This window comes from Camellia sinensis, chromosome 12 (assembly GCF_055761805.1).
Source record: "Camellia sinensis isolate YWXY chromosome 12, ASM5576180v1, whole genome shotgun sequence".
NCBI lineage: Eukaryota > Viridiplantae > Streptophyta > Magnoliopsida > Ericales > Theaceae > Camellia > Camellia sinensis.
Genome location: NC_138972.1, coordinates 154,655,412 through 154,727,500, shown reverse-complemented (window position 1 = coordinate 154,727,500; position 72,089 = coordinate 154,655,412). Strand labels below are relative to the sequence as shown.

General features: G+C 38.1%; 1 protein-coding gene, 2 long non-coding RNA genes and 1 pseudogene across 9 annotated transcripts; 2 read left to right on the top strand and 2 right to left on the bottom strand.

Moving 5' to 3' along the window:
• Positions 1-20,436: 20,436 nt before the first annotated feature.
• Positions 20,437-22,153, bottom strand: LOC114257673 (uncharacterized). The gene is made up of 3 exons (XR_014345939.1): positions 22,062-22,153; positions 21,505-21,575; positions 20,437-20,478 (listed from the first exon to the last, which is right to left on the bottom strand). It is a non-coding gene; the product is annotated as an uncharacterized LOC114257673 (long non-coding RNA).
• Positions 22,154-28,109: 5,956 nt separating this feature from the next.
• LOC114311171 (uncharacterized) lies at positions 28,110-53,435 on the top strand. Of its 6 annotated transcripts, none has more exons than XR_014347556.1 (7): positions 28,110-28,202; positions 49,088-49,149; positions 50,582-50,667; positions 50,824-50,904; positions 52,290-52,349; positions 52,452-52,562; positions 52,983-53,435. It is a non-coding gene; the product is annotated as an uncharacterized LOC114311171 (long non-coding RNA). The 6 variants fall into 6 exon arrangements; XR_014347554.1 differs by having other exon boundaries at positions 50,792-50,904; XR_014347552.1 differs by having other exon boundaries at positions 52,452-53,435.
• Positions 34,169-35,604, top strand: LOC145804307 (uncharacterized). Its single transcript, XM_082897995.1, has 6 exons — positions 34,169-34,263; positions 34,340-34,546; positions 34,626-34,715; positions 34,813-34,899; positions 34,995-35,336; positions 35,437-35,604. The coding sequence occupies exons 2-6, from the start codon at positions 34,382-34,384 to the stop codon at positions 35,524-35,526; spliced, it is 774 nt and encodes a 257-aa protein (XP_082754121.1). The 5' UTR covers positions 34,169-34,263; positions 34,340-34,381; the 3' UTR covers positions 35,527-35,604.
• A 312-nt stretch (positions 53,436-53,747) lies between the features above and the next one.
• LOC114311172 (LRR receptor-like serine/threonine-protein kinase RPK2) lies at positions 53,748-57,837 on the bottom strand (annotated as a pseudogene). The gene is made up of 2 exons (XR_003646394.2): positions 54,661-57,837; positions 53,748-54,088 (listed from the first exon to the last, which is right to left on the bottom strand). The product of XR_003646394.2 is annotated as an LRR receptor-like serine/threonine-protein kinase RPK2 (transcript).
• Positions 57,838-72,089: the final 14,252 nt, after the last annotated feature.

The following is a 72,089-nucleotide window of genomic DNA, read 5'->3' as shown; positions in this document are numbered from 1 at the left end:
GGAGGGCAAGCTAGGCCCAAATTGAGAGGGACCTTACAAAATCATCTCGGTCGCCGGCAATGGGGCATATCAGCTTAAGGACAGTGATGGCAAAGAGTTGTCGAGACCCTGGAACACTTGCAACTTGAAGTCTTTCTATCATTAGATTTTTATTTTTTGAAGTTTATGTCATAATTTTATTAGCCGAAATAATAATAAAAATTTTAGTTTGATGAATTTGAAATTTGTGTGATAGGACTGACCAATCCCATGGCGATGTTTCCGAATGAAACATTACGAATGACTTAGATTTGTTATATGACAGAGTTGAATTATACTTGTATATAATGGAGTTGAACTAAGTTGGCAATGTTTTTGAATGAAACATGACGAATGACTTAGACTTTTTATATGGAAGAGTTGAATTATACTTGCATATAAAAAAGTTGAACTAAGTTGGCGATGTTTCCGAATGAAACATGATGAATGACTTAGACTTGTTATATAGCAGAGTTGAATTATACTTGTATATAATAGAGTTGAACTAAGTTGGCGATGTTTCCGAATGAAACATGACGAATGACGTGGACTTGTTATATGGCAGAGTTGAATTATACTTACATATAATAGAGTTGAACTAAGTTGGCGATGTTTCCGAATGAAACATAACGAACGACTTAGACTTGTTATATGGCAGAGTTGAATTATACTTGCATATAAGAGAGTTGAACTAAGTTGGCGGTGTTTCTGAATGAAGCATGACAAGTAACTTAGACTTATTATATGGCAGAGTTGAATTATACTTGCATATAATATAGTTGAACTAAGTTGAATTAATCTAGGTTTGCCATGTCAACGGAGTTAAGCTCTGAATGGAACTAAGTGTGCTTTAGTCAGATTAACAGAAAAATCAAGGTTGAAATACCTCAGGAAGTCTTTGTTTGAATTTGACTTCGGCGAAAAACCATAGATACATGCTTAATGTGAACTTAAGTGGAACTTAGTTTCACATTAGGGGGCAGGAAACTGGAGAATGATGAATAAACTTAAAAGTTTAAGAGCTTGGGACTTGTTGAAATTTTTAGAAAAATTAACAAATAGGCTTAACACTTGTCGAAAATTCAGAGAAATTTATAAGTTGGAATTAGTTGAGGTAATTATGAATAAAGTATCCGAGATACATGTTACCCGAGGTGACCAACCAAGTTGTCAAAACTTGGAAAGGGTGAAGTTTTAATAACATATATCATATGGAGATACAAAAGCAATACTGAATAACACTTGCAAAAATATTTTAATATTTTTAAAGTGTTAGCCGAGGTATGAAAATGGTTGGCCGAGGCAAACAGTCAAGGTTTATATCCGAGGTATTATATCCCGGAGTTATTATACAGTTAAGGTATACTTTGAAGAATTGTAAAAATATTCTAAGTTTGGAAACATAAAAGAAAGCAGTAAACATGCATAGAAAAAAAGAAGTCATACATTCAACACTTGGAAGAAAATATAAGAAAAACTTGTTCAGAAACAAAGGCACTTCAGCCTGGTGAAAGAGATTACTTGTCCAAAAATTACAAACTTTTCCAAAGTAAAAAGTAAAAATTCCTAAGTGTTGGAATTATGGGCGCTGGTCTCAGATCGATCAACCTCGGCTATTGGTGGTGTGTCGGCCTCGGTTGGTAATGAGACTTCCTTCTTCGCCGTTATCTCGGCATCAATTTCCAGCAAGGTCTAGTCCAAGCTCTTCTTAGCGGCCTAGACCTCGGCCTCAGTAGTGGTTTGTTTAGGAGAGGCTCCCTTAGAAGCCAAGTCTTCCTCATCATCATTAAGGATGGCAATTTGAACCCAGCCCGACGAGGACCCGCTCCCCCGCCCCCGATAAGAGCGATTTTTTCTCGAAAAATATCACCAACGGGGCGGGGATGGTATTCGAAATTGAATCCCCGATTAGTTTCGGGCTAGGGACGGGTATAGCTTTCACAGCCCCAGACCCGGCCCGGCCTCGTCCCTATCCTTGATCTCGTTTTTCCCCGAGATAAAATTACTTTTGTACCCCTCTGTATATATATGTGTGTCTGTGTGTCTTTCAAATTGTTGGCCTCATTTTAGGGTTATAAACACACAAGACAGACACAGTGTCTCCACCGTGCTCAGTCCCTCTCCCTCGCAGGAACAGTGCTCTCTTCACAGAGCCGATCTGGACCGTTTCTCCGTGCTCTTCACAGTCCCTGTTTCTCCGCCGTCGTTGTTCTTCCCTTTACTCTCTCTCTTACTCTGTCTCTGATATCTCACCGATTTCAGTCCAAAATCGTGCTCTGATCTCCATTTTTCCCAACGAGAGAGAGAGAGAGAGCTTCGCATCGTGAGAAAAATAAGGAGAAGGGAGAAAGAGAAAGAGAAGACAGCTACCATGGAGAGAAAGAGAAGAGAAGAGCTTCTGTGTGTTATATATATTTAGATTTTAGCTCAGATCTGTGTGAGGTATATGATGATCTGTTGTTTGATTTGTTGCTTTTGTTGATCTGTTTGTTTGATGTTGCTTGATGATGATCTATATTGTTAATATATATATATATATATATATTAGATATTAGCTTAGATAAGATCTATTGATGCTTTCTTCCATCTCTGTTGTTTTTTTATCTGTTGTCGGGGATTTTTCGAGGTCGGGGAAACCCGATCCCTGTTAGGGGGCAGGGGCGGGGGGGATGATGGGTTCCCCGCCGGGGATTGGGCCGGGGACGGGGAATTTTGAACCTTCGGGGATCGGGGACGGAGAGGGTAGTCCCCAGCCTCGCCTCGCCCTGTTGCCATTCCTACTCATCATAAGTCAAGTCCAAGACTTGATCATTCAATGTTGGGGACTTGGCCCCCTTAGTAGCATCTTCTTCTTCTTCAGCATCGTCTGACTCGGCCTCCTTTTCATTGTTCTCGCCGCTTGATCCTTTGGGAGGTGGAGGGAAGGGCACTTATGTCTCGAAGGTCAGAATCTATTGGGATGGAAAGCTTGTTCAGAGCAGCCATCCAGCCGAGATAGTAACCTCGGTTGCAGGCTTGGTTTACTTGTTCCTTGTCAGCATCACGCACGTCGGCTTGACCTTCGGCTTGGCCTTTTCATCAGCTGCCTTGATTTCAGCCGCCTTAGTTGCCAAGGCCTCTAGCAACTTTGCCTCGGCTTTGGTAATTTTAGCCTCAGACTCTTTTGCCTCGACCCTAAGAATATAGGCCACTGCTTCAGCGGCCTCCGCCTTCTTCTCGGCTTGATCTTAAGCCTGTTTGGTAGCCTTGGCTTGATCCAGCAACATCTTCATTTTTGCCTCGGCGTTATTGAGGGAGGCAAGGAAGCCGGCAGCCTCTTTGGTCCTATGGACCAACTCTTTCTTTAAATCCTCGGTTTTTATTGAAAAGGAATGAGCATACTGGATCACCTAGAAGAAAAGGAATGAACAAGTTAGTAAAATTTTAAAATATGAGAACTTGAAGCAAAAAGACAAAAAAAGAGTTAAAAGACTTACAGAACTGAATGTTGCATCATTAAGGCAAAATTTTCATACTCGGTGACCTCGGCCATACGATTTAGATCAGTTGGGAGAAGAACAGCGATAGAAAGAGTGACACCAACCTCGATATTGTCGATGGCGTTGTCATCGGCTTTGATTGGTTGATCGCCAATCATAATGGTAGGAGCCCAGGGGTCATCAGTTTTGAAAGAACTTCGGCTTGCATCCGCTTAGGACCTTGGCTTCTTCAAACATGAGGTGTTGGACGGCTGGTCTTCGGCAGGCCTCTTCTCCGCGTTGAAGGCACTTTTCTCAACTTTGGCCAATTTTGAAATTGGCAGGGTATCATCTGTATCAACTTGGGTGACAGAGGCTTTTGTCTTAGCCCTCTTCACCCTTTTTGGCTTTAGTTAGATTTGGGATTTTGATGGAGAAGACTGAACTGTCACCACTCCTGGCAGGTCGGCCAGGAGGTCCTCCACCACGGCTTTGCTACGGCTCATTTCCTCGGCAGTTGTAGCAATAATGATTTTAGTGACAAAGTGAATAGCTGGTAAAGCAATTGATTGGTTTGCTGGGTCAAATGCTAATTCTTTAGAATCTTGTTATTTGCAACTTCGGGTTCTACCGGCAGGGACGTTTGGTGGAGCTCGGCATCGGCATCGGCATCGGCATCGGCATCAGCGTTCGCATTGGCGTTGTGATATCGGGATGAGTTGTGGGGCAGATATCGATGGCAACTTAACTAGATCAGAAGAGAAAGCCTAATCAGCTCTTGCTGAAGAAAGTAACTGGTGGAGTTGAAGCAGACGGAGGAGTTAGACTTCTCCGAGGGACATCGGGCAAAGCCAACTTGTACATTAGGATGTAATTGAGCAGCAGAGGGGCTTTGTGCTCATCAATGGGTAGGCCCAACAACTTTTTTCAAGTCCTTGCTGGGGAAAAAAAAATTTCGGAAGTCCTTTGCCGGCTGGGGAAGAGCTGCAAAAAAGAACAAGAAGGAAAAAGTATTCAGAAGAAGATATATAAGTTGACAAGTCCTAACAGAAATGTAATTGAAAGGATGACCCAGTTCTTACCATCACCCTCTTTAAACACCGATCGGTACAGAGGGAAGAGATGAAGATCATCATCAGGAGCAAACTCCTAGTTGCCCGAGACGATGAGGTAATCATATCTAGTACCCTTGTTGGAGTCTGGGAAGTTGGCTATGATTTTGTATGCAGTGGATCTGGGTTTTAGGTAGTAAATGTAGCTTTTTTCAGACTTTAGGCCACACATGGTATAACAACACTGAATGTCGGCCAATGTTATCCTTGCGTTTTCTTGACGAGCTAGGGCAATCATACTAGTAATAACCCTATAAGAATTGATGGCTAGCTGCATAGGGTTGAGTTTATAGTAGTGAAGGATTTCTCTAAAAAGAATATCTAAGGGAAGCCAAAGTCCGCATTCTATGAAGGCTACAACGGGGAAGGACATAGAGTCTCCATCTGGCATGATAGAGTCCTCCTCCCTGGCTAACCTAATCTGGACGTCGGCAGGGATAGAAATATAGCGATCCCGGGTTTACCCTTGTTGTATAGTGATCCGGACATGTGTCCGTGGATGTTGGTAGTTGTTTATTATCTTGTTTGCATCCTTTCTTACTTTGTATTTGAGTTATAGGATGTGTTGAGCGGGTTTGTTACAGGTTGGTTGAGTTTAGAAACCAAAACTAGTTGCCCAGATTTTTGGCCTGTACGCTCGAGCGGAGGTGTTGGCGCTCGAGCGTAGATTACACCCATTCAGTATTTTCCTATGCAGCGTTGTACGCTCGAGCGTGGTATTGGCCGCTCGAGCGGGGTTGTCTGAGTGCCGCTCGAGCGTAGGGTTGGAAGCTCGAGCGGAGGCCTGGTTCTGCAAAAGTGCTGGGCGAGTGCATTCTGCGCTCGAGCGGGAGGTTGGCCGCTCGAGCGGAAGTCTGTGAGTGGCCGCTCGAGCGGGGTGTTTTACGCTCGAGCGGAGACCTGGGTTAAAGTCCCGAATTTGTGACTCTTTAAATCACTTTTTCACTTTCTCTTCTCTCTCTTACTTTTCCAAAATCACCATTGTTGAGCCTCTCACTCTAGACTCTACCTTCTCTCTAGGTTTTGATCTAGTAGGAGTGATTTACTCACCTTTGGCCTTTACAAAAAAGTTGTTGATCGTCGAGGGCTTCATTTTAATCTGAAAATCTCGGGTTTTGGAGCACGTTGGGTTTTGTCGTCTTCTCCTTTGGGACTCCGAATTTGAGGTAGGGATAACCTACTCCTCTCTATGGGTTTTGTCTTTAAATTTTGGTATTTTGAGATGTTGGGCTTGGTTTGGTAATTTTGTGAAAGTTTGGGGCTTTTGTGTAATTTTACAAAAGTTGGGGTTTTATTCATAATAAACCTAGATGCATGTTTGGCATAGAAAAATGGAATGATTGTTGAATCATTGATGAAAATGGGACCTAAGGGGTTGAAATGGTAATTATGGAAAATGGCCTAATTACATTGTTTAATTAATTGGGATAATTAATTGGTGAGAAATGAGGAAATGAAATGTTGATTGAATATCAATTTGTGCATTTATTTTCTGTTTTAGAAATAACTGCTTTGGGCTATTGGTGGAGGATAGTCGAGATTGTTGTAGACAATGCATGATGATTAGGTAAACGGAAACTAATCAATGGAATGTGTCATGGAACTTGACGGATGATAGAATACATTAATTGTGTGTATTGTGTGATTGTATATAGAACCAATGTGTTTATATACGTTATGTGTAGAGGAGGAGATAGGGGATGTACTCCGCGGTTTAGGGGAAGATAGGGGATGTACCTCTAAACCGGATAGGTATTGGGAGGAGATAGGGGATGAACTCCGTAGACAGAGCTCATATGCTTGTCTAGAGAAGTGAAGATAGAGCTCATATGCTTATCTTTGTGAAGTGTGGATACAGTTTGTATGCTTATCTGTGGATATTGTTGATATATATATCTGTTGTAGAGTGTGGATACAGCTTGTATGCTTATCTGTGGATATTGTTGATATACATATCTGTTGAGAATGTGGATATAGCTTTTATGCTTATCTGAATGTGAGATATAGTTTTTATACATATCTGTGGAAATGATGATAGAGCTAGCATGCTTATCTGTTGAAAAAGGGAAAATGAAAAGTAATTGGGACTTGTAAGTCGTTGACATAAATATGTAATTTATGTGATTGTATCAGTGTTGACCAACTATCAATTGCTAATGTTTTAGTCATTGTCCATGGTTGGTTTAGTGTATTTCTACTGGGCTGTGGCTCACCCTATATGGGAATATCATTTTCAGGTACAGGAAGCATGCCACCTCCAAGGACATAGCTTGGGAGGCTAGAGGCGGACATAGTGTAGTTGTTTTACTTTTGATGTATTACATGTAACTTCAAGCCAAGGGCTTAATGTGTAAACGAGTTAGTACTCTTTTGTTGAAACCAAGTGTTAACTTGGAAAGCTGTAAGCCCGTAGGGCATTTTGTTTTGATGTTAACATGTAATACGTATGTAATGAAACTCAATGAAATAAAGGAATGTGGTTAGTTTATATGTATATGCTTGTCTTATCGGATGGGTTTAATGTTATTATTTTGAGGGCGTTACAACTTGGTATCAGAGCGTACCGGGTTCGAATACTTTGGGTACGTGGGAAGTGATTAGGATCACAATGGGTTTGTCTCGCTTGACAGAGACGTAGATGTAGTACCATATGCTATGTGTTTATTTGATAACATGCTTATGTGACTATGTGGGTATGGGATTTAATTTCTACGATGTTGATTGGATCCTTGAGTTTCTGGGAGTCTTGTTGGAAAAGCACTTGATCAACGCTGTTTCTAACCGGAACTCTAGTAACGCCTCGGGACTATCATTATCCGGAAATGAAGTTCGTAAGTGCTTATGTGTTTATGTGCTTATGTGGAGTGAATTACAGTTGTCCATGCATTAGGACATGAGTGTTTAGTTTCGGCACACTTATGAATGTGCTAACGTTCTGTGTTGCCTTTATTAGGATGTCAGGACGAGGAAGAGGTGCTAGGCGTGGTAGACCTGCGAGGCAGGAAGTACCGTTACAGGGTGAGATTCCGGCAGTGCAGGAGGGAGTTGGGCAGGCCAATGTGGCCGAGCCAGTGGGTCAGCAGGCTATGGGTGCCTTGGCCAGAGAGATAGCAGGAGCTTTGGGTATTCTTAGAGCTGGGAATCAGGCAGCTGAGACAGGGCCTTCCTTCTTGAAGAGGGAGTTCTTCCGGTGTAATCCGGACGAGTTTATCGGGGATCCTAAAGAGCCGCTTAAGGCAGATGAATGGCTCGAACAGACAACGAAGACGTTTGAGATGCTTGGCATCGAGGACGGAGCACTGAAAGTGACCTTGGCATCCTTCCAACTGAAGGGAGATGCGGGTCAATGGTGGAAGTACGAGAAAGCTCGTGTTGGTGGTACTTGGGAGGCGTTTGTGAATGCTTTTCAGGAGAGGTTTTTATCAGCAGCAGCTAGGGAAAAGCTGAGGGATCAGTTTAGCCGGCTTAATCAGCAGGGCTTGTCAGTGGCCGAGTTTGAGGCTACTTTTACCAGTCTGTCTAGGTTTGCACCTGAACTGGTGGCGTCTGAGGAACGCCGTTGCTATGAGTTTGAGCGGAAGTTGAGGCGGGGCCTCAAGTTGAGAATTGGTGGGTCTTATATTCGAGAGTATAGACACCTAGTGGACGCTGCAGCTCATATGGAGCTTATGATGCAGGAGGAGGATGAGGGTCAGAGAGGCTCCAAGAGGAGCCAGGATAGTCAGAGTGATGGCAGGAGACAGAAGGGTTATAACCCTCAGCAGTCGCAGGGTGGTGTTGCTAGATCGACCTTCCCAGTGCCGAGTGCAGGCTCCGGGAGAGGTGGTCAGGGGGATTTCACCTGTTACAAGTGTGGCCAGCTGGGTCACAAGGTATCTGTTTGCCCGCAGAAGGGTGGGGGTCAGAAAGCTGCTTCTACTTCAGCTAGACCGCAGAGTCAGAGTTTGGGCAGGGGGCAGCTCTTGACTTATTATCAGTGTGGACAACCTGGGCACATGAAGAGGTTTTGCCCACAGTTGAGTGCCACTTCGGGAGCGTCTGGTTCTAGGCAGACGCAGGGTTTTCAGCCAGCTCAGTCTGTGCAGGCCTCGAGGGCCAATCCGGGAGCTTCGTCATCCTAGTCTGTGCAGCAGTCTTTTGCTCCGAGAGGTGAGCAGGTAGACCAGGGGCCTACGGGGCGCGTGTATGCTGTTACCGCGCAGGATTTAGTACCGGCTCCATCAGTAGTGAGAGGTACTTTTCTGTTTTGCAACTCAGTTGCTAATGTGTTGATAGACACGGGTGCATCTCATTCTTTTGTATCTGCTGCATTTGCATCTGTTTTGGAATTGGAGTTAGCACAGTTAGCATCTCCTATTTGTGTGGTATCGCCTTTGGGTGGTGAGTTGATTATGAAACAGGGTGTTAGAGGATGTGATATAGAGGTCGCCGACTATAGGCTTCATTTTCCGTTTGTTGTCATGCCCATGAAGGGTTTTGATGTTATTTTGGGTATGGACTGGTTATCGTCATACCGGGCTGTTATTGATTGCTACCGCCAGAGGGTTACATTGTGTACCTTGAGCGGGGAGTGGTTCCATTTCTTGGGAGACCGGGTTGGTAGTGTTTTGCCACCGGGGTATGATTCGCGAGGGCGAAGTGAGCTTAGTAGTCTACTTGCTAGCTTTGAGAGTGGTGAGAGTGGTGAGACCCAGCATGTATTGCCGAGGGTGGTTTGTGAGTATTCGGATGTTTTTCCCGAAGATCTTGTTAGTTTGCCACCTCACCGAGAGATAGAGTTCTCTATTGATTTAGTGCCTGGTACGGCGCCGATTTCTATGGCACCTTACCGTTTTGCTCCAGCAGAGTTGGTTGAGTTGAAAGTTCAGCTCCAGGAATTGCTAGATAAGGGCTTTGTTCGCCCTAGTGTTTCACCGTGGGGAGCACCGGCCCTCTTTGTTAAAAAGAAAGATGGTGCCTTGAGATTGTGTATAGACTACCGGAAGTTGAATCGGGCTACGGTTAAGAATAAGTATCCTATGCCCCGTATAGATGATTTGTTTGACCAGTTGAAGGGTTCCCGTTGTTTCTCTAAGATAGACTTGAGATCGGGTTACCATCAGTTGAGGGTCAGGGAGGAAGATATTCCTAAGACGGCATTCCGTACGCGGTATGGCCATTACGAGTTTTTGGTGATGCCATTCGGACTTACCAATGCACCGGCAGTCTTTATGGACTTGATGAACCGGATTTTCCGGGAGTTCTTAGACCGATTTGTGGTTGTTTTCGTGGACGATATCCTTATCTATTCGTCTTCTGAGGAGGAGCATGAGGCACACTTGAGAGTGGTGCTTGAGTTACTTAGAGCCCATAGGCTGTATGCCAAGTTTGGGAAGTGTGAGTTCTGGCTGGGGGAAGTCAAATTCTTAGGCCACGTGGTATCCGGGGAAGGGGTGTCTGTTGATACATCCAAGGTTGAGGCAGTGCAAGATTGGGCACAGCCTAAGAGTGTGTTTGAGATCCGCAGTTTTCTGGGATTGGCTGGGTATTACCGTCGGTTTGTGAAAGATTTCTCCAGGTTAGCGTCACCGTTGACTAGACTGACTCGGAAGGGAGTCAAGTTTGTGTGGAGTGAGACTTGTGAAAAGTTGTTCCAAGAGTTGAAAGTTAGATTGACTACCGCTCCGGTGTTGATTATTCCGGAGAGAGGGTTGGGTTATGCGGTTTATTGTGATGCCTCACGAGAGGGTTTGGGTTGTGTGTTGATGCAGGAGGGGAAAGTGGTAGCTTATGGCTCACGTCAGTTGAAAATACACGAGAAGAATTACCCCACACACGACTTAGAGTTAGCAGCTGTGATCTTTGCCTTGAAAGTCTGGAGGCACTACCTTTATGGTGAGAGGTTCGAGGTATTCTCGGATCATAAGAGTTTGAAGTATCTGTTTACACAGAGAGACTTGAATCTGAGGCAGAGGAGATGGATGGAGTTCATCGAGGATTATGATTTTGAGTTACATTATCATCCGGGAAAGGCCAATGTTGTGGCCGATGCCCTTAGTAGGAAAACCATTAGTGATGTAGCTTGTATAGCCATCCGGGAATGGGTGATGTTGGGAGCACTTGGCGAGTTTGATTTGATACTGGGCGAATCTGTTAAGGCTGCGGCCTTGTTTTCTGTTGTTGCGCAGCCTACACTTGTGACTAGAGTGTTAGAGGCACAGAGAGGTGACCTTGAGGTAGAATCCTTCCGAGAGAAGATCCCCAGTGGGAAAGTTGAGAAGGGTTTGACGGTGTATCCCGGCCTGAGTGTGAGATACCGAGACCGTTTGTTTGTACCGGAGTCTTGCCGAGAGGAAGTACTCCAAGAGTTTCACCATTCGCGCCTTGCGGTGCATCCGGGAGGTACTAAGATGTATCGGGATTTGGGTCGCCAGTTTTGGTGGCGGGGTATGAAAAGAGATGTGGCTGTTTTCGTATCGAAGTGCCTTACTTGCCAGCAAGTGAAGGCCGAGCATCAGAGGCCAGCGGGTTTGTTGCAACCCTTGCCTATTGCCGAGTGGAAGTGGGAGCATGTCACTATGGACTTCGTTGTAGGTCTTCCGAGGACTCAGCGGGGTAGTGATGCTATTTGGGTGGTTGTAGACCGGTTGACTAAGTCGGCGCACTTTATTCCTATGCGCGTGAGAGATTCGGTAGATCATCTTGCCGATTTGTATATTCGGGATGTAGTGAGATTGCACGGGGTCCCAGTGACGATCGTCTCAGATAGAGATCCTTGTTTTACTGCTAGGTTGTGGCAGAGTTTGCAGAGTGCACTGGGCACTAAGTTGACCTTTAGTACGGCTTATCATCCTCAGACTGACGGGCAGTCCGAGCGTACTATTCAGATCCTCGAGGATATGCTTCGGGGTTGTGTCCTGGACTTCAGTGGGACGTGGGAGAGGCACTTGCCATTGGTAGAGTTTGCCTACAACAATAGTTTTCAGTCTAGCATCGGTATGGCACCGTTTGAGGCCTTGTATGGCCGACCGTGTAGGTCTCCAGTTTGTTGGGCCGAGGTGGGTGATGCACCTTTGTTGGGTCCGGAGTTGGTTAGGGAGACGACGGAGAAAGTTGAGCTTATCCGTAGGAGGCTTGTTACAGCCCAGAGTCGACAAAAGAGTTATGCCGACCGTAGGAGGAGGCCTTTGGCGTTTGAGGTAGGTGATCATGTCTTTCTGAAAATATCACCTAGGCGAGGCCTGATGAGGTTTGGGAAGAGTGGGAAGTTATCCCCTCGGTTTATTGGTCCTTTTGAGATCCTTGAGAAGATAGGCGAGGTTGCTTATCGGTTAGCCTTACCGCCGCAGTTGTCCGGAGTGCATGACGTGTTTCATGTGAGTATGCTTCGGAAGTATGAGCCAGATCCATCACATGTGCTGGATTGGAGCGATTTAGAGGTAGATGAGGATGCCTCGTATGAGGAGAGACCGGTTCGGGTCTTGGATAGGCGGGATCAGGTCCTGCGTGGTAAGACCATTCCTTTGGTGAAAGTCTTGTGGAAACATCACGGAGTGGAGGAAGCCACTTGGGAACGTGAGTTGGAAGTCCGTGAGAAATATCCGGACTTGTTTGTTGATGTGTGATCTTGTATTTAAATTTTACATTATGTTGAACTTAAGAGCTTTTATATATGTCTTAAGTTGTAAAACATTGAGTATGTTTTGATTATTGGAAGCATGTTTTGGAACTTGCCTCATATGGTAGTTGGATGTAACACTATATATGTTGAATATATTGTTGACATTGGAAAGTTAGTGCATAATGTTGGTGCATGTTAATAATACATATGTTGTTTACATATTGTGATATGTCTCTTGTTAAAGGGATGGGATGACCGGTAATGGGTCGAATTGTTGAATGTTAAAATGTAACATTGTTTAAAATGGAGGAAAACTTGTTTTTGAAAACTTGTGTTTAATTTCGGGGACGAAATTCTTTAAGGGGGGGAGGTTATAGCGATCCCGGGTTTACCCTTGTTGTATAGTGATCCGGACATGTGTCCGTGGATGTTGGTAGTTGTTTATTATCTTGTTTGCATCCTTTCTTACTTTGTATTTGAGTTATAGGATGTGTTGAGCGGGTTTGTTACAGGTTGGTTGAGTTTAGAAACCAAAACTAGTTGCCCAGATTTTTGGCCTGTACGCTCGAGCGGAGGTGTTGGCGCTCGAGCGTAGATTACACCCATTCAGTATTTTCCTGTGCAGCGTTGTACGCTCGAGCGTGGTATTGGCCGCTCGAGCGGGGTTGTCTGAGTGCCGCTCGAGCGTAGGGTTGGAAGCTCGAGCGGAGGCCTGGTTCTGCAAAAGTGCTGGGCGAGTGCATTCTGCGCTCGAGCGGGAGGTTGGCCGCTCGAGCGGAAGTCTGTGAGTGGCCGCTCGAGCGGGGTGTTTTACGCTCGAGCGGAGACCTGGGTTAAAGTCCCAAATTTGTGACTCTTTAAATCACTTTTTCACTTTCTCTTCTCTCTCTTACTTTTCCAAAATCACCATTGTTGAGCCTCTCACTCTAGACTCTACCTTCTCTCTAGGTTTTGATCTAGTAGGAGTGATTTACTCACCTTTGGCCTTTACAAAAAAGTTGCTGATCGTCGAGGGCTTCATTTTAATCTGAAAATCTCGGGTTTTGGAGCACGTTGGGTTTTGTCGTCTTCTCCTTTGGGACTCCGAATTTGAGGTAGGGATAACCTACTCCTCTCTATGGGTTTTGTCTTTAAATTTTGGTATTTTGAGATGTTGGGCTTGGTTTGGTAATTTTGTGAAAGTTTGGGGCTTTTGTGTAATTTTACAAAAGTTGGGGTTTTATTCATAATAAACCTAGATGCATGTTTGGCATAGAAAAATGGAATGATTGTTGAATCATTGATGAAAATGGGACCTAAGGGGTTGAAATGGTAATTATGGAAAATGGCCTAATTACATTGTTTAATTAATTGGGATAATTAATTGGTGAGAAATGAGGAAATGAAATGTTGATTGAATATCAATTTGTGCATTTATTTTCTGTTTTAGAAATAACTGCTTTGGGCTATTGGTGGAGGATAGTCGAGATTGTTGTAGACAATGCATGATGATTAGGTAAACGGAAACTAATCAATGGAATGTGTCATGGAACTTGACGGATGATAGAATACATTAATTGTGTGTATTGTGTGATTGTATATAGAACCAATGTGTTTATATACGTTATGTGTAGAGGAGGAGATAGGGGATGTACTCCGCGGTTTAGGGGAAGATAGGGGATGTACCTCTAAACCGGATAGGTATTGGGAGGAGATAGGGGATGAACTCCGTAGACAGAGCTCATATGCTTGTCTAGAGAAGTGAAGATAGAGCTCATATGCTTATCTTTGTGAAGTGTGGATACAGCTTGTATGCTTATCTGTGGATATTGTTGATATATATATCTGTTGTAGAGTGTGGATACAGCTTGTATGCTTATCTGTGGATATTGTTGATATACATATCTGTTGAGAATGTGGATATAGCTTTTATGCTTATCTGAATGTGAGATATAGTTTTTATACATATCTGTGGAAATGATGATAGAGCTAGCATGCTTATCTGTTGAAAAAGGGAAAATGAAAAGTAATTGGGACTTGTAAGTCGTTGACATAAATATGTAATTTATGTGATTGTATCAGTGTTGACCAACTATCAATTGCTAATGTTTTAGTCATTGTCCATGGTTGGTTTAGTGTATTTCTACTGGGCTGTGGCTCACCCTATATGGGAATATCATTTTCAGGTACAGGAAGCATGCCACCTCCAAGGACATAGCTTGGGAGGCTAGAGGCGGACATAGTGTAGTTGTTTTACTTTTGATGTATTACATGTAACTTTAAGCCAAGGGCTTAATGTGTAAACGAGTTAGTACTCTTTTGTTGAAACCAAGTGTTAACTTGGAAAGCTGTAAGCCCGTAGGGCATTTTGTTTTGATGTTAACATGTAATACTTATGTAATGAAACTCAATGAAATAAAGGAATGTGGTTAGTTTATATGTAAATGCTTGTCTTATCTGATGGGTTTAATGTTATTATTTTGAGGGCGTTACAAGAAAACTCTCTCTTAAAATACTCAAGCTTTTCTGGGGTGTCAACCCTCCACCTGAACATACCCATTATCTCGGCTAGAGTGGTTGGATAATAGAGTGATGGATATAGGTTTGAATACCTCGACTAAAGCCTAAAATTGGGACTGCGGCAAGGGTTTTTTGAAGATTAAAGGGGAATTTGTCTCAATTTTCCTAAAAGAATGTGATTTTTATCAAATCCCAAACTTAATTCTATATGGAAACAAGAATCAAAGAATCTGGAAACAAGTTAAAGAAAAACAGAAAAGAACATGATTCAGAATCAAGAAAGCAACATTTTTTCAAGAAACATTGAGTAGGTGTCTGCAGATGTGCAAAATCCAAGAACAATGGCAAAATTGTTGAAGCTTTGAATTTATAAACACTATGTGCAGGAATCACGAACAATGTGAATAGACACAAAGATATATTGCACAGTGAAGATTCAAGAACAAAAATTGATTTGCAATGGCAACGAACAGCACGTAAAATAGGTAACAAGTTTGGAACAAATCAAAGGAACAATGAAAGACTAAACTTATAGAGGAAAGAAATTGTGAACATACCAAGTGGAGTTGACAGGAAGTACGCTAGAATGAGGATCGCCAAAGTCCAATGATGGTATTGTCTAGAGCTTGATAGTAAAAAGCTCACCGGAAGCGGTAGTTAGATGATCGCAGAAAGCTCGAAAACATGGTAATGGAGGTTTTGGGGAAGATTCATAGATAGAGAAAACTTTGAGAGAGAGTGCGAGAATGTGAAGTGAAAAGACAGTGAAAGCGAAAGAGTTTTTGTTAAAATGTGAAAAGGCAACAAAATGTAATTAAAATGCCTTGGACGACGTGCTTGTCAAGTGACGTACGCAGAAACGACGCGACCTTATAGCACGTGTCAGGTACGAACCAATGAGAAAGGGACGTGTCAAAGGAACGGTTGAGGAAACAATGTGTGACAGCTCATGCGTAGATTAAACTCTTAGAGTTCTTGAGTTAATGAAGCAACAACCTCGGCTAGAGGAATGACCTCGACTGGGATGTCTAAAGAATTTGATTCTTGGTTCTTGACCCTTGGTAAAGTGGACATTTGAAACTTGGGTACTTGATGCCGACGAAATGATCACGATTGTGAAGAAGAAATGTAATTTTAGCTGACATACTATATGGGTAAATGATATAGGTTCCATCACCTCATATTGCCGAGGTAATAGAACCTAGGGGGTAGCTGTGGGGACATAGTTTGTGAATGACAGCATATGGCCAAGGTGATGCCGGGGTGTCAGTTGAGGTGCCACGTGGCTTGGTTCTGGCGCCGAGGTGATCTTGGCTAGGTCGAGGTAACCTGCATGGATATCGGAATCCAAGATGACTGGATAAAGGACAAGAGTCCTAGAATAGGGGAAGGTCTTAGTCTGGATAAAGATAGAGCTCTTAAGGAGTTTATCCCTATCTAGCTAAGAGTCCAATATGAGCATTGAGCCTGAGTCCATTGAAGTTAAGCTTCTATATGGATCAGGTCAGTGTTGGCTATATAAACAGGGCACCATCGTGGGTCTAAGGTATGCTTTTTATGTGTGATATACTGTAGGCAGTAAGTTCTTTCTTGTGGGTTAAGCACAATCAGCTATCTTTGAGAGATAATTACTGACTTAATCGTCGGAGTGCCCCCTGGTGGACGAACCACTGCCGGATTCTTGTCTTTCTGTGACAGATTGTTCGGGCTTAATCTATTCTGCCGGTGTTCTTCTGCTAAGTTTCCCTATTTGGTTGTGTGGTCAAAAATCAACACCCACACTAGTATATGCATTTTGTTTCTGATAGAAGTACAAGTTTTGAAATATCTGATTTTTTGAATAAGTAAAAATGCTTACACTATGCCAATCAAGAAACAAGGATAGCCTTGATGGTAATACAAGCATACTTTTTTCCTTTATTCATTACAACAAAATTGAGTTTTACGGCTCCACATTAACGACATACAGTAAATGCAAGACGTGGTTTCTCACTTTTGCGACTTGCTTTTTTTGTATGTTATAAATAATTTCCAAACCACGGCATGTCTATTGCGTAGGCTGTGAATGCTAATAATGATGATTTTTTTACGGTTTGCAATGTTAGTCGTAAATAATAAAGCTTTCTACAACGTGCATATGGCATGCCGTTAATACATCAACTATACACGACACGTGTACACCAGTCGTTAAAAATATTGAACATTTCACAGCGCAAAAAAGCCAGGCGTTAAAAATACACTTTCCACGACCCCCATATGCTAGCCGTTAAAAATATTTTACTTTTCATGACATGCAATTTCTGTCGTAAATAGTATGTCCAAAATAAAACTAGGCACCAAAATAAAAATTTTGAGCGACAAACACAAAAAAATAAAAAAAATAAAAAAAATAAAAATGCATGACCTCTTTGGCTTCTAATCAAAAGTAACGTAGAAGAAGGTTAGTTACTCTCTCCCTTCTCTCTTTCTTTCTTTCTTTCTCTTTGCTTCTTCTTGAATGTATGACTATTCGATTATAAAATTCTAGGGTTTTACTCTTATTTTGTGCACTTGATTTGGCTAATGTGCAATTTCCTTTCATCTTCATCCATTTAGGGCTTCGTTCTTCATCGAGAAGGGTTCTACGTTTCTTAGAAAGGGTTTTTGGTCTAGATTTTCACTCGAGATTCAAAAAAGGCACAGAGAAGGGTTTGATGGGAGCAAATCCGCAGGAACTCAACCTCAATCTCTCTGAATCGTCTCATCGCATTGTACGCAAAGAGAGAGAGAGAGAGAGAGAGAGAGAGTTGAAAGGAGGAGCAAAGCAGAGATACACTAAGTGAAGAAGGGTATTTACCTGGTACACTGCTTCATTTGATCAAAAGCATCGCTGGTAAGATGTTTTCTAAACCCAAATATATATATACTAGTGTATACCCGTGCCTAAAGGCACGGTGCTAATAATGATAAAATCAAAATGTAATTGAATATAAAATTGTTGGGTTAAAATATAATTTATTCCATTTGTTGCTAAAAAATTGAAGTCAAAATATAAATCAAGGTTAATTTTGAAAAGTTTTTTTTTTTTTAAAACTTGAAAATAAACATTTCCTAATCAACTATTTAAAGTACGGCAAGTAACTCAATCATAAACATTTTGATTTTATTAACAAACTTTATGACTCTAAAGCATAAACTTCATATCAACACAAAAATTAAAAATAAAAGCATCCTTACCAAGCAAGTAAAAAAAAAAAAAAAAAATTTATAGAGACAAAATAAAACGCACAACCCAAAGATATTGTACATTTGTTAACACAATAATCCAAAAAAAAATACACCAAACAATGCACAACCAATGCTTGACAATTACAAAAAAAAAATCAAATTGAAATTGAAATACCAAACAATGCATGCCAGCCAGTGCTCTATAATCTACAAAAAAATTAAAATTGAAACGCACACCAACCAATACTTTGTAATTTAAAAAAAATTAATTTTAAACACCAAGCAATGCACACTTGCTAGTGCTATTGCCACAACTCAACATTGTAATAGTTCTTTGCAAATTATAAACCCAAAACTACATGAGAAAAAATATAGGGGGAAAAAAAAAATTTAACTTGCCCACATGGTCACATGAGATTTTAAAAAATGTATTCTCAGCACAATCTACACCACATGGAAATAAGAAAAAATCAAGTACAACAACTTACTAATGGTGCAGAGAGACCATATATATTTTGTTCAAACCTTACGTAACACAACAGATATATAAAATCATGGAAACACCTATGTAAGGACTAAATACAACTGTAAATGTTTTGTAAGGTACATCCCTTTTCTAATCACTGATAAATGTGAACGCATACAGGAAAAGATTTCAACTGTTGAAGCAATTATGGATTTAACAATTATAATAGACCTCATCAGTCAGACAATAAGGTATAATAGAGGAGTTTATTCCCAAAACCAACCAACAATACAAAGTTAATGAAATAAAGAACATCTGTAAGTGTGAAATCAATAATCTTCTGCACTTTTCAGTGTTTAAATAAACATCTAAAAAAATTTCATATACAAAATTGTAGAAAGCCTACTGTTTTAAGCATTCGCTTTAAGTGAATAAATCTTCCCTCTGTAGAGATGAACCTTGAGAGCAGTCTCAAAATGCAAAGCTCAAAAAATATTGTTTTTCCACTTCCCGTTGGTGCTGAAATGACCATATTTACATCGGATTGGAAACAGGCAGAAAAGCATTCACTCTGTAATGAGTTAAAGTACCTATACAACAAATACAAATGCATAAACAATACCAATTACACCATGTATAGCAACAGAACAATATTTTAGGCATTGTGGTCAATTCCCTAAAGAAAATTTAGCATCATACATTGTTTGGGAGGCACGGTGTAAAGAAAATTTAGTGTATGCCCGTACCTAAAAGCATGGTGTAAAGAAAACAAATGGGAAAAAGGATACAAATGGGAAAAAGATTAAAAAAAAAAAAAGTTTGGGAGGCATCCATTGCCACTGGTGGCGACATCATTAGCAGGGAATGAAGGGGATGCGGAGGAGGCACATGTGAGGCGAACAGAGTCGGTGATGGCTTAGGGGTGAACAGCAGTGTTGTAGGTGTAGGGAAAGAAGAGAAAGAGTCAATAGAAGATAGAAGAGGTATGGTGAGAAAGAAGAGAGAAATGGAAATAGTGAGAGAGTGAAAAAAATCTCAACGCTTCACTTTTTAGTTGGGATTATCTAAACCATTCTAACCAAATATAAGAGAAATATTTTCAAAATTTGCTACAAATATAAACTGAACTAACTACACAAAAATCACCTAAATAAACATCTATAAATCTAGAAACAATGAATCAAATGTAAAAGTTAAAAAAACGAACTCATCAATAATGAAAATTCAGTGTTTGATTTTTCCTTGGACTTGCAGTACCTTATTCACAAATCACAATAATATGTTTGAATATAGATATTAGACTTTTCTCAAGTGTACAAAGGTTCTAGAGTTCCAAATAGGAGACGTTGCACATAATAATACATATGTAAGCAAATGATCCTTCCAACTGAACCTTTTTATCAAGCATTACACATGCAACCAGTTGTGGCTAATACAAAACACATGAAAGGCCAACTCAATAAATAAAAAAAAAAAAAAAAAAAACAAACACATGGAAGAAGAAATTATTTGAAAACCAACAATGAACAACAATGTGCTACCAAATAAACCTTGGAGTTTGAATCATATTTAAAATTTTTGAATGAAAAATGAAGAAACTTACGCACCTTAAAACACCATTGCACTGATGGAACACATACTTGGGTGTCCTAGTGGCATAAGTCTGTCTGATAAACCATCATCAGGAGAAGTGTTTTGCACCCAAGCTTAGTTTCTCCCTGTATTCCAGTCAGTCAACTTCCTATCAGCACTATAATTTTGATTTCGAACATAATTCTTCATTTAGTTATCTAAAAAAAAAAAAAGAGCTACATTGGTCTACCTTCTCATCATAATGTGTAAATCAAAGAGCTAGGAAACAAAATTAATGTAGCAGAGGCAGAAACGGGAGGGGAAAAGGAAAAACAAAGAATAATCAATATCTGGAGTTGTAGACATGTTTGAATTTCTACATATTTCAAACATAATAGAGAACAAAAGGGCAACTTTAAAATTATAAATTTCACGGAGGGCAACAAAAGCTGAAAGAGAAAGGAGGAGAGGAGTGAAACAACAAAATCTGAGAGAAATAACTTACCAGAGTGAGCTCTGATGGGGGAAAGAAGGAAACAACAAAAGCTGAGAGAGAGAAAAGAGAGAGAGAGAGTTTTAAATTTGAAATCAAGAAACCTACGCACTTTAAAATACCATTGCACTGAAGAAATCAAGAAACCTGTTAATCACTTGAAGATACAAAGCAAGCAAGAGAGATGTGATATAGGATTTATGGATACAATCATGGAATTAATTTTCTTAAATAAACCTGATGAAAAGTGCAATAAAATAGAAGCACAAATGACAATTCAATTAAAGAAGAATGCATGGATAATTTTTTTTTAATTTTTATTTAAGCTTTAAATTTTGGTTCCCCCATGACTAAAAGGATATATTATATTAGAAGTCCTATTGAAATTAAGTTGCCAAACTATAAAACAATATGTGCAACATATGGATTGTGTTGAGCCATGATACCACTATCAATCATCCCATAAAAACAAATTGAATTAATGATTGGGATCCATTCCACTAATGTAAAGATGATGATAAGATAAACAAATTTACTTATCACACTATTGCTCGTTTGTAAATGGGCATTGGACGTTAAAAAAAAAATTAATATAACGGTGATATCATATTAAAAAAAAAATTGATCATATCATTGAATTTTTATTTTGTGGATGATGCAACCATTTTATTGTTCTTGGTTACATTGTTTTATCAAGAGTTGTGCCTCGTTTGGGAATTCAAACTCAAATTTGGAAGAATTGTTAAATACTCTGTTATCCTCAAATGCTGTACAATTCTATGAACCAAACATCTTTGAGGAAAACAAAAAAGAATAATGAAATTGTGAGTTAACATAGCTGAAAAACAACAAAGGAATTGGTGACTTGTTTCCTTCTGTTTGAGTTGATTTTTTGCTAGATGTGTTGTTTCACATTTTTACATCAGATAAAATTGTTACAAAATCTAAATCTTTAATATCAAACACAGAAATTAACAATTTTTATACTGGAATGCAATATTTCAAATAAGATAAATTAGAAATCAAGAAATTTATTGAAATCAATGTATCAAATCTAAAAACTGAGAGCGAAGACTCACTGTCTCGAGGATAAGAACTGAACCGAAACTTCACTGATACAATGATGCTTCCTCGACAATGTTGAAATTTCCTGTTAAAAATAAAATTAAAATTGTCGAAATTTCGGAGGGAGGGTAACACCATAATAATTGAATCTCATTCTCCAAGCCAAGTCTGGCAATGGTAAGGAAGATCAAAGGTGCTGTGATTGTGTGAAACCACATTTATAAATTGAAGGCACTTTATGGGTACTTTTTTTCCGGGAAAAAATTCGTACACACAATAACATGAATATAAACAACAACAACAATAACATCCAATCAAATATAATCGAATTTCACAATGAACTCAAAAAAACCACTAAAATTAACCAAACAACATTAGAAATCGCAATTATTCATATGTAGATACAATTAAAAAATAGACACAGCCCGTCAGAAAGAGAAAGAGAGAGGCAGGACACGATGAACTCAAAAAAAAAACCTAAAATTAACCAAACAGTATCAGAAATCACAATAATAAAAAAAACACACAGCCCAACAGAGAGAGAAGGGGAGAAGTAGAAACCGAGGACTACCTTGCGAGCCGAGTTCGAGAGGCAGAAATCGAGGACTGGAGATTTCCTCACTATCAAGTGAACATCTTCATTTGCTCTATGGCCAAATCTGCATGTCAAGTTTATGTTTAAAAGATGACTATCCAGTCTTCAATCATTAATTAAGAAAAATAAATAAACGAAGATTGAGTACATTGATACATTTCTAGTATAACCATCATCAAAGTATCCAATTCAAATTAAAACCAAAATCAAAATTCGTTATAATCATAAGTATTTTGAAGTTCACCATTTATCATTTAGAAAGTCCAAACATAAATTTATGTCACAAAACAAAAACAAAAAAACAAAACAAATTTATACTATCTATCAAGTAAATCAACAACCAACATAAACAACAACCAACAAAACCAACTTTAATCTTCAGTAGCTTTCCCAGAACTATATGTTAATATTTTAAATAACAAATTTTAATTGATCTCTAAGTGAGTAACTCGAAGCTTTCCCTGGTCTTAAGTTTACAATCTCCTTTTCTAATGGATTTTCACCACCATATATGCACCATAAATACTATAATTTACATCTAGTGTAGCGTAACAAATCCCATATTTCTCATATTCAAATGCGGACCTGCTATAGATTTCCTCACTGTCAAGTGAACATCTTCATTTGCATTATGGCCAGGTCTGCGTGTCAAGTTTATGTTTCAAAGATCACTATTCAGTCTTCAATCATTAATTCAAAAAAATAAATAAATGAAGATAGAGCACATTGGTACATTTCTAGTATAGCCATCAAAATATCCAATTCAAAAAATTAAATCTATTCAAGGTTGAAGAATATATGCCACTGTCAAAAGAAGCAAATAATACACTATCAACAATCCCTTGGTATAATATATGAAGTTTGTCCCAGTGAAGGTAATACTGTAGGAGCTATAGAAGGCAAGGAATATATAAATTAAGATTAAAATATATATATATATAATTGTGACAGGGTGCTTTTGTGGGAGAAAATTGAAAGGATGTAGCATGCAAAAGAAGTAATAAACTGATCTACGAAAGGGGAGAGGCAGAAATCAAAAAATTTATTGAAATTAATTAAAAGAAGTAATAAACTGATCTACGAAAGGGGAGAGGCAGAAATCGAACCTTGCGAGTGCGAGTTCGAAGGGAGGGTGGTTGTCGATGCTGAAATTTTTATTCATACGAAACAAATTGATTGGAAAAAAAACCTAACTTGGATCATCATCCGTATATCATCACCAACCTGAAAAAGTGAAACAAAGAGAAAAAATTCATCAAATACCAGTTTCATTTTAAAAATAAAACCTTTTTAAAAAATAACAGAGATTGCCCGTGCCTGAAGGCACTATCTAATAAAATTCTTATATTACAGTCTATGTGTTGCAAAAATGTTAACGATCATAAAAATGTTTTATGAAAAGTGTCTCAAAGTTGTGATCAAATAGCCAAAAATGTTCAGGATCAATCAATCGACCTACAAAGGTTAGATGATTTTTCATAAAACTACTTAAGAGAAATTATGTAGTATACCCAAACAAATATAGCCTTGAATAGTATATCAAAAAAAAATAAAAATAAAAATTAAATAGTGTGTGGTTTAACTTGGTTATAGTCGAATTCACATGTGAAGTGAATTTAAAACATACATTACTTTATTAACATTTGTTTTGTGTTTGAATTCTTGATCTATATATTATTTTTCTTAGTATTTTTTAACGTATGAAGTAGCTGACATTATTTGATAAGCCACTTTGTAGGTGAAGCACCTCAATTTCTTAATTATTGTTCTTAAAAAGCAACTAATATGCTATTTCCAATATTTTTTATTTATCCATTAAATTAGAGCTACCCTTAATAAAATAAGGGGAGAAATGATGGGAAGTGGTCAATGTATACGTCCCAAAAAAAAAAAAAAAAAAAAAAAAAAAAAAAAAAAAAACAAACAAACAAAATAATAATAATTGGAAAAAGCATTCATACCAATAAAAAACAATCTCTTCTAATTTTATATGTAATGATATGACAAATTACATATTAACTTTTGATTTATTACAAATTCAATCATGTAACTCAACTCCATTGCGATGTCATTGCAAATGAATTGTAAATTCCAAAGTGCAAGTCTTTAATATTAATCTAGAAGAGTTACCCTCTATCTTTCGTAAACAAAATTCTTGTTCTTTCAATTAAAATTCGCCAAGAAATAGATAATTAAATATGTTGCTAATAATAAATTTAAATATCTAAAATAAAACATCATTTTCTTATGGAGAGTTATATAATTGGAAAGATCCCAAAACTAAATTAAATACGACAGTAATTCCATGTACGCATAAAAATCAGAAAAACATGCATACAAAATCAATATGCAAATCGATTCTAGGTAATGTGAAGACTACAACCATAATGAATTTAAACCACATTAATTTTTCTATATATAAATTGTAGTGCTCTTAATGGTTCCATTCAGCAGAGAAACATTTGGGTCTAACCCCAAATAACACTTCAGCTACATATTTAGCAGTCCTTGCTGGTTCCTTGATGTTGTATTGGGATATTAAATTTGTGGAAAAATAAAAATAAAAATAAAGAATAAGTGAACAAAGTAAAAGCTCATTGCCAATCATGATACATTTCAGACCCAAAATTTTTTTAAAAATTAAATCCAAACCCATAAGCTACATAAAAAAATAAATAAATAAAAATTGGGATAAGAATGCACAAACAGAACACCAAAAACCCTCTTCCCTTATTATATAGATATATGTTTGATAATACAGATGATTAGTGAGAAAACAAAATTTTAAATTTGGATTTCCACTTCTATTTCTTTACATTCAATAGAAGGGAAATAGGAGCTCAAACTCAGGAATCGCACCTGGCAAGAGAGCACCACAGGCCTTAGAAATTGAAAAAGCTAGAAAGATAACAATAATGTGACTTGGCAAAAGAATTTAAAATAGCAATAATATGACTATAGTCAAATGAATAGAGGATAAAGTGGTGAAAGGTAAAAAAGAAAATTACCAGCCAATGCCAACCACCAAGACCAACAGCCTTCTTGACGACACCTTGTTCTGTTGTTCTGTAGTTTCCTGTTACAATAACTTTGGTGTGCCTAGGAAGAACAGAAAGCTCTTCATCCCCGCTTTCTTCCCGAAAAGGTAAGAGAATCCGAGAAGAACATAAATTTCCCCTAAATTTCCCACTTGACAATTTCGAGCAACAAATAGAAATCAAACCCAGTTACTTCAAAAATAAGCAAAACACATCCGATTAAAATGCCTAAAACGTCTAAATTTAGTCGAAACCTTCCTTGTCATAAGCAGCTGATATTAAAAAAAAAAAAAAACAAATTCATTAGAAGAACACCCATCAAAGCAAACTCGGTCTTCACTATTCAGTACCCAGAAGCAAAAATGTTGCATAACCTAGTATTCATATTGAATTGCAGACCCAGAAGAACCCATAAACTTCAATTCATAGAGTGTCTCTTGTTCTAATTTGTACTTGGACTATTCTCTTCACACATTTCAATTGAATGAAGCTATGATATTACTGAAGATGAAAACAATAAAGATTGAGGGTGTGAGAGAGAGAGAGAGAGAGAGAGAGTTCTGTATTAATGTTGATTCTTCAAGGGGTCTGACACAATTTTGATACCATCAAAAATTATCAAATAACAGAGATAAATTATGATACCATCAAAAGTGAAATGTGAAATGTGAAATATAAATTATGATACCATCAAAAATTATCAAATATATGATACCATCAAAAGTGTTTTGTTTTCTTTAAACTGATAAACTGATCAAATTTTCTCATAAACTGATCAAATTTTCTCATAAACTGATCTACTGGAATGTGAACAGGTGAAATTTAGATCGAACACATCTCAGCCAATTCAAATACTGAAGTGCCCAAACTGATCTACTGAGATAAATGGCGAAATTTAGATCGAACACATCTCAGCCAATTCTATTCCACAAAATTTCTACTGGAATGTGAACAGGCAAAAATTTGATTTATTTATCTCATATACCAAAATCAAGTGTGAAATGTGAACAGATCGAACACAGTGCGAAAATTTGATTTATTTCTACTGGAATGTGAACAGATCGAACACAGTAGAAAATTTCAAATGTGAAATAAAACCAAAATCAAGTAATTTGATTTATTTATCTCATATACCTAATGACAACACAGAGAGAACGCGAAAACCTAGAAATAAGGCGATTCTTTAAACCCTAATTAAATTTCTACTCCACTCCATTTTCTTTAAACCCTAATTACTTACTTCAGAGAGAAGGCGATTCTTGGGAAGAAGTTTGGGCACTTCAGGAGGTAGAACCACATGTCTGCAAAATCAACAAATCAATAACCAAAGAGGTCGAAAACTGCTGAATCAATCCGATGGGCAATGTGATCGGAATGCCAGATCTGAACGCCAGATCTCGACCTCCTTCCGAAGATCGATCAGATCAAGCCCTAGATCGAACACATCTCAGCCATTGATGACGTCCTTCAGCAATGCTATCTGATCTCAGATCGGTTGTGAAGCACAGTAGGGAGAGGGAGAGGGAGAGGGAGAGGGAGAGAGAGAGAGAGAGAGGGAGAGGGAGTTGAGGACAACGTTTGGGTAGAGGCAGCCGTGTTTGGTAGGCGTGGGAGAGAGAGGAGAGGGTGTTTGGGCGGGAATAAAACACATCCCAACCATTGATATATATTTGGGATTGATCTCAGCCATTGGATCAAAATGTATCTCACATACATTTTGATACATTTTTCAAAAAGCTTTGTGCCTTATTATATAGATATATATATATATATATAGTGAGAATTGTATCTAAAACCCCCAAATGTTTCGCCCCTTGATTCCATTGATTAATATGTGAAAAATAAAAAAAAAAATGTTTGCTTCTTCAATTCTATACAATAATTATTCTTTGTACTGTGCATTTTAGGTGTTTGATTCTTTGTCTTTTGAATTTTTTTTTTTCATAGAGAATATATCTTGAATGTTGTTAATTGTGTGCGTGTGTATGTGTGTTAGCAAAACCATAATCACATGCTTTGAATTAATGTGCTCTGTGTTGTGAAGGGAGCAAATGAAAAAGATTTTACACTGGTGTTAGCTATCCGGGGCAAAGTTATTTCTTATAATGTCAAGTTCAAGACATTGAAGGAGCTTCATCATTTATCCACAGATGATCTTGATGATTGGGGAGCAAGTTGGTGTAATAATACTTATCAATTCATTAAAAGCCTGTCACCTGTTTGATCATTATCCTACATATTTCTACTTCTTTCTTCAGCAGATGGTATGTCCCTCAATAAACTTTTCCATATTTCTATCTGTTGAAGTATTTGTTATTGTTAGTTTCTTAGTCTGTGATGCTATGCTACTATCATCTTTTGATGTTTAGATTTTTTTTTAAGCTTTCATTACAAATAGATTCCTCATTCATCAATTAAGGCTGAAATACAACTGATGTACATAGCATAGCTCCTGCAGTAATAGAGCATCACTGTGATTATCAATTTTGTTGCCTTTCCTTTTGGGATATTAGTAATAGTCCAAGATGTGATAGGGACCAGTTGGCATGATGTTCTCTACTGCATATATTATACTTCCATGTGTGTCTGTCTGTGTTTTTCTCGAAGTATACAATTCAAATTGGTATGTTGTAGAGTACCACTTTATATAGATTACTAGTCACAAATCCAGAAGTGGAACTGTTTTGAAGGTGAAGTTTTCTTGTCTTCTGCGTTGATATCAGCAATCTGTTCATTATGAGTAAAGTTTGATGAATTATCTTGGTATAACATGTTTGACAGTGCTATAAGAGTAGTGGTGTTGTATTTCTGTGTTATTATTATTGTAGTATATATTTTTTAGGTCTGCAATTCAATTGCATAATACTAAATGTGTTGCATATCTCAATGCATTCAGTCATTTTTCATGCACAGGCACACACTATTTACTTCTTAGCTAAAAAAATGTTTAGTTGTGTGGTCACATCGAACTTCAACATGTTCACATCAAGTACATGAGATGGCAATGGTTTCAGCTATTCAGGAAGCTCAGAAGGATAACCTTAGAAGTTTTAATGATTATATGATGACAGTTTTGGAGGTTAGTATGCCAGAATTGGCTCCATTATATCTTTAGTTCTTTTCCTCTGTATCATCATCCCTATTTTTCAATCCTTCTCATGTTGGTTGTTCCTTGCTAGTTCTAATTTTTCTATTCAGATTACATGGAGTGGCATGTGAACTAAAATTATTTGATTGTTACAATTGGCTATCTCGAAAAAGTTTGATAAATAATGAGATGCTTTCTTTATGTGAATCAACTGACATTTACTTGAGATATGATTTTGTTGTCTATGAATTTCTTATCCTGCTTCTCTTTTATTCATGGATGTAGGAGCTAGTGAATCAATGGTTTGAGGTTTTTTTATATTTTATTTTTTATATTCTTTTCAATTCCACTAACATAATGCCTTCCAAATGTTTCTTTCTGTTAACCATTCCATTCTGAATCCTATGAACAGCTTATTTTGATTGCAATGATTGTGGATCTTTTCTTCATTTTTTTAAGCATATACTCTTTATGAACTTCTGGAACCTGAAAAAGGTTAATATTTCAAAGTGGTTTTAATTTTTTTTAATCAAAATTTGAGTCCTTTTGTGCCTATTAAACTTTTTTTTTTGCCTCCACACATCCCCCTCCTAAAATATTAGATATGATATACATTCAGGGTGCTTCCATTTTTTTTTTTCTTTGATAAATGCTTCCCTTGCTTAAGACATCCATTATTTTCGGGGCAGGACTGGATGGAGAAGACTGTGAACCATGTGGTAATACTGTGCAGTGCCATGTTAGATTTGAGAGTTTTGAAACTATTGTAGTAAATAAATAGGTGAAAACTGGGTATTTTATTATTGCTTGTTGTGTTACTTTTGATTGTGTGGGACTTACTGTGGCAAGAGGATTGGCAAAAAGAAAAACGAGACTTTGTTCAAAGCATGAGCCGAATTTCTACATTACCTAAAACCAATTTGGGTGATTCAAGTACCAGGGGGATTCGTCCAAGTCAAATTATGTCTTTGACTTCAAGCCCTTAGGTTTCATCTGGTCAATCTAGTATAGAGCTTCCACCTCTAGCTAATAAGCCTGTCTATGAGAAAAAATCTGCAGCCTATGCTGAAGTTTTTAAGAATCTCAATAATGCAAGAGAGCGTAGTTTTTCGTTTAAAGTAAGGCCTTTATTCTTAATTTGTAACTTTAAAGTTCTTCTTGCTATCATCTTAAAACATATTCCTTTTTGTCTTTTCCTTCTCTCCTTGGTTCTTCAGATGAAGCTTGTTAGAGGTTTGATTGCTGGTTAGGTTTTATTTTGGTTATGTTGCTTAGTTGGAGTCTTGGGGGAGGTCGTGAGGCTCATGCCACTACAGGAAAACATAGCAAAAAACACGGAGTTTTAGCGACGCCGCGCCCCCAGTCGCAAAAAATGGTTTTTTGCGACGGTAACTGCACCTGTCGCAAATAATAGCCTTTAGCGACGGTACTGACCCGTCGGTAATGAAACCAAGCGGAGGGGTCGGAAATGCGGAAGTATTAGCGACGGTAAATAAAACCGTCGCAAAAAACCTTTTTTTTGAGACGGCATATATCATTTGCGACGGAAATTTGCCGTCGCAAAAAAGGATTAATTCAAACGGTGCCGTTTTGCCTTATATTTGCGACGGTCTACATCATACCGTCGCAAAAAGTCCAAAAAAAAAAACCTTCTTCTTCCTGTTGGCTGCCGCTCGATCCTCCTCCCCAAATCCCTAACTTCACCCCCAAATTCCCCAAACGGCCTACGAGGAAGTCAGCGGTGGTGCGGCGGCGACGGCTCCGGCGACAAGAGTGGTGCTCCGGCGACGACTCTCTCTCCCTCTGCGTATGCTCTCTCTCTCTCTCTCTCTCTCTCTCTCTCTCTCTCTCTCTCGGTCTGTGTATATATATATAAATCTGTCTATATATATATGCAATGTATATAAATATATATATATATATATAAATCTGAAATCTGTCTATATATATATAAATCTGTTTATCTGAAATCTATATATATAAATCTGTCTATATATATATATATATAAATCTGTCTATATATATATATATATAAATCTGTCTATATATATGTATATAAATCTGTTTATTAATAACATACTTTAATTAAGAACATACTTTAATTAATAAATCTGTCTATATATATATGTATATAAATCTGAAATCTGTCTATATATAACAGATTTGTCTCATGGTTATTAATAAATCTGTCTATATATATGTATATATATATATATATAAATCTGTTTATTTTTTAATTATTATCAACATTTATCAATTATTATCAATTAGTGTTTTTAATTTTTTTAATTATTTTTATGGTTGTTTTCATTTATATCTCTTCAACTATTATCATTTTTTTTTCTATTTCATCCATAAATTATCAATTTTACCATTCAATCCTTCAAGTTTTTTATTTTTTTTTATTTTTTCCAAATCATATGCTCTAATTAGAAATAGTTTGTCAAAATCAGTAACAGTAGCAACCTAACATAATGTGAAAAATTTTAATCTTATAATTTAGACAACCACATCATCCGGCCAAACAACTATTTTCTTATTCATATTATATTAGAGCATCTCTATCAAAATAGTTATTTTTATTTTTTTAATTAAAACAGTGATTAAATCACTAAATTTCAACTCCATTGAACTAATAACTATCAAGTTAGCTATTTTAGTTTTCGTAGTTTTGGCTCAGTAAATGCAGTTAGTAGTTTCAGCTAGTCAAACATTAAAAATATATTATTTTTGGTATTTTTTAGTTACTTGTGTTGAGTTTACGAACTTAAGAACGAAATAAATTAAACTAATACTTTAATTGTTTAAATCGTCTCAAATTATATTGGTGTTTAAGAAGATTCAATTACAAATAACCATGAGACAGACTCAATTATAAAGTTTTAATAATAATATAAACTCAATTATAAAGTCATGAAGTTTTATCTTTAACTAATGGGGGTGTTTTTAACCACGGAAAGTCAGTGGAGGTCTGAAAAAACTTTACTAACGAAATAAAATTTTGACAATGGGGGTTTGATATCATACACATGTAATGGTTCGATTACAAATTTAAATTGCAAATGTTTAAATAAGTCATAAAAATATTTAAGAGAAAATAAAAAAAATACAAAAAAAAAAAACAGGATTTTAACCCTTATAATAAAATAAATCTTAAATTTTTAATTTAATTAATTTAAACCTTAAATAGGAATTTTAGACATTTCGTTAATTTGCCAAATAGGATGTCGAGTGAATATTTATGTGTAGGTATTATATTTAGAGTTACTTTGGTGAGATATTCTTGTGGATGTGTACAGATGATGGATAAGAGTTGGATTGATTTGCCAAATAGGATGTCGAGTGAATACATTAATGGGATTGATGAATTCCTTGTGTTTGCCTACACCAATAGGGTTGAAGGTTCGATGATCAGTTGTCCGTGTAGGAAGTGTGAGAATCGATACTATTTTGTACGAGATGGTGTACGGGAGCATCTGATTTTGAATGGTTTTTTAAAAAAATACAAACATTGGATTAATCATGGGGAATCTTACATATCTCTGCATAGTAATCGAGAGAATGAAACATTAGCTAATTTAGCATCCAATATATCACGTCGTGTGCGCTTACATGATAGAAGCATTGGGGGTCTTAAGAGCCACGATAGTCATATTCTGATACAACAACTTATTCCATTGGCTATTCGCAGATCGTTACCGAAGAATGTAATTGAACCCTTGATTGAATTGAGCAATTTCTTTAGACAATTGTGTTCGAAAGTGAATCGTGCGACGGATTTGCAATATATTAAAGATCGTATCGCTGTAACACTTTGTCATCTAGAGAAAATATTTCCTCCGAGTTTTTTTGATATAATGGAGCACTTGCCTATACATCTAGCTGATGAAGCGTTATTGGGTGGAGCGATTCAGTTTCGATGGATGTATCCAATTGAGAGGTATCTTCTTACTTTGAACCAATACATGCGTAATAGAGCTCGTCCTGAAGGATCAATTGCTAAAGGATATCTTATGGAAGAATGCATGAATTTTTGTGCACAATATCTCAGTGATGTGGAAACCAAATCTAGTCGACCCGTGAGGAACTATAGTGGTGCTGATAATTTGGGTCATGCTACTGGTGAAAACACAAGCTTTTATCTTGATAATACTTCTTGGGTACAAGCTCATCGATACATCTTATGCAATACAAGCGCGGTTCAACCATTCATAAAGTAGGTTAAGTCACTCACTCAATATTTTATTATGTTTTATTGAATTTTCAACTAAAATTTTTGTATGGCTAAAATTTCAATCTACACAGCAAACACCTTGAAGTACTTAAGCTCAAAATGCCTCGTGTCGACGATCATCAACTTCGGCGTGAACATTTTGAAACTTTTCACATTTGGTTCAAGGAACATGTATGTATTTAACTCCATAGATTCTAGTTACTTAAGTCGATCTACATTTTAAATTTTACATTTCGTGTTAAATAGGTCCAAACTTTGCGAAGGACTACTGATGTCATACTTTCTGAAGAGATTATTCTATTGGCAAATGGTCCTCATAACCTGGCAAGGAGGTTCAATGGGTATATACTGAATGGGTTTCGGTATTGAGTAAAGGCCATGGATGATCGTCGAGCCACACAAAATTGTGGTGTAGCTTTGAAGGCAGATACCATAAGTTATGCTAGTCGAAAAGACAAGAATCCTCGTCTGGGGTCTGTGTACTATTATGGACAATTGACAGATATTGTTGAGATTCGATATTCCAATGAGAAGAAACATGTGTTATTTAAGTGTGATTGGATTGACAACATTCACGGAAAGAAAGAAGATGTCTTCAATTTCACGTTGGTGAACTTCAATCATTTGTTGTACCGAGATGATCGAATTACCAATGAACCTTTCATCTTGGCGTCCCAAGCAGAGCAAGTTTGGTATGTTGCAGACCCGTTACAACAAGACTGGCAAGTCGTGGTGAAGATGTCTCAAAGAGGTTTATTTGATATGAGTTCAACTGATCCACAAATCGAGCCATACATGAGCCAACAATTGGAAGAAAATATAATGCTTCGTGATGAAGAAGTTGGTTGGGTGAGGGAAGCCGCAGAAGGGGAAACAGTTGATGTTCAAATAGGCTGATATGTAATCAACATTAGTAATTCAATTAAGGCCAAGGTTGTAGTTAATCATCAATTTCTTAATTTACTTTGTCTTTGTAATTGTATTAGTTCAAATCATGTCATATTATAGTTGATAACAAACCATTGTCTATGTTTCTAATGTCAATTAATGTTATATTGCTTGAAGATTATTATGGAAAGGAAGAGGAAGCCTGATCATCCCCGGCGCATGATGTCTGATGTGCTACATAACAGGACATCAGTAGCACCACCATTAGAGGAGGCATCACATCGGCCAGCATCGGAGGGGCCATTAGTGCCACCACCATCTGAGGGGCCATTACCACCGTATCGACCACCATCAGTGGCACCACAGTAGCTACCATGTACTCGGCCTCCACGCCTACCATCGGTGCGTCCACCATCAATGGCACCACAGCAGCTATCATCATCAGCTTATGAGCCATCCGCAGGTATTTAAATTTGCTTTGATTTGCATGAAAATTATTTACACATACATTTATTTATGCTCATTATATATAACTTGTTTATTCTCATTGTATTTTGCAGACCCTTCGACTTCTTCACAACCCACATCAGGTTTATTTGATATGATTTGTATTCACATTATTTAAATTTGCATTTGGTTGTTACCATTGCATATTGTTTATTATTATTGTATATCGCAGGTCATGTTAGTTCTTCATCAACCTCGACTAGGCGTGGTAGAGGATGTGCCAAGGGCATTAAAGAGTGGGGTACTGGTAAAAAGCTGCACATACAATTTGATGGAAATTACTGCCCAATAGGGGATAACGTGGCCAAGTTAACTACTTAACTAGGCATTATTGTCCGGAATGGTAACATTGTTCCTCTTACATTTGTTGACTGGAACAGTGTGCCTGATGATATTGTTGATGCTATCTGGAAGGATGTGAAGGTAAAAGTATATTTTTGTCCACAAATTCGAATTCCAAATTTGTGTTATACTTAGCCTTAAACTTTGTGTTTTATAGGACAATTTGAATATATGTCCAGAGGAGTACAAGCCAATCTGCATGAAAAACTGCAACAACATATGGAAGGATCACAAGAACAAGCTTAAGGCTAAGTATTTCAAGCCTAGAAGCTCTGATCCTAATCTGAAGGATGATGTTCCTATGAACGTTGTGCCAAGCCAGTGGGAACAACTTGTAGAGTATTGGCGTACTTCCGATGCTGAGGTATACAATTACGTTATATTTACGATATGTAAACATACAAATCATATTTACATACTTACATTTGTTGAACTTGTTATAGAAAATTGCAAGTAGGAACGCTAAAAATCGGCGAGCTCACGGCATAGCTCATACCACAGGGCGTACTACTTTCTCTCAGATACGGCATGAGGTTTACATTTTATTGTTTTATTTTTCTATATAAATAAACATTGTATATTTGCAAATTATTTGGATTCTAATTTTCATATTTCTAAAAAAAAATTTAGATGACCAGTAAGGGGGAGTCTACTGATAAGATGAATGTTTGGCTTATGACACGTAGAGTAGATGACCCAGAGGTTATCCAGACCTTGGTAGTTTCCAAACACCTTTGATTGTATTTAAAGTTTATTTTTTGTGTGTCAACCATCTTAATTTCGCGTATACTTGTGTGTCTTATTCAATACAGGATGAGTTTAATCGTCAACTCTCTATGCTACCTGAGGATGGTCGGACTTTGGAGGCTAGGAATGCCATTTTCCATGAGTTGATAGGTCATGACAGACATGGATATTGTCGCACATACGGGAGAATCGTGCCTCGGAGAGTGGTGTATAAGGATGGTGCTGGGCCATCACAGTCAACACCCCATCCATCGACTATTGATCAGATCACGCAGCAGGTTCGTGCTGAGCTAAGGGATGAGTTGAGGGAGGAGCTGCGAGTAGAGTTCTCTACACATTTGCAGCAGATGAGAGCTGAGATGATGGCCCTTGTGTCACAGGGGGCGAGTGTGGATCCCAACAGACAGGTTCCATATAAACATCACAATTGTTTGATAGTTCAATTTTCACTCAAGATTATGTATGAAATTCGAATATGATTAACACATTATGCACTGACTAACATAGGTTCCTGATGCATCGAGTGGCCACCGGGCATTTAGGGAATCTGCAGAAGACGAGAATCCATATACACCACCACCAGAAGATCAGGTATAAAATTTATCTTTGCATTCTAAGCTAAAATGCATCTTTGCGTTCTTTACTTGAATTCGAGGCGTTAACGCCCCAAAATCAGCAAACGGCGTCGGTTTAGGACAAAACTTGGCACACACGACCGCCTAGGCACGAGAGACTTGTGGGAGAAGACGGGGCTCGAATCGGGTTCCCGGTTTGGGAGTTAGAGCCGGATTTCACTTTAGGCAAACTACTTCCTTAAGAAACTTGAATTTGAGGAGTTAACGCCCCAAAATTACCAAACGGCGTCGGTTTAGCACGAAACTTGGCACACACGACCGCCTAGGAACGAGAGACTTGTGGGAGAAGACGGGGCTCGAATCGGGTTCCCGGTTTGGGAGTTAGAGTCGGATTTCACTTTAGGCAAATTACTTCCTTAAGAAACTTCTTTTCGAGGCGTTAACGCCCCAAAATCACCAAACGGCGTCGGTTTAGCACGAAACTTGGTACACACGACCGCCTAGGCACGAGAGACTTGTGGGAGAAGACGGGGCTCGAATCGGGTTCCCGGTTTGGGAGTTAGAGCCGGATTTCACTTTAGGCAAACTACTTCCTTAAGAAACTTGAATTTGAGGAGTTAACGCCCCAAAATTACCAAACGGCGTCGGTTTAGCACAAAACTTGGCACACACGACCGCCTAGGCACGAGAGACTTGTGGGAGAAGACGGGGCTCGAATCGGGTTCCCAGTTTGAGAGTTAGAGTCGGATTTCACTTTAGGCAAACTACTTCTTTAAGAAACTTGAATTCGAGGCGTTAACGCCCCAAAATCACCAAACGGCGTCGGTTTAGCACGAAACTTGGCACACACGACCGCCTAGGCACGAGAGACTTGTGGGAGAAGACGAGGCTCGAATCGGGTTCCCGGTTTGGGAGTTAGAGTCGGATTTCACTTTAGGCAAACTACTTCTTTAAGAAACTTGAATTCGAGGCGTTAACGCCCCAAAATCACCAAACGACGTCGGTTTAGCACGAAACTTGGCACACACGACCACCTACGCACGAGAGACTTGTGGGAGAAGACGGGGCTCGAATCGGGTTCCCGGTTTGGAAGTTAGAGTCGGATTTCACTTTAGGCAAACTACTTCTTTAAGAAACTTCTTTTCGAGGCGTTAACGCCCCAAAATCACCAAACGGCGTCGGTTTAGCACGAAACTTGGCACACACGACCGCCTAGGCACGAGAGACTTGTGGGAGAAGACGGGGCTCGAATCGGGTTCCCGGTTTGGGAGTTAGAGCCGGATTTCACTTTAGGCAAACTACTTCCTTAAGAAACTTGAATTTGAGGAGTTAACGCCCCAAAATTACCAAACGGCGTCGGTTTAGCACGAAACTTGGCACACACGACCGCCTAGGCACGAGAGACTTGTGGGAGAAGACGGGGCTCGAATTGGGTTCCCGGTTTGGGAGTTAGAGTCAGATTTCACTTTAGGCAAATTACTTCCTTAAGAAACTTCTTTTCGAGGCGTTAACGCCCCAAAATCACCAAACGGCGTCGGTTTAGCACGAAACTTGGCACACACGACCGCCTAGGCACGAGAGACTTGTGGGAGAAGACGGGGCTCGAATCGGGTTCCCGGTTTGGGAGTTAGAGTGGGATTTCACTTTAGGCAAACTACTTCTTTAAGAAACTTGAATTCGAGGCGTTAACACCCCAAAATCACCAAACGGTGTCGGTTTAGCACGAAACATGGCACACACGACCGCCTAGGCACGATAGACTTGTGGGAGAAGACGGGGCTCGAATCGGGTTCCCGGTTTGGGAGTTAGAGTCGGATTTCACTTTAGGCAAACTACTTCTTTAAGAAATTTCTTTTCGAGGCGTTAACGCCCCAAAATCACCAAACGGCGTCGGTTTAGCACGAAACTTGGCACACACGACCGCCTAGGCACGAGAGACTTGTGGGAGAAGACGGGGCTCGAATCGGGTTCCCGGTTTGGGTGTTAGAGCCGGATTTCACTTTAGGCAAATTACTTCCTTAAGAAACTTAAATTTGAGGAGTTAACGCCCCAAAATCACCAAACGGCGTCGGTTTAGCACGAAACTTGGCACACACGATCGCCTAGGCACGAGAGACTTGTGGGAGAAGACGGGGCTCGAATCGGGTTCCCGGTTTGGGAGTTGGAGTCGGATTTCACTTTAGGCAAACTACTTCTTTAAGAAACTTGAATTCGAGGCGTTAACGCCCCAAAATCACCAAACGGCATCGGTTTAGCACGAAACTTGGCACACACGACCGCCTAGGCACGAGAGACTTGTGGGAGAAGACGGGGCTTGAATTGGGTTCCCGGTTTGGGAGTTAGAGCCGGATTTCAGTCCAGTCAAAATTATTTACTAAACTATCTTTCTAATTATATAGTTGTCAATTTTTTTTATATTTTTCTATAATTAAAATATTAACACATTATATGGTTTTTAATTATTTTTATCTTGTTTTTTTCAGATATTTCCTGAGTAGCAGTTGGCTTTTTCTGGAATGCGGGCGTATCAAGATTATGACTAATTTTTGTTTTTGTAACCCACGAACGAATGAAGACGAAAACTTTTGATTTTGATTTTGATTTATGTTATTTAAATTTGGGAGCAACATTATGTATGTATTATGCGACGTTATGTAGTGGCATAATTTTTATTGTTATGAATTTTTATTTATGTATTGCTATGAATGGAACAATATTATTAATTTTCATTATTTGTCAATTTTTGTTTATGTACGTATTTATATTATTCTGTAATTTTTCAATTTTTTATACTTATTTTTTATCTAATACAGGTTATTTTAATTTTTTTAATAATTTATCAGCAGGGTTTTTTTTTTTTTTAATTTTTTGAGACGGGAGAAGAACCCGTCGCAAAAACCATTAATAGGCTTTTGCGACGGTACCAACACAGTCGCAAAAGCTGTCTTATTGAATGTACAGGACACCTTTAGCGACGGTAAACCGTGCCGTCGCCAATACTTATAAGATGCTAGAGCCTTTAACGACGGTAATGTTCCCGTCTCAAAAACTCACTTTTAGCGACGGGAATTACGTGCCATCGCGAAAAGTGATTTTTCCCCCATTATTTGCGACGGTAAAAATGCCGTCGCAAAAAACACACCTTACCGTCGCAGAAACTAATGGCGACGGTACTTACCGTCGCGAAAGGTCTTTTGCAACCCCATCTGTCGCGACCCCCCCTTACCGTCGCAAAAAGCCACATTACCGTCGCAAAAGGCATTAGCGACGGCTTCCGGGAGCATTTGCGACGGCCGTTTACCGTCGCAAAAAACAAATTTTTTTGTAGTGTGCCTAATCTTGATCTTCTTGTAGATTTTATTAATTTCATGCATTTGTAAGAACCTTTAGGCCTTTTTGAGTGTTGGCTTGTCACGACCCAAACTCGCCCCTATGGGTTTAGCGTCGTAACCGGCCAGTAATCCTGCTTAACAGTAATAACAATAATACAGAGTAAGGAGATGGCGGAAGCCAAACAGTAAATAAAAGATGTCCAATGAGCTGTGAAAATCTGAATAGAGAAAAAGACTTTTATGAACAAGCCACATCCATAACCAAAACATATATACATACATCATATAAAAATAACATCCAGGTTAGGGACCAAGTCCCGTCACCATAATTGTACAGTCAAATCTTATTCAGTCGGTACAAACAGAAACAAAATGGTGATTCTGAACACTCCAAAACAGCCTTAGCTTGAACGAACTCGGAACCTCAAAGTGAGGCACGAGGGTTGGCTTGACAAAACGAGAGCTTAACTTGACGCTCTTAGCTTCAGTCCGGGGCATGGACACCTACATATAAATATAAACAGTGAGCTAAAGCCCAGTGAATAACGAATGCGTAAAGGGATTAAGAACGAATATCCTTTCATTAATTAAAACAGTCGTTTGCATCAGAAAATCATTTATTCAATCGGTGGCTCATATTTCATGCCATATCAGTCGTTTAGAATTCATAACAGTCATACATGGTACGTTCAATAGCAAAACAATACAGTAGGTCTTAATAGACCGAACAGTCAGTTGATGGCCATCAAAACAGTAAACAGTAGTAGTTCCAAACATTAGAACTGACAGAGATCTCTGTAACAGTAGCAGTAACAGTAACAATAACAGTAACAGTCAGTTGCTCTGGATGCCACGAGTACAGTTCATAAAATAGGACAAACATTCATTCAGTAAACAATATCATTTCAGAAAGCAGTACAGTTAATCATTCAGAAAATATTTATAATTTATCATAACTTTACAATATTGTTACTCACAGAGTACTGGGCTACAGACAGGCTAGTCAGCGTCCTCAGGTGCTAACCTTACACAATTGCAGAACGAACACATACACTAAGTTACACACTTGAGATTAATAGCTTAGCCCCTTAACTTGACTTGATGTGGTTCTATAACATTATTCTCATTAAGATGCCTTAAACTTGGCCTAAGAATGCCTAGGAATGAGGATGCAAAAATACACTTTAAAACACTTTTCAAATTTTGCTGAAAACAGGGGTCTCGCTCGAGCGTGGCTTTCCCCGCTCGAGCGGACATGCAGACAAAGAGACTCCGCTCGAGCGTGACTTCCCTCGCTTGAGTGGACTGCAAACTTGTGAAAAGTACTGGATGCACGTTTTTCACGCTCGATGGACGCTCGACCCACGATCGAGCGTGAGACTCAGACTCTCGCCCGAGCGGACTGCAAAACACAAGAACTTCTGGGCATATGCATTTTACGCTCGAGCGTAACTTCCTACGCTCGAGCGGAAGTGCATGTACTCAGAGTGTACGCTCGAGCGTGAAGTCCTCCGCTCGAGTGTGGATAAAAAATCTGGAATTTCCAGATTGATCTCAAAGCACAAAACTCAAGCATTAAAGTTTCAAAATCGATTTTTTTGGGCTAATTTTTTGGAAAACACTTAGAAACCCATAATACAACATGTTTCAAAGATTATTTTATAAAATCAAGCCCAAAGGTGTGACAATTGAACACAATTTTTGAATGAAACTTTATGAACATAGCAAGAACACAACATGCATGAGTCCTAAAGAACTCCAATGCTCCAAAACATGGTCAAATGCAAGATTGAACTTTCAAACATGGTGAATTCATGGACTACAACCAAAATATGGACATGTATGTGGAAATTCTCATGTAAATGATTTCAAAACTCAATGATATGGACATGCATGCACACATTGCTACTCAATTCAACTCTTTAGGCTATAACTTGACTGTAATCTCCAATCTTTCCATGAACCATGCAAGAAACAACTCAAATTCATGTTCAAGAGGGTGAGTTTCCTACCTTAGGCCTTGGGTTCCAAGTATGCTAGCTCAATTTTGCAAATTCTCTTCAATTCCTCAAATTTTCCAAGCCAATTCTTGATGAAATCAATTTTCTCCTACTCTCCCTCTCTCTCACGGTTTGCTCAAGAAGATGGATGAAGAAATGATGTAAAAATAAGCTCCAAACAATGACTCTAAAGGTGGCCCACTCAATGGCAAAGATGTAATAATTCAAGCTAATATAATTTAACTTCATTTATTCAAATTTAATCATTCCAAATCGAATTTTAATTAAACCTACCATAAAATCCCATAAATCCTAATTAGCACATAACACTAATCAATTTCTGAATTGGTTGCCGATAAGGCTTTCAATTTGCAATTCGAAATCAAAACATGAACAGATCATTAAATGACAAACAGATAAAAATGCAATTAAAGCAACACACTCATGCAAACAGATTAGGATTTTATTCTAATCAATTACTTATCATGCTCAATCACAGTTTAACACTAATTAGAGGTGAGGGTTGTCACAGTCTTCCCTCCTTAAAAGAGTTTAGTTCTCCAAACTCGGATTACCTTCATTTTTGGAAGAACACTGGGTTCAGGGGGAACAATTCAAGCTATCTTTTCATCGTATCATCTTCCCTTTCTGACGTGGCATAAACGCCACCATGGTTTTGCCAATCCACTTTCACTAATGGAATTTCTTTATTTGTCAACTTCTTGATTCGTCGGTTTACAATTTGAATAGGCCATTCTTCATAAGTGTAGTCATCACTTAGCACTACAGGGGTAGGCTCAATAACATGGAAGGGATCCAGGAGATAATCCCTCAACATTGAAATATAAAAGACATTATGCATATGCTCTATTTCAGGAGGACGCGCTACTTGGTACTTCACTGGATTAATCTTTTCAATGATTTCATACGGCCCAACATATCTCAGTGCTAGTTTGTCCTTAGCCCCCAAACGAGTCTGTCCTTTCATAGGTGTCACTTTAACAAAAACATGATCACCCACTTCATATTCCCTGTCTCGCCTTCGCACATCCGCATTAACTTTTCTGTCGGCTTTGTGCGATTTTCAATCTTTGTTGAATCAGTTTCACCTTTTTTGTGGTCTCATGTACAATCTCGGGCCCGAGTAAAGGCCCGTCTCCAACTTCTACCCAGTAAATAGGAGATCGGTATTTTCTGCCATATAAAGCCTCGAAAGACGCCATACCAATGCTCGAGTGAAAACTGTTGTTGTAGGCGAATTCAGCTAAAGGTAAATGACTTTCCCAATTTCCTTGGAAATCCAGAACACACATACGCAATAAGTCTTCCAGAGTTTGGATGGTTCTTTCAGATTGGCCATCTGTCTGAGGATGGTATGCATTACTCAGTCTCAATTCCGTACCCAATGCTGTTTGCAGACTTTGCCAAAATCTCGATGTAAACTTTGAGTCCCTATCAGAAACAATAGATATAGGCACTCCATGTAATCTGACAATCTCATCAATATAAATTGTAGCCAATTTGTCCGCGTTATAAATTGTTTTGACAGGTAAAAAGTGAGCGGATTTAGTCAATCGATCAACAATAACGCAAATTGAATCCATACCTTTACTGGAGTGAGGCAGTCCAACAATGAAATCTATAGTAATATGTTCACATTTCCACTCCGGTATTGGTAAGAGCTGAAGTAAGCCTGCGGGTCGTTGATGTTCAGCTTTGACTTGTTGGCAATGTAGACATTTCGACACAAACTCGGCAATTTCTTTCTTCATTCCCGACCACCAGAAATTAAGTTTCAAGTCTTGGTACATTTTTGTATTTCCTGGATGGATGAAAAGTTTTGAGTTGTGGCCTTCCTGCAAAACTCGCTTTTTCAGTTCAGAATCATTTGGTACACACAACCTTCCCTGAAATTTCAATACATTGTTTTCAAATTCAATGCCTGGCCTTGGTTTGGATTCCCGTTCATTAAAAACCTTTTCCAAAAAGTCATCTAGGTATTGTTTCCCTTTAATCTCCTCAATAAGTGCCGGTTGAACAGAAATAGCAACCAATATCCCACCTTGTTCTCGTAGAACAATCTCAATTTCGAATTTCTCAAGATCACACAGCAGTTCTTTTTGTCTGGTGAGTAAACAGGCCAAATTTCTAATTGATTTTCGACTAAGTGCATCGGCAACGGTGTTAGCTTTCCCCGGGTGGTACAAAATTTGCAAATCGTAGTCTTTTATCAGTTCTAACCATCTCTGTTGTCTCATGTTCAACTCTTTCTGTGTGAAGAAGTATTTTAAACTCGTGATCGGTGCACACCTCACATGTTGTCCCATATAAGTAGTGGCGCCAAATTTTCAATGCAAATACCACTGCGGCAAGTTCTAAATCATGAGTGGGGTAGTTCTTTTCATGCGGTCTCAGTTGTTGGGAAGCATACGCAATAACTTTACCATTCTGCATTAATACACATCCCAAACCCTTATAAGAAGAATCACTAAAAATAGTAAATCCATCCGTACTTGAGGGTAGGGTAAGAATCAATGCAGTCACAAGTTGAGTCTTTAATTCATGGAAAGCTGATTCTCTCTGACCAGTCCAGTTAAATGATGTTCCTTTTCGAGTCAACTGAGTCAATGGTAAAGCAATTTTGGAGAAGTCTCTTACAAACCTCCTGTAGTATCCGGCTAAACCCAAGAAACTTCAGATTTCAATAACATTAGTCGGTCTGGGCCAATTTACCACTGTTTCAACCTTCTGTGGGTCAACGGAGATGCCATCCTTACTAATCACATGTCCCAAAAACATCACATTACCAAGCCAAACTTCACACTTTGTTAGTTTTGCATATAGTTTCTATTCTCTTAAGGTCTATAAAACAATTCTCAAATGACGTTCATGTTTTTCCTTACTCTTGGAATAAATCAAAATGTCATCTATAAAAACAACCACAAATTCATCGAGGAATGGCTTGAAAATTCTGTTCATAAGGTCCATAAATGCGGCAGGCGCATTAGTAACTCCGAAAGGCATAACAAGAAATTCATAATGTCCGTACCTCGTTCGGAAGGCGGTCTTTTCATTGTCCTCTGTTTTAACTATCAACTGGTGATATCTGGATCTAAGGTCAATTTTGGAGAAAACCTGAGCACCTTGCAACTGGTCAAATAAATCATCAATACGAGGCAGTAGGTATTTGTTTTTCACTGTTACCTTGTTCAATTCACGGTAGCCAATGCAGAGTCTTAGCAAGCCGTCTTTCTTTTTCACAAATAAAACTAGCGCGCCCCACGGTGATGTACTGGGCCTATTGAACTTCTTATCCAGCAATTCTTGTAGCTGAATTTTCAATTCATTCAATTTGGTAGGTGCCATTCTGTACGGAGCTTTGGAAACTGGCTGTGTACCCAGTAACACTTCAATAGTGAACTCAATCTCCCTATCAATCAGATCCCCTAGCAAGTCATCTGGAAAAACATATGGGAATTATCTGACTATAGGAATACTGTCTACCTTAGTTTTAGTATCAACAGGTACAATTAATATGCAACATAAATACCCTTTACACCCTTTTTTAATTAATTTAAAAGCCTTCATGGACAAGATCAGATATGGGGGAGGTACTACACCAACTCCGTTAAATACAAATTCAGGCAATCCAGGTGGACGAAAAACAACTTGTTTCGTTATACAGTCTATGGAAGCATGATATTTCGTTAACCAGTTCATTCCCAAAATCACATCGAAATGATCAATATTCATAGGCAGTAAATCAATATACAAAAGTGCATCCCCAATAACAATCTCACATGTAGGATACACATAAGCACAAGTCATGGGTCTCCCAGTAGGTGAAGATACAACTAACAAATAGTTCATGGGTTCTAGTGGTCTATTTAATTTTCGTGAAAAAGCATGTGAGACAAATGAATGTGTAAATCCCGAATCAATCAGAATATAAGCATTTTGGGCACAAATTGAGAGTATACCTGACACAACTATCTCAGTATTCTGCACGTCTCCCGATACAAGTGCAAACACCCGGCCTTGCCTTAAAGGCTCATTTCCAGTAACTTTGGGATTGGGTTTCGGTGTAACAGTAGATGTTGCGGCACTAGCTGTAGCCTTACTATTGCCTTGAGACGTGGAAGGGCAATTTTTGACCATGTGGCCCACCTTGCCACACCTGTAACATGCACCAGAAATCTTGTAGTAAACCCTCTTATGTCTTTTGCCACATTTGGAGTAGGGTGGTATGGAACTGTTTCCCTGACTAGAATTACTTGTTGACCCTATGTTTTGCTTTTTGTTCAATGAGTTATTCTGACCCTTTTTGAAATTGAAGCCTTGCCTCTTACCCCGCCATTCAGTCACTGGTGTCTTAGTTTGTTGTAATGCAATGACATTCGCCTCGGCCATAATTGCTTGGTTGAGAACATCCACATATTTGAGTAGTTTCAAAATATTGATTCGATCCAGTATCTCTACATTAAGCCCGCCTTCAAACTTTCTGGCCTTCTTATAATCAGTATCAACCATGTGTGGTGGATATCGGGCGAGTTCAGTGAACTTAGACTCATATTCTGCTACTGACATGGTACATTATTTCAACTGTTCAAATTCAGTTACCTTGCGGTCTCGGACACACTGGGGAAAGTATTTTTCAAAAAAAGATTCTTTAAACTGAGCCCATGTCATAGCATTGTTGGTGTCACAGACGAGCATCCACCACCGTCTGACCTCTTCTTGTAAAGTAAAGGTAGCCAGTAATACCTTATGTGCCTCCGAACAAGGAAACATTTCGAACAATTTTTTAGTTTCTAGAACCCATGCTTCGGCCTTTAGTGGTTCAAGGCCTCCTTGGAATGATGGTGGTTTCATTTTGCTGAACTTCTGTGTCAAAGCAATTACATCATCATGAACATTTGGTTTCGGTTGTACTGGAGGAGGTGGGGGCTGTTGGTTCTGTTGTTGTCTTAGGGCCTTAGTCAACAGCTCAACCGTTCTTTCTAACCTTGCAATTCTTGCCTCAGATGATTCAGACTCATCAGCATTTCTTGCATTCTCCATTTCACTATATGCAATATGGTAATAATAAACATAGGAAATTGCCTACTTAAGCACATTAGCACAAGTATTCATATCATAGCCACACACATTTTCTCATGCTCATGCAATGCCCTAATTACTTTTCTAGGACATCCTATAGCTCATTTGGACACGTGTGTGCGGTATAACTCGTGCTCTGATACCACTCTGTCACGAGCTAAACCCGTCCCTATGGGTTTAGCATCGTAACTGGCCAGTAATCCGTGATTACCAAAGGCCTGCTTAACAGTAATAATAATAATACAGAGTAAGGGGCTGGCGGAAGCCAAACAGTAAATAAAAGATGTTCAATGAGCTGTGAAAATCTGAATGGAGAAAAAGACTTCTATGAACAAACCACATCCATAACCAAAACAAATATATATACATTATATACAAATAACATCCAGGTTAGGGACCAAGTCACTTCACTATAACTGTACAGTCAAATCTTATTCAGTCGGTACAAAACAGAGACAAAAGGGTGATTCTGAACACCCTAAAACAGCCTTAGCTTGAACGAACTCGGAACGTCGAAGTGAGGCACGAGGGTTGGCTTGACAAAACGAGAGCTTAACTTGACGCTCCTAGCTTCGGTCCGAGACATGGGCACCTACATATAAATATAAATAGTGAGCTAAAGCCCAGTGAATAACGAATGCATAAAGGGGTTAAGAATGAATGTCCTTTCATTTTGCATCAGAAAATCAGTTATTCAATCGGTGGCTCATATTTCATGCCATATCAGTCGTTTAGAATTCATAACAATCATACGTGGTACGTCCAATAGCAAAACAGTACAGTAGGTCTTAATAGACTGAATAGTCAGTTGATGGCCATCAAAACAGTAAACAGTAGTAGTTCCAAACATTGAAACTGACAGAGATCTCTGTAACAGTAGTAGTAACAGTAGCAGTAGCAGTAACAGTCAGTTGCTCTGGATGCCACGAGTATAGTTCATAAAATAGGACAAACATTCATTCAGTAAACAATATCATTTCAGAAAGCAGTACAGTCAATTATTCAGAAAATAATTATAATTTAACATAACTTTACAACATTGTTCTCACAGAGTACTAGGCTACAGACAGGCTAGTCAGCGTTCTCGGGTGCCGACCCTACACAGTTGCAGAATGAACACATACACTAAGTTACACACTTGAGATTAATAGCTTAGCCCCTTAACTTGACTTGATGTGGTTCTATAACATTATCCTCATTAAGATGCTTTAAACTTGGCCTAAAAATGCCTAGGATGGAATGAGGATGCAAAAATGCACTTTAAAACACTTTTCAAATTTTGCTGAAAACAGGGGTCACGCTCGAGCGTGGCTTTTCCTGCTCGAGCGGACATGCAGACAAAGAGGCTCCGCTCGAGAGTGACTTCCCTCGCTCGAGCGGACTACAAACTTGTGAAAAGTACTGGATGCACGTTTTTCATGCTCGATGGACGTTCGACCCACGATCGAGCGTGAGACTCAGACTCTCGCTCGAGCGCAGGTTACCACACTCAAGCGGACTGCAAAACACAAGAACTTCTGGGCATATGCATTTCATGCTCGAGCGTGACTTCCTACGCTCGAGTGGAAGTACATGTACTCAGAGTGTACGCTCGAGCGTGAAGTCCTCCACTCGAGCGTGGATAAAAAATTTGGAATTTCCAGATTGATCCCCAAGTACAAAACTTAAGCATTAAAGCTTCAAACTCGATTTTTCTGGGCTAATTTTCTGGAAAACACTTAGAAACCCATAGTACAACATGTTTCAAAGATCATTTTATAAAATTAAGTCCAAAGGTGTGACAATTGAACATAATTTTTGAATGAAACTTTATGAACATAGCAAGAACACAACATGCATGAGTCCCAAAGAACTCCAATGCTCTAAAACATGGTCAAATTCAAGATTGAACTTTCAAACATGGTGAATTCATGGACTACAACCAAAATATGGACATGCATGTGGAAGTTCTCATGTAAATGATCTCAAAACTCAATGATATGGACATGCATGCACACATTGCTACTCAATTCAACTCTTTAGGCTATAACTTGAGTCTAATCTCCAATCTTTCCATGAACCATGCAAGAAACAACTCAAATTCATGTTCAAGAGGGTGAGTTTCCTACCTTAGGCCTTGGGTTCCAAGTATGCTAGCTCAATTTTGCAAATTCTCCTCAATTCCTCAAATTCTCCAAGCCAATTCTTGATGAAATCAATTTTCTCCTTCTCTCCCTCTCTCTCACGGTTTGCTCAAGAAGATGGATGAAGAAATGATGTAAAAATAAGCTCCAAACAATGACTCTAAAGGTGGCCCACTCAATGGCAAAGATGTAATAATTCAAGCTAATGTAATTTAACTTCATTTATTCAAATTTAATCATTCCAAATCGAATTTTAATTAAACCTACCATAAAATCCCATAAATCCTAATTAGCATATAACACTAATCAATTTCTAAATCGGTCGCCGATAAGACTTTCAATTTGCAATTCGAAATCAAAACATGAACAAATCATTAAATGACAAACAGATAGAAATGCAATTAAAGCAACACACTCATGCAAACAACTTAGGATTTCATTCTAATCAATTACTTATCATGCTCAATCACAGTATAACACTAATCAGAGGTGAGGGTTGTCACAGTCTTCCCTTCTTAAAAGAGTATGGTCCTCCAAACTCGGATTACCTTCATTTTTGGAAGAACACTGGGTTCAGGGGGAACAATTCAGGATATCTTTTCATCATATCATCTTCCCTTTCTGACGTGGCATAAACGCCACCATGGTTTTGCCAATCCACTTTCACTAATGGAATTTCTTTATTTCTCAACTTCTTGATTCGTCGGTTTACAATTTGAATAGGCCATTCTTCAAAAGATTTTATTTTGATTTTACTAAATGCTTAGAAATCTATAGTATCAACAGATTAATGGTTTGTAATTTGGTGATAGTTAGGAGTGTTGCAGGCTGCTTTTTAATGTTTTAGACGCATGCTGATGTTTCATGTACTCTCCCCCCTCTTCCTTCTTTCTTTTGAAGTTTTGGTGATAGTTTAATGAACTTTCATAATGCCATGGACTTGTGATTGCTAACCGATTGTAATTTCTCTGTGATTCCATTGTAATTTCTAACCTGTTGTAATTTCTCTGTGATTCCATTTCATGTAGAACCACAAAAATCCATCGAAGAGATTGCAAAAGCTCTAACTGGTTCACTTATTTCTTTGAAGGTATTGAATTTCATTGTTCATGTATGCTATCAATGTTATTGTGTCATTTTCTATTACATATATCTTGTCTCTCAAGTGAGTACTTGAGAAGCACTTTTGAGTGTGTATTCAAGATTTTCACAAAACCAGTAACACACTGGAAGCATATGTTTTAAATTTCTACCGCACAAGTTGGCCCCTTAATGCATGGCTGTAAATCATGTATATCTCATGTTCAGGAAAGATATAACTGATGGCATCAAAACAGTTTATATCATTTAGAGACCATGGTTAAGGGGAAAAAAATGATAGATCCAGAAATTGTTATTAAAGGTTAGGATGGTTACTGAAGCTAAGGGGTATGCAAGACCATATTAATTAGAGTTGGGGAGTCAGTGGGATGAAAGTGTGACTTCTAAAGTTTTGGTGCAAATCCTGTAAGACTGAATAATGTTCATTATAAGGATGGCCCGTTAAAAAAAAAAAAAAAAACCTACAGTGTATTGCAGAAGGAAAGTTAAAACTTGGAGTAAGACAGAACTTTAGCTTTATGATTTCATTCCCAAGAGTAATCTGCATGTCTTCAATGATCATTTTAAGTGAAAAGGACCAAATAGAAGCTGGGAAATTGTGCTTTTAAGTTTCATTGGTCAAATCAATGCAAAGAGAGGAGAGCATACAACTCTATTATATTTATGGGTGTGCTAATATTTGAAAGGTGAGAGAAACAGTAAAGCATGCGATAATATAATAGGGAGAAATGAAATTTTTTTAACATTTGGACCATCTTGTAGAATTTCTTTGGCATTTCTTCTATTTCTGCTATGTCTTTTCGAAAGAATAAATGTCTTATGTTCATTTGTATTGATGTTTCTTGCTTTAGTTTTTCTCTAAAGGCTTTAGGTCCCTCATGCAACTGTTTGGCCTTGATTTTATATTTGTATGAGTTGGGCAGCATTTAAGTTGCTTATAAATGTTGAAGTTGCAGAGTACTTATCACAATCATGAAATGGAAAATCTTTTCATTTTTAGGTTACTTTGTTTACTTTCCTCCCTAAACAAGTACTAATCCACAAATCACCTTAGCATTATGGGATGAAAACAAAACTTTGATCATTCTTAATTATTCTAGATAATCCAAGCAGACCAAGAGAACAGGAAATTGGTATTCTCCGAAAAGGAAGCAATGTGGTATCAATAGATTAATGGTTTATAATTTGGTGATAGTTAGGAGTGTTGCTGGCTGCTTTTTAATGTTTTTGATGTAGGCTGATGTTTCATGTACTCTTCCCCCTCTTCCTTCTTCTTTTTGAAGTTTTGGTGTGGAAGTCACTCTGTTGAAGTTGTGTACTATATTTTGGTCGTGATTGCATCTACCAATTAAGTCAATTACTAAAATCATATGGATTTGTGATCAATTTACTATTTTTCTCTTCTCATTAACCTGCTACAGTTTTCAAGGGTGATTATGAGAGTTTGGGCCTTGATGCTTCTAGTGGGAAATTAGTTAGCATGCAGAAGATATGACATCTAATTCAGGTACACTGCTTGCTTTCTGTTCTACTTATAGTTTGCTAATTGCTATTCTGGAAGCTTATAATGGCATTAGTCATGGTTCTCTTTGTAATGCAATTGTTTATGGATGAATTGAATTATATGATAGACACTGATGGGTGATTGGTCAACTGTTCCAAGGGATGTTTTGGTGCAAGGCGCCACCTCAAATGGGGGCATGAGAAATATATCATTGATACAATACAAAGTCATCCTGCACAGGTAATAAATTATTTTTAATGTTTGTTTCTCATCCTAGCATCTAATAATTCATTGGTGTACTTTCAGCTTTGAAACTTGTACTCTTGCACTCCTAATGTATAATTCTGGTGCTTCTTCAAATTATCTGTTTGGATAATATATAAGGTAAAAAAAACTGAAGTATTTGAGAATGGCTTCTTGGATTTTTAAGAAAAAATGAGCAAAAAAGTAGAGATAATGGGAAGGTATTTTTGACTTTTTTAAATTTCTTGATCATTTCTTAATACCTCAAGAAATATTTTTGCCCTTGAGTCGTAGGTTTTTGTACTTATGTGAAGTTTCCTTTATCATGTAGATAAGAAATGCAAAAGGGTTAGTTGCTCCAGGTATTGTTGCAGGTTTAGGTCCCTTAACACAAACATTGGGCACCCTTGTCCCTGTGATAGGAGGAAGTGGATTTGCTACAGCTGCAGTTGCAACTGCTATAGAAACTGTTGTCGGTAGTTTTAGATAATCTCTTAATAGTTGTTGATATGTTTAGAAAGTTAGATATGCATAGTTTTGGATGGTTTAAACTTTTTGTACAATTTAGAACTTAAGGATATAGTTTTCGAATGTTTAAAATATATAGACAATTGTTGAACGTTTATAATTTATAGATATAGTTTCTTTTTGATGTTTCAAATAATATTTTGGTGCCTGATTAATGTTTTGTGATGCTTGTTTGTAATATTTGTTAGATTGTACAAAATTGGTCAAATAGAACCTGCTGAATTTTTATTTTTATTTTTTTAAAAAACTGCATATTCTACGGCAAGCATAATAAGTCGTTGTATTACATATTTTACGGCGCACAATTAGCGTCGTTATTTGTCTCACCAATTAACGGCATGCAAAAGTAGTAGTAGAAAAAGTAACAACACACAAAATCTGCCGTTAAATAGTTTTTAACGGCGTACTATAGCATGTCATAGAAAAAGTAACAATGACGCACAAAATCCGCTGTTAAATAGTTTTTAACGGTGTACGACGCATGTCGTTGAAAGTGAATGACTTTCCATGACTGGTCATAATATGACGCGCGTGTACATCGTAGAAGGGTTTTTCCGGCGTGCATTGGGTGCCGTAAAAACCTTTTTTTATTGTAGTGTCAACTAGTAAACTATCTGAAACTTACCTAAGTTGGTTCATAAATATACAATGTCTGAACTGCAGTTTAAAAGGGAATTTAGATCAGTGTTCCATCGTTATTAGGTTTTCATTGAAGCTTTTAATTATATGGATCATTGGATGAATCTTGAATCTGATTCAATAAGGCTCGCTAGTCAATCAAGAATTTCTCAACCTTGATGTAAGTTATTGCACAAAGCCAATTGCTCATAGAATCTTGTTATTTGAATGTACAGGTAAAGGAGGCAATCATTTCATTTTTTATATTGATGGAACATGGCAAAGCTACTCAACAGGTATTTTGCATTACTTCCTTGCTGCCTATTGCAATGTTCATTTACCGATTCCAGTATTATCTGCAAAATTGTTAATGCATGACTCGTGATACTGTGACATAGGATCTTGACCTGCAGTGTGAAGAACTAATCGTGGAAGAATTTGGTGAGAGATGTAATTTTGATGTGGATGATGCAGTTTAGAAACTAGATAAATTAGGCATTGTTGCTCGGGTGAGATCATCTTTTTCTCCTTCCTGGTAACGTGGGTGGTACTTGAATTAATATGTTATTCTCTCTTCAATTCAAATGAATTTTTGTGGGTTTAACACTAGTAAGGGGATACACTGAGCGGAAACCTTACCCTTGCCAAGGGATCTAGCTTTGCTAGAGATATGGTTTGTTCATTGAACTGGATAAATTATGGCCCTAGTGCGATGCTTTTATCTCTGCCTATGGAACACGTACGGTGTACGTTTTTGTAGTTGCATACAGATAATTTGATAATATTACTCTCTATAGGATAGAGTTTTAGTAGAGCATTCTTTATGCAAATCGTAACTGATACCTGTTGAGCTAAATATCGTTATGTCATTTTTTTTTTTTTTTTTGTGTGGCTTTGTTCTCTTGATGAGAGTCAATATTTCAAAACAGGATTCGATTGGAAGATATTACTGTGTCAGTCTTAAGCATGCTAATGAGATCATTGGCACAACCACTGAGGAGCTTGTCCTTAAGGCTAAACAGAGTGCTATTGCTCCTTGATGTTATTTTTGGAACCTAAGCTGCTGCTGCTACTCCCATGTCTGGCTGAGAGAGTGCTTTGAAATTCTCTACCTAAGATCTCCACATGCAATGCAACAATACCTTTACTTACATGGATGCGTGCCCAGGGTTTGTTTTCTTTTTCACTAGTCCATTAGGATATGTATAGAGTGAGCTTTTCATCCGTTTTTCTTTTTATAAATTTATTTATCATTTAATTTTTCTTTTACTTTGTCTGCTTGACTTTCCAAGGTTTCCTGAATAATGTAAATGTTTATGTTGCCATTTTATGGGAAAACCTTTTCAATAACACAGATTCAACAGCATTTGGTTAAGTTTTTACTTGCAACGTGTAAATATAGTTTTCTTTTCTTGTTTTTATTGGGAAGTAAATTAATTAGTTGTATCAAGCATTGTGCGGCCCACTCTCCTGTTGTCAGATGGTTAATGATATTGATACATGGTGGTGATTGAGTTGGTAGTAGTAAAAAGGTCTAGTTTCTTACAATCCCATCCCTCAAACTTCAAAGCTAAGGTTTTATTGTGGAGAGGGACTGTATGTGCCAGCATCCATATTTATGCTTCTGGTGGTTTAGAGATGGTGTTGAGAGAGTGTTGTCTTCCAACTCATAAATTATACCAAGAAAGTTATGCAAATAGAATAATATAAGACGTGTTGTTATATACAATGTTTCCAGTGTATTGTCAGTTCAAAATTGCTGAACCACATGAACTGGCAACTCAAATTAAGCAGCGACGAACAAGTGCAGTACATTTACAGCCCCACTGAATTCAGCATGACAACAAAATGTCCAACTACTAATTGGTTTTACATTGCCAAAAGGAAAAAGGTGCATGAGGTAGCTTATCACTTTGATCAAAAGCAAAGAAAATGGGAAATTTTAATGCAAATAGCATACAACCTTAAGTCGTGTGAAGAACCACCAAACCATGATGCTTAGTGATGAGAGCTCCATGTGTGTGAGTGACGTTACCTGTAAAAAACAAAAAGTTACAAAATATCAATGATTAATGTAAAAGCCATCAAGCAGGGCTTCAGATTAACACTACACTATGTTTCATTCTTGGAGGTTAGCCATGCTTGTCAGATAACATTCTAGCCAGTATGATCATGCAGTCACATGCATACACATTACGTATATTACAAAACATGAAAATTGAGAACAGGACAAGTCAAGAATAGTTGTTTGGTAGATTGAGAAAATTGGGTAGTCTCCAGAGTAATTGGATGTAATACATTAATTATCATATATGTGGGCACTATTGCAGAAATGGATTTCAAGTTATAGGTTCCAGTCAAAGATGCAAATGTTTGATTCTCTGCTATTGACCAAGAAGGTGCATTTAACTGTGTTTCACACTTCAAAATGCTGCAGAAATTTTGAAACCAAAAAAATATATATATATATACAAGATTATATTTCTGAAAATGAAGTTTGATGATATCAATAATGAAGCATTAAGTTGAAGTCAAGAAATATATTTGCAATTCTAGAATCAGAAGAAGGATATGATAATGATTAAACCTATCAACGAATGGCCTGACCTCAGTAGCATAGACAAAGCATGATGACCTTCTTATTATTGTCCAATACCAAGTGTTGAGAAAAAGGTGATCGTTTTTCAGGAATTAAGTTGCTTCAGTTTCTCAAGGACTTGATTCATTGATGGGCAAATAGAAAACGACTCCACTGTGCAGATGATACAAGTCTCAAAATCCCCAACAAACTCTCTTTAGGCCCGGCTTCCCACAGTTCTAGGGAAAAGAGCTCAGAAGAACATCCCTTCTTGATTAGCAATTTAGCCCATGCAACAATATTGAACCCATTACCATACTCAGAAAATGATGGATTGAGGGACTGCTTTCATGACATCAGTTCCAAGAGCACAACCCCAAAACTATAAACATCTGCCTTGTCAGAAACCCTGCAAATGGTTGCATATTCTGGTGCCACATACCCAAATGTGCTTGCTACAACCGTGGTAGCATGGGTCTCAAAAACTTCTAGAAGCTGAGCTAACCTAAAGTCAAACAAGTACGCATTAAACTCCTCATAAAGTAAGATGTTGCTAGGCTTGATGTCATGATGAACTATGCGGGAAACACAAGAGTAATGAAGGAAAAGGCAAAGCTTGGGCCATGTCAATAGCTATCTTGTGGATCACTGACCATTCTACATTATTGTTTGACCTTTCATGTATGAAGGTTTCAAGATTTCCACTAGAAAGATAGTTGTAAATCAAGAACATCTTAGCTTCTTCCATGTAGCACCTAATGAGAGTCACAAGGTTCTTATGCCGAATTTTCTTTCTAGAGTTCATATCTCTGCATTAAACTGTCGAATCCCTTGAAATCTACCAATTGAGAGCCTCTTCACAGCTACAAGGAAGCCTGGGACCAATTCTGTCTTGTAAGTTGACCCAAAGCCTCTTGTGCCAATTAGGTTACGGATACTGAAATTCCCAGTTGCTCCAACCACATTGTCGTAATTCAGTTCAATTGGAGCATATGCAAAGGTCACTACAACTTTCTTTTTTAAGCTAGTGAGTCTACTAAGCTTTCCCCTTCCAATGAGAAGGAAAAGAACTATAACTACTAAGACAAAAAGCACAAAAGATGCAGAAATGGCCATCACTATTACAAAAGACTTCAGTTTACTTCGACTGTGCCACTTCTGAACTTGAAGTGGTACTGGAAGCCCAGTTAGTGGTGCTGAGTACTAGTTCGGCACAAACTTAAAAATCAATTCCTTCCAAAACAATCAGAATTATTTGCGTGTTGAAGATGAGGTATATGACCTGAAAGGTTATTGAAAGAAAGATCTAGTTGAATAAGATTGACAAGCTTTGAAAAAGATATAGGTATCTCCCCAGAAAGCCTGTTGTGATCCAGCAAAACAACTTGAAGACTTGTGGCATTGGCTAAGCTTCCAGGGATGGATCCAGTTAGGGCATTTTGAGAGAGATCCAAAACCAAGAGAAGTTAATTGACCAAGTTGAGTTGGGATTTCTCCAGTCAAATTGTTGTCTTGGAGAGAAATCAACTCCAAATCCTTAAACTCTCCTAACTGAATAAGTAAGGATCCAGACAACAAGTTTCTACTTAAGTTGAGAAATTTAAGCATCTTTAAGTTGCTAATCTTGGAAGGAATTGACCCACCAATACAGTTCTGTGCTGCTTCAAAAACGATTAACTATGTGCAATCAAGGAGTAACTCAGGGTCTAGTGCACCAGATATTTGGTTAGCACTCAAGTTAGCTGAAAAGCTCTGCAAATCATTACAGTTTGAAAATAGCACTCCTAGAATAAACCCGTTAAACATATTATTGTTCACCAACAATCCATATGAGGTCTTACCAATGGTCAGTAAGAACTTATTCATAAATGAGAAGAAAGACAAAGAACCAGAGAAGCCATTCCAACTAAAATCATGGACAACCATAGATAAATGATCATCTGAGTTGGATTCGAAGAAGGTGTTCATCTAAGAACCCCAAATAGGTATGTTAGAGTAGGCTATCTAAACATCTTCCTCGTATAACAAGTTAAGATCTTTCCCATAAGAAATCATGCTAATATCACAACTTGTGTTGTTGCTAAATCTTGGAAGAAAACCTGACAACGAATTTCTGTTGACACTGAAATACCCCATACATGCAACTTGCAGCTGTCAAAGAAAGTACCCTTGTAAACCATTTGAACTCAAATCCTAGTGAAATTTTTGCATGCTACTGCCATATTCTGAGGTAGGTCACCAGTAAAATAATTTTGCCTAAGATTGACTACCCTCAGGGATCAATAATAGGTATTATTGCTATTATCGCTCCTCTAGTTATCAAGCAACCTACCCTTGAGATTTGCCTTTGGCGTCCACAATACCTGAAGGTTTGAAAGCAACAACACTTTATAAGGTATACCACGGTCAAAGGCATTGAATTCTCCAACACCACAACCACCATTGGCAGCGGAGGAGCTATTTTGGTCGGATTGGGGATCAGCCAAATTGGTCAACATGACAAAAGAAAGCTTTCGGCAGTTGGCTAGTTGTGTAGGAATCCTATCGGTGATACTATTTCTGGAAACGTCGTGAATATGGAGGTGGTGAATTTGGCCTAACTCGAGAGGAATGAGACCTTGGAAAATGTTGCCATCAAGCAAACGAGTTCTCAAGTTGGAGCATTTGCTGATAACAGAAGGAATAGCTTCGACAAAATAGTTGTTAGAGAGCTTCAAATGATTGAGAGACACATATTTAGATATAACATCAAATTTATGGAGATCAATTGGACCAGAAAGCTGATTATTGGAGCAATCAAGATTATTTACTTTAGCGAAACCAATCAAGGTATCCGGAATAAGACCGGAGAACGTATTATAAGATAAATTAAGGAAACGGAGATAGGAGAGATATGTTATTTGATAAGGAATGCGTCCGGAGAAATTATTTCCTTGGAGCACAAGGATTTGTAAAGACCGAATATTGTTGATTAGAGATGGAATCAGACCGGAAAGTAGATTGTGGGGAAGAGAGAGAGAGTGCGAAGCTTAGGTAGGTTTCCAATACAAAGAGAAAGGGTTCCGGAGAGGGAGGGAAATAGGGGAAAGCGAGAAAGTGATGTTAATAGCAATAACTCTTTTGGAGGTAGAGTCGAAGTGGACACCATACCAGTTGCAGTGGTTGTTGCTGTGGTTGTTGGTAGAAGAAGAGTTAGAGTTAGGGTTTTAATTCCAGTTCCAGTTAGAGAGATGGTAATATAAGAATTTGTTTTTAATTAGGCTGTCATTGATTATATTTTGTTTGGTTTGTGAAAAACAAGTTGAAAGTGATTCAGACAAATTAACGGGTATGAGTCCAAAATTATCATTGTGATTCATAAAGTTTTGGACCATGGTCTATCTTGGTGTGTTTATTATTTTATAAGTGGATATGTGATATGGAAGTGTAAGGCCTGTTTTAAGTTATTTGGGTTCCTTAATGGGATGGCTGAGTAGTTATTTTACTTAGGCCTAGTCCCCTCTCCTATCCTTAGGGTTTACATATATCTATATATATATATATATCAAAGGGTTGTTAGCCCCATTGAAAAACAACATAAAGATTAGGAGAAGGAGGAGAAGAGCTGGTGCTAAGGTTTTCCGATTGTGAATACCCCCAATACCACACCACAATTGCCATCACGTAGTCAAACACATGAAAATATTTTCTTTGAAAGATATTTTTTGACAAAACCAGTTCTGTAAAATATATTTTCAGTTTGAAAATATTTTTGGTCAAAACAAGCCAAACGAAACGTCAATTAATGCCAGAACACTTGAATGTTATGTTTGAATTATGAATTTTAGTAGAAATTTAAAAAGAAAAAGAGAAAATATATAAACAATATGAATGAAATATAAGTTAATTTTTTTTTTTTTACTTTTTAAATCTATATTTAAATTTATAATCTAAATATAACGAAAATGAAATATTATGTATGAATCTTATAAATAGTATATTAAATGGTTGGGGTTGTTTTTATGCAAAGTGTGCAGCAGACGATGATGAACCACTAGTGTGGGATTGAAGTCAAGGTCCATGAGACTTTCCCAAACAGAGTCTGGAATCAACTGAGACTAACAATTTTGACCCCCAGTGAATGATAAATTCTTTCACATAATATATATAACTTTTTCTCTCTTTTCTTTTTTATATTTGCTTTTTATCTTTTTCTTTATTTTTTTGCTCTTTAGTATGACACAAATGAGAGGAGATGAAGAGATAGAAGAAGTAGAAATTAAGAATTTTTTTTTTTTCAATGGTTAAAAAAATGAAGAGACTTGAATTTTAGGAATTTCTTAAATTGAATTGTATAGCATTAAATGGATAAAAAAAAGTTCAAGAATTGATCTAATATCCTTTCATGGACCAATTCTTTCTATTTGATTATGTTTGAATGACAAGAATTATAGAGAAGGAATATGTGAATCTCATTACAATAAACTTAAAAAGTATGTCCTAGGAAATGGTGAGATTTTTTATTTTTTTTAATTATATTATTTATGAAAGTGGGATGTTTTTAGATTTTATTTTTTGTTAAAAAATTCTGACTAAATTTTCCATTTTATCTTCTTGTTCTTTTTAGAATATAAATAAATATTTTTAAAAAATATACGAATTAGTTGACTCAATTGATTGATACGCAAAGTTTAATTCCATTTGATTTGGTTTGGTTATAAATAAATATTAAAATGAAAAGTTTACTTATAAATTTCATCTTGAGTAATGGTAATTTATTTAACCCTAAAGATTTTTTTATAGATTAATTAATCCCATTGATTTTGGAAAGATAGATTTAATATATTATTTAAAAATTAAATTTACGGTTATACCCTTATTTCTATTATGTTTCTTTCTTTCTTTTTTTTCTTTTGTGCTAGAAAAGTAAGGTACATAATATATGAGAATCAAATTTGGGATGAATTTTTATATGTGATTTTTTTTTTTTATTTAGAAAATATTTCAAAAGGAATACAAAACTGACTTGAAATATGAAATTCTTTAACTATTCCAAAACAATGTCCGATTCTTCAAACATTTCAAAAGGAGTATAAAAACTCCTTAGTAAGTTTTGGACCAATGTATAATTTTAAACTGGAACACTCTAATGTAACACTCAAACATAACACTCCAAAAAAAATTCTTAGTGTACTTTTCTCCAACGTAACACTCTAATAATACTACCAAAAACTTCTTATGTTCGGTTGGGAGATTTGGGAATGGATTTGAATATAAAAAGGGAAAATTTATGTGAAATATGAATAAAACATACCTTCATTTTAGTTTCACTCACTTTTTTCATTTCCCTTTCCAAATCCTTTCTCAAATCCCCCAACTAAACACAATGTTAGTGTAACACTCCAATATAATACATAAATAAATTTCTTAGCGTACTTTTCTCAAATGTAACATTCCAAAAAAATGATGTGGGATTCTTTAAACCATTCCAAAAGGAGTACAAAATTCCGTAGTAACCTTTGAGCAAATGTGTAATTTCAAAATGTGAGTGTTACAATTGAAAAAAGTACATTAAGAGTTTTTTAATTTTTTTTGTGTATTACATTGGAGTATTACACTTGAGATTACATTGATTGGAGTGTTACATTTTGGTGTGTTACATTGAAGTATTACGTTTGAGAAAAATACACTAAGGGATTTTTTTGAAATGTTATGTTATTACGTTTGAGAAAAAAACATAAAGAAATTTTTTTGTGTGTTATATTGAATTGTTACGTTATTGAAGTGTTATATTAGAGTGTTACATTATTGTGCATAATGTGAAATTTGTTCCAAAATGAGAAAAAATTCAAAATCTCTATAGTACGGATTGCCTAAATATGTAATTTTACATTTAAAGAAATCCACTTTTATCCTTGAAAAATTAAACCCATACATGTAAGTGACTATTCTTTTATGTAATTTTCACTTTAATGAGATCTATGGGTTCATAAGAAAAAATAAAAGATTAAACAATTTATAAGATCACATTTTAAGATTTATTGATACTTCATCTTATTAAAATCTACACCGAAAATCTTCAAGTTATCCAAGGTAAAATTACTTTGGTAATTGGCTTCCTCGACTAATGATTCTTTCTATTTGAATTTTTCTATTTAGTATCTCAATGCACACTTACTATTAAATTAAATAAAACTTTTAAAATATATTTGAACAATAATGCTATAGGCCCCGAATAAGAAAAATGCTTAGGAACACTAATTAGTGTTCCCACTAATTAGGTGGTAGTGAGTCCCGTCATTAATGATGTAATATTTTGGTCTTGGAGTTATATTTTTTTTTTTTTACTTTTTTAATACATTAGTGCTATTAGTGGTAATATTTTTAGTGGGATGAACCATTGTTGGCCCGATTAAACTACCGAGGAGATGACCGAATGCCTATTTGGCATGTCCATGTAAATTACGTGAGACCTACCACTCATAAACGTCAAGATCCTCACATGATGTAAATTGATGCTGATGCTATCATGCTACTCGTTTTCCTTAGTGAAAGTCCAAGTTAAAATAAAAACAAACAATTCATAGTATCAAAAAATAATATTAATGCTATAATTATTATATATAGAGAAATTTATTAGAAAAAAATTTTTTAAGCACTTTTTTCAAGTACTTATATTTTAATTAGTTTATCACATATATTTATTTTTTAATAGGTCATATTATTTGGATATTTAGTTGTCATTTGGCATGTGGGTTAGTTTTTTTGATTGTTTGACATTTTGGCTATTTTAGCTCTGGTTAGAAAATTCGTTTGGGTTGATTTTTTAACTTTTGTGAGAGAAAAAATAAAATGATTATGATTTTAATATGATATTTTGTCGTTAACTTTTTTGTAACAATCCAGAATTTTTCCTTCTGCTCGAGCGGGGGAGTTGACGCTCGGGCGGATTTATGAGGCTTCCAGTACTTTTGCAGTCTATCCAAAATACTAAGAGTTGTGAATTCCCACTCTAGCGTAGGAGTGGTCGCTTGAGCGGCCGACTTTGTTGGTCTGCACGCTGGAGCGCAGCAAGATTGGGAGCTCGAGCGATCTGCTTAGTTGAGTTTGAACTTCTGGGACTAGTGGGATATCTCTTGACATTTTTATTGTTGTGTTTGGAACCTCCTTATTTTATTTTGTTAGCATTTGTACCCTCAAAAACCAATTTGTTGACTTTATTGACTGATTAAATAAATTGTTATAATTTTATTTTGCATTTTATATGTTATTATGGGTAATGTCATATTTAATATTACATATGATGTGAACATAAGGTCCCTTGGGTAACATTGTAGAAAAACATACTAATGGTTAATGAATCAAAAGTTGGGAGTTATGATTTTTCGGTGCCTTGTAGACCCAATTAATGTTCTAGGCTATGGGTGTTGATTGGGCGTCACACTACTATGGCCTATACCTGTTTTGTTGTTATATGATAGAATAATTAACTCCATCATTGAGGCAATGACCTTAGGCAAATAGGTGGGTGTTATGCAATAAGTACGTACACTGAACATGATCGATTTTGAGAACACCTATGGAATGATCACTATCAGTTTAAAAGGTAGTTCTATTACAATACACTTATTTTCCTTTGACCTAAGAGGCTTGTATAAATTAATTAACTATTCATTTAACTTTGATATTGTCAATGGTGACGCCGAACCAAAGGCTATATACGGACATGTTGGGTTATGTGAGTGGCAATTGATTTATATAAGTGCTTAACATGGAATCTATCATTGTTAAAGTGAGAAAGTATATTCAACCAATTTTTCCTATTAACGTTCTACCAAAATAAAACCGGCCGATAACTTTTTCGTAAAAATATTTTTATACATATTATTACAAAAGTACTATTTTTGAAAAATGCTTTTGGGGTCCAATTAGAAGAAGGAAAAATTTAGAATTCAGTTATATGAGTTAGGGCTTTTGATAGTGATACATTTGTCCATACCTAATAGCTCATGTGGAATATAGTTTGGTAGAAGGAAATTTGTGATTAATTGTAAGAAAGGGCCTCACTTGTAATTCTCTACTTTTAAGGGTATAATTGTAATGTGTTGATGGACATTATTGCAATTAGTGGAAGTTCTATATTATCTGTTTAAAAGATAATTAATGAAAAATTGGATAAGTTGTACCCTGTGTATTTAAGATAAAAGATACATCTTTTATTTTATCCCCACAACTAAAAGATAGAGATCCCTAAGGATCGCACCTACATGCAAACTCTATCATGTGTTGTGTATATATATCAGATGTATTTGATACAAAAATTGGCTATCAGAATTTTTAAGGTCTGTAGAAAAAATGTACACAAAATAATAAGAAGAGAGTGCAAGGTGAATCACTTCGGAGGCAAGACACTTGGATCGCTTTGTGAGGTATTATCAAATGCAAGGATTGAGGTATTTTAGATTGTGTAATCAGGTGATATTTCTTTGAAAAATTGTTTTTCAAAATAAATTTTTTTTCCTGTGAACTTTCATATTTTGGGACATTAATCGAAATGGTAACATAATGGTAAAGTAAGATTGGATCAAAAACTTTAACTCAGATAATTTTCTTACGAACAACCATCACTCTTTTGTCTTTTTCTTTTTCTACACTTTGAATTTTGGTGTGAGGCTAGAACCATTGGAAAGCTTGTTTCCAGGGCTTCGATTTGGACACAAGAACGACGTAAAACAGAGTTCGGATGAGAGAGTTATACCTGTTTGAAGTTTTAGTATTTGTATTAGAAGCAAGTACACTCGAGCGAGAAAAGCGACGCTCGAGTGGATTACGCGAATTTAGCAACTTAGAAAGTGAATTTCAAGATCATTCTTTGCACTTTCCTTTTCCTTCTTCCTTCCTCTCACCCTAGGTCCGAAAACCCTTGATCTCTTGACCCAAAATACCTTCTATTTGCCAAAGATTTAGCCAAGATCTCTTACCAAAAAGTGAAGAAGGCTTGAAGATCTCATTTTTCAACCGATTGAAGTTTGGATTTGTGACAGAATCTCATCAAATCTTTGCTCTTTTGATTGATTCTTGAGGTAGGAGTCCTAATTCTTCTTCAATACTTGCATTAATAGATAGATTTGTGGTATTTTGATTATATAAATACAAAATCTACATTTTTGAGCATATAGTGTTGCATCATGAGATTTAGGGGTTTAGGGTTTGAAATGTTGGGGTTCAATTGTTGGGTTAAGATTGTGGATTATAAACCTTAGGTGTATAATCAATGGGAAAATTTGAATAAAAAGTAGTGGTGAGTGAAGTTTTAATTTTTCTTGAAAACCCTAAGTTGACTCATGATGATAATTAATGATTTTGCCAAAATTGAAAGTAGAATCATGAAATTGAGAGGTTGAATTATATATATACAAGTTTAATTGAACTTTGGAAGTGTTTGAATATTATGTTAAAAATTAGCTAATGAACCTTTATTATGGATATTGTAAATCATGCTATAATATGAAATGAAATTTGGGGAAAAAGATTTGTTAATGATATGGATGACATGAGCCTTGGGATGAAATGATGAAATGGAGATTTAAGAGTTCACCTTGAATTATGTTAAATTACATTTAGTGGTGTTGAATTGAATCATGTTGAATTGTGTTGAATCATGTTGAGTTGTTTTGGGTTTTGATGAGTCGTGTTGAGTTGAGTTGTGTTGGGTTGGGTTGTGTTGAGTTGTATTGGGTTGTGTCAAGTTGGGTTGAGTTGTGTTGGTATCTGTGCGGAGAGTTGAAAAAGGTTTTTGGGGGCCTACGTCCCGCGCCAGCCTACAAATGTAAGGGTGGTTTTGAATTAAAGGTGCCCAATTGCCCTGTCTAGGCTTATCGCTAGATGAATGCGGGAAAAATGATTTTTGGGTGTCCACACAGTCCCGCCGTACAGTAGCCGGCAAAAGTGGAAAAATGATTTTTGGGTGTCCACACAGTCCTGCTGTATAATAGCCGGCAAAAGTGGAAAAACGGATAATTTTCGAAAATGTTTTGGGTGCCCACATCCCGCTGTATAGTAGCTGGCAAATGTGGGGGAATGATTTTAAAAGTTGAAATATGGTTTTGGAAGAAAATGGCTTTTGAGAAAATGGTTTTTTAGGAGTTCACTTCCCGCCGTATGATAGTTGGCGAAAGATGGAAAGTGTTATGGATTGGGTACCCGCTATCCCGTCGTAGTAAGTTGGCAAAAGGTGGATTGTGTTGACATGTGTGTTGAGAAGTGTATTGAGTTGATGATGTTATTTGTGACTTGTGATGAATCTGTGAAATTACAAATTGATGTGTAATTTGGTATAAAGAAGAAAAGCACATAGACATTATTTATAAAAAATGGAACCTAAAAATAGGTAAGGGGATTATGGATTGGTAATGGTGAACTTAATGAATTAGTTGTGACAATAAAGGTAACTTATGAGTGTTGTTTTGTAAATAAATGAAGGACTGAATTGAAAGGGAGTTTATTAATCTTGTATTATCTTGAATTGAAATTTGAGAGTATAAATAACGGTGTGAATTGAGTATAGGAGAATTGTTCGTAAACCAAAGAGGGAACTTGAACTTGAAATTATTGAGTTCTAAATAAATATAATGAGTAAAAAGAAAGAATGAAAGAAAAGAGGAAAAATTAAAAATGGAAATTAAATAAGAAATATTTGGGGAATTGGTTAATAATTTTTAAATGATGTTGTTTCTTAAATCTGTTTGTTTCACAAGGATCTATGGTTTTCTAAGATTAGGGGGTAATTTTTAATGGCTGCAAGTCTTTCTTAAAAGCGTTTAAATGATTTTTGAGAGAAAGGTACCTACCTATGATATTTTGGAAAATTATAAAATGTCACCCTGCATGCATGATCATTTATATATGTGTGTTAGTTATTGATTCAGAACTACGAGATTCCTACTAGGCATTAGTGCTCACCCCTTGTTGTTTTATTTTTTTACAGGAAGAAAGGTTGGATTCTTTGATTAAGGAGTTATGGGGTCCTTGAGTTCCTTGTATAACTTCATAGTAGATGTAAAGTAAATGGATCTTGTATTTGTATTTATTTATTTGTAGCTTCATAGTAGGAGATTGACATGTGTTGTTGTCATTATAATATTCATTGAGAGAGAGAGAGAGAACTTGTATTATTGTATTTCTATTACTCAAGGGTAATAGATATTTAAAAAAAAACAAAAAAAAAGGACCTAAATTAAAGGCTTTGGTAATATTTTCGTGTAATTAAACCTTGAGGCGTGACATTTTTAATTTATTTTCTCTTTTTTGTGGCTAAATTAGGCCCAACCTATGATGCTAAACGAAGCCTTAATTCACTAAATCTTAATTCTCAAGCCTAAATTGTAACTCGAGCTTGTCTGTCCAAACCCAATTCGAATTAAATCCAGGTTGCCTGAATTGCCTGAATTGCACATAAATTTCAATTTTTTTTTTTTTTAGTGCAACTAAGCTAATTATTTGTTAAAATTAAACTATTTACATTTTTTTTTATATAAAATCATTAATAACATCAAAATAAATAATTTATATAATGTAAGAGAGATACCGTTATAATGGTATTTACAATTTATGAGTGAGAAAAAATAAATAAATAAAATTTTATATTGTATTACTTATATGTAAAATATATTTAATATGATTTAACGATCTAAATATCATCTAATGCCTACAATAATTTATATTTATAATCAATATTTTTATACAATTATATATATAATTCGGATTTTGGATTACTCAAGTTGTTTGATATCTTTACCCAAACTCACTCAAATTTAATTTTTGAACTTTTGAATTTTTATCTAAGCTCGTACCGAATTTTAAAATATTTTTTCCAAGCTTTAAAAATTTTTGAACTAGACTCGAGTTGCTCAGGTTTAGTCCACCCAAGTAGCACCCCTAGGCGCAGTTCCGCGGTTATAAGGAAAAATATTCATCACTATATCTAAATTAGTTAGTTTAATAAAAATCAATTTTACATACACAAGTATTCTGAAATTTTTATAAATATGCTTTAAAATTTTAAAATACATAAAAATAAAATAAGTTTTTCATATTATGGTTTTGTTTGGCAATGACTAAAAACATCGTAGGGTATGTTTGGTTTAGCTTTGAGAGATGAGTTTTAGAAAAAAAATTTCTAAAAAATTGTTTGGTTTGAGATTTTTCTCAAAAATTTTCCAAAATCACTTTCTCTGTCTTACATATCAATCAATCACTTTTTCTCTCTCCTCTTTCATTCTCAATCACTTTTTTTCTCACACATATCTACTCAATTACAACTAAATATCAAATCATCCTAAACTCCCAAACTCCAAAATTACTTTCAAAATATACAACTAAACAAACCAAAAAAATTCTAAACTCTCTTCCCAAACCTTTTTTTTGAAAATCACTCTCTCAAAATCAAACCAAGCACACCCGTAATTTTTTAAAACAATTAAAGAAATTTGTGTCAACAATATTTTCTTTTCAAGTTTTTCTAGATTAGAAAGATCTCAAAATATAAAAAATAATAATAAATTGAAAACAATCCAAAAAAATGCTACATTAACCTTTTTTTGGTGTTTAATCAATTTTTTTATTTTGGATTTTTCAAAAAATATATTTTCATGCTCTTCTAAACAAGTAAGTAAGTGAAATTTGAGGGAGAATTACACATTAGAGTGATCAAGAAAATTATTTTAAAAAAATTAAAAATTTATGATTTTAAATATTAATATTTATAATGTTTATCACTTTTGAGAGGGGGATTTATGATCTGGAATTGGGCCGAGGTAACGGCCGAGCAGGTTGAGAGCCTAATGGTGCATGGGGCCGAGATGACCGGCGATCCGCCCGTTGACGGGCTGCCAGGAATTGGGCCGGGCAGGAGTTGGGCCAAGCATGTGCCGACCAGACTGTAAAGAAGCTGCTCGACAAGGCAGTGCTCGGTTGGACCGAGCTGCTTGACCAGGCAATGGCGGAGCCAGTCAAGCTGAGTGACCGGCACCCGGAAAGGCGTGGTTAGCCGAGGTAATCATTTGATCGGCAGGAAGGCCGACCTCAGGAGGTGCCCCGGGCTAGGTTTTGCCGAGATGCCGCCTAGCCCGGTCCTCCTTGGGCTTAGCCAGTTAAGTGCTTGGGTATGAAGCACAGCACGGCCGTGGATAGAGAAGCTCGGCTGCCGAGCTCCAACTGAGAAAGCAGGCAGTTGAGATTAGGTGACGTTCGGCAAGGTTTATGCTGACAGATGGGATAGCAGAGCCACGTGTTAGGAAATGACTGGGAGTGGATATGGGGCGCAGATGGTATATAAGCATGTCTGCGCCCCCCATACGCGACAGACGAACACTTTGTAAGGAAATTCTTACATTCAAACACTCCTCTCTCTCTCTCTCTATCCTAAGGTGTGTGCTAACTTGATCGTCGGAGGGTTTTTCTGGCCACACACCGCCGGGTAGCTCACTGTTATTTGCTCGCAGGTGATCGGACAGAAACGGAGCTCGGAAGAAAGGAATATGGGCTTGCCGGAATATTTGCTCCCCGTACAATTGGCGCCGTCTGTGGGAAGTTGACAGACAAAACCTTGTCTTCCAGGTTCATCGATCGCCGTCCATGGCGAACAACGACGAGTTTCCGTTGTCTGACATAGACGGAGCCACCCTGGAGTTCACCCGAAGGAGAGAAGGCCCTCCCACCATCCATCCAATGGCGGACTTGGGGACACCCACCATAGGACAGTCAGGAGACGCGCGGGATAAGTGCGGAAGAAGTCATGGTCAGTTACGGAGTCCAGACGGTCACCGGCGGAGGAGAGACTCACACGCCAGACGTCTGGAAAATAAGTTGAGGGACCAAGACGTTGTCATCCGGCGAATGGCGGCGGAGATGGAGGATTTGAAGCGGCATGTCAAAGGGAAAGGTGTAGCTGGAGTGGGAAACCACAGTGAGTGCACCCCATCCCCCCGTTCAGGCGGTCAGAGTCAGCGACGTCCTCAGTCCATATCTATTACCAGAAGTTACCAGGTTGGTGATTCCGACGCGCATGCAGAAAAGTCTAGCGCGCAAGACAGCACCTACAAACCCTCACGTCCGGTGACGACGTCGAGGTACTCTTACTCCGCTCCTTCAGAAGATTTACGGGCGGTCTTAATGGAGCGGGCTCGCCGGCGTGAAGCTCAGAGAATACCGGCTTTCCAGCGGCTATCCTATGGGGTTCACGCCAGCGAGGAGGTCGGAATGCCACCACCCCGCCACGCAGTGCCACTCATTGAAGATACGGACTTGGCCAGGCTAAGTGCCATCCTTTTTTTCCTGGAAATAGAAACAACACCGCTTCTGGCAGGCTTCCACCAAGCTAAGTTCACTCTCTACGACGGAAAAACTGATCCTTACATGCATGTAAGCCACTTCCGACAGGTTATGGCCGGACATCGGCGAAATGACAGACTTATGTGCCTAATCTTCCCGTCAAGTTTAGGCGAGCTGAGCTTAAAGTGGTTCGAGAGGTTGCCGGAAGGGAGCATACAAAGGTGGCATCAGTTGGCCGAGGCGTTTGTTACACGTTTCAAAACCAACACAAAAACACCAAAGGAAGTCGATCACTTGCTAAGTGTCAAGATAGAACCGAGCGACACACTGAAGGTATACAACTCAAGGTACTGGGAAACCTTCAACGAGATCTTGGATTGCCCGGTCAACCTCGCAATCACGCAATATAAGCGTGGTCTCCCGGTCGGCCATAGACTGCGGGACTCGCTTACCATGCACCAACCGACCTCCATGGGCCAGCTCATGCAGCGCATCAATGAGCACATCCGAGTACAGGATGACGCGTCAGCTTCTACCGTGAAGGCAACTCCGGTAGCAACAGACAAGAAGACAGCAGGCAAAGTGCACGCAGTTGGGCAAGAGTCCAGCCGCTCAAGTGACCGAGCAGAGGAATCGGACCGTGGCTCGAATCGCAAAAACCGGGGGAGAGGACGTCGAAATGACCGGGATGACTACCCCCGAGATGACGTAGCGGACGCAAACAGAAGGTTGAAGGCAAGGACTGGCATAACCACGGTCTTCAAGATTCCAATCTATCGCATACTTAGTGAAATCCGAGACGAGGATTATGTCTGGTTTCCTGCTAAGTTGGGCGATGGACAAAAAGGCTACAATCCACGATAGCGTTGCACATTTCATCGGGAGAGAGGCCACCGGACTGAGGATTGTTTGCCTTTGAGGCAACACTTAGAAGAGCTGGTCGCGGCCGGGCACCTCGACCTTTACATTGATGGCGGTGTGAAGCCGAATCAGGCTCCGGTTGATCCCAGGGGACAGGATGACCGAGACGCACCACCACAGGGAGTTATTCATGTCATCCACGGCATCATGGAACCGGAGCGTGTTTGCGAACTCCGGGGCATGATAAAAAAGGCAGAACATATGAGAGAAGTTTTGTCGGTACAGCCCGCCGTCAAAAGGGGAAAACTGAAGAAAAAGACGTGATTAGTTTCACCTCAAGGGATCTAGAGCGTATCCAGACGCCACACAACGATGCCCTAGTAGTAACACTACGCGTCAAGGAATTTGATGTTAAACGGATCTTGATCGATTAGGGAAGCTCGGTCGAGATCATGTATTATGATGCATTCAAGCAGCTCAAACTCCGGGAGACAGACTTGGCTCTGGCAACTTCGCCACTGGTTGGTTTCAACTCGCAGCCAGAGTGGCCCTTGGGAAAGATTATCCTGCCGGTCAAAGCGGGATCCGTGGTCAAGCAAGTGGAGTTTTGGGTGCTACAAGTGCCTTCGACGTACAACCTTATCCTTGGAAGGGGATGGCTTCACGCTATGCAAGCTGTAGCGTCGACCTATCACCAGGTGATGAGATTCCCCTCGGCTATGGGGGCAATCGAGGAGATTTGGGGGGATCAAGTCATGTCCAAACAGTGCTTCGAAGCAGTGAACGGCAGCCGGGCTGCCAAAGGATTCGTTCAAATGATTGAGGGACCGGAGGACCAGGGTGTCTTGGATGATGTGGGCACCAAGGCCGAAGACAAGGCTGTTGAGGAATTGGTTGAGGTGCGAATTGATATAGAACAGCCGGACAGGTTCTTCTTGCTCGGCTCCAGTCTCATGGCTGTAAAGAGGACCGAGATGGTTGAGTTTTTAATGGCCAACATCGAAGTCTTCGCGTGGTCACCTTACGATATGCCTGGCCTCGATCCAAGTTTTATCTGCCATCACCTCAATGTCTTCCCTGGAGCAAAGCCAGTCATCCAGCGAACAAGGAGATCGGCGCTGCATCACGCCGAGGTAGTTGCAGAGGAGGTGAAGAACCTGCTTGAGGCACGAGCGATTCAGGAAGTGCACTACCCTCGGTGGATTTCCAACACAGTAGTGGTGCCCAAGAAGAATGGAAAGTGGCGAGTTTGTGTCGACTATAAGACAGTCAACCGAGCTTGTCCCAAAGATAGCTTCCCTTTGCCGCGAATTGACCAGCTTGTGGACTTGACGGCTGGACATAATAGACTCAGTTTCTTGGATGCCTACCGCGGCTACCATCAGATCGCCATGCATGGACCTGACCGAGAGATCACCTCTTTCACGACTCCAAGGGGACTCTTCTGCTACCGAGTCATGCCTTTTGGTTTGAAGAACGCCGGGGCAACCTTTTAGAGGATGGTGACCAAAATGTTTGCTCCTTTGCTTGGCCGGACAATGGAGGCTTACATCGATGATATGGTGGTGAAGAGCCGATATGAGGCAAAACATTTGTCCGACTTAGCCGAGATGTTTGCCATTCTAAAGAAACATAAGCTGTGCTTGAATGCATCAAAGTGTGCCTTTGGCGTAGGATCCAGAAAATTTTTGGGGTTCTTAGTCACAAACTGAGGCATCGAAGCAGACCCTACGCAGATCAGAGCCGTGCAAGAGTTAAAGCAGCCCAACACGACTAAGGACGTGCAGCATCTGGCCGGGATGGCCGCCGCGCTTAGTGGGTTTATAAGCCGGTCATCAGATTGCTGCCACCCTTTCTTTCAAGCATTAAAGTCGAAGTTCTTGTGGGACGAAGAGTGTGACCGAGCTTTGGCCGAGCTCAAGGAATATCTGTCCTCTCCGCCACTGTTGGTTACACCAAAGCCGGGTGAGGAACTCTACCTTTACCTTGCCGTCTCCCAGCACATAGTCAGTGCGGTGCTAGTTCGCGCTGAAGGAATCAAGCACCTCCCAATTTTTTATGTCAGCAAGACCTTGTTGCCGGCTGAGACGAGATATTTGCCGCTGGAAAAGCTTGCGTTGGCATTGATGATGGCTTCGAGGAAGTTGGCGCATTATTTTCACGCCCATACCATCGTTGTACTGACCGAGTTTCCCCTCAAGGCCTTGTTTGAACGGGCGGACTTTTCAGGCCGAATTCTTAAATGGGCGGTCGAGTTGGGACAGTTTGAGGTGAAGTTCCAGTCGCG

Coding starts and splice junctions, on each gene's coding strand:
- LOC145804307 (XM_082897995.1), top strand. CDS start 34,382: ATGAAAAACTGCAACAACATATGGAAGGATCACAAGAACAAGCTTAAG. Junction 34,900..34,994: donor CAGAGGTTATCCAGACCTTG/GTAGTTTCCAAA, acceptor TATTCAATACAG/GATGAGTTTAATCGTCAACT. Junction 35,337..35,436: donor GTGTGGATCCCAACAGACAG/GTTCCATATAAA, acceptor TGACTAACATAG/GTTCCTGATGCATCGAGTGG.